A 72,089-nucleotide genomic window follows, 5' to 3' on the forward strand; every position below is an offset into this window, starting at 1 on the left:
CCGTTCTAACATAGACCCGCCCTGATCGAGTTCACAGCTGCTGCACTGTAGCCTGGTTAAAACCAGACCATTCTCAGTAGTAACTGAGTTATGGTCTGGCAAAGCTCCATAGACAAATCATTTCCAAAGGGGCGTCACCAACGGACGTCGCTCAATCAGAGCGATCGTCATCATGTAAAGCCATATGCTGCGTTCCAATTCGCCTAAGTTACAAACTACGCCATAAAAGTATGTACTCTTTTTGTGAAGAAAAGGTATTTACTTTTGAATGTGTAGCAAAAAAGTAGGCAAGCTTTGGGACATACTACTTCGTCATCTTTATCGGACGGATCTGTCGCGTGCATCCTGTCACTTGACATTGATTGGTTTGTAAATGGACGTGCGTCTGACATCAGCGTGTTGTCAATTCCGCGGGTAACTTTGACAACATGAATGAACAGACGCATATCGCTGCAACTATATTGTTATTTTTATGGCATTATTACCTGCAGCACCAACTATACACAAGGCTAGTTCAAATTCACAAAATGAACGTCCTCGTCGTGCGAACATTTTATCGTCGCCGGCAGGAAAGGAGGAGAAGACTGCAAGCAATCATGCAAGCTCTGGCACCTTCATTTGGGGAGAGACCAAGGTGAGTGGCAATATGTTTTCATACTGTCCGTCTGTTTCAAAAGACGAGTTGTCACGGGTGATTTATAATTGTGTCCTTATTTCAATGCATTTCTCCGTGCATAGAAATAGAACAACAACATTTAAGATTTTAAATTAAATATTCATGACAGCCTACTGACAGCTCTAGGTCTGCAGAATGTCAACATATAGCCTAACAGTTGCAGATTAAATAAATAAGACATTTAAATGGTCCGAAAGTCCGAACCATACAGAAATGCTTTCACACTAGACACGAACCAAACCTTTGGTCAGTTTGATCCGGACCGAGACCACCTCTTTTCATCGGACCAAATTTCGGCTGTTTGGTCCGGACCGTGGTCCGGGGGAGGTTTCACACCTGCAATTTTGATTCGGACCAAACTGAAAAGTCCGAAAGTCCGGACCAAACAAGGTAGGTGTGAAAGGGCCCTTAAACTGCCCTGTCAATCATCGTGTCACAGTTAAAATCCTCTATTAAATCGAATTTAATTTCCTACCGTTTCGGAGAGAAATGTAGTAGCACGTTCATCTGCCAGTGGGTCTTTCATGGAGACTGTCCTCATGTGTTTGCAATTTGAATATAATAATGCATTTAAAAGTTGAACGGACGTCGCTCAAATGCCTCTGGGCGTAATTGGATAGACCTAAAACCAATCAGAGCGATCGTCATCGTGTTAAGACCGCCTCAACGTTTCTGATTGGTGCCGCGATTTCTCGGCCATGGAAATGGGCTTGAATGAGCTCTTTGCCAGACTTACTTCTCGAGCAAATCTGAATTTGCTAGAAGTTGTCTGGGTTTTCCCAGCTGCACTGACGAGAATGTCCCCCAAGCGTTGTAGGTGTTGTGTGGCTGGATGTATTAATCCACATAGCTCTCTCTATTTACTCCCGAAATCTGAGGCAGCCGCTGAAGACGAGGTGGAATTATTTTGTTTTCAAAGAAAATGCTCCCTCAACTCTACCGAAATTCGTTAATGTACTTGCGCACTTCTTATAACTTACTGTGTTTACTCAGCTCTTACGGTGATTTTCTGAAGTAAAACTGACGCTTCATCTTTTGTGTTATGTACAATAAACTTTATTAAACTCATCAGTTTGATCATCATTCGGACCTGGTCCGAAACAGCAGACTTGTAGGCTATTAATAATGGATACATACAAGGCAAGCAAATGACCAGGGACGGCTGGCCAATAGAGGGCGCTAGGGCGCCGCCCCCCCATGAGCCAGACCACAGTTTATGAGCCACATGCAATAAATAAGTAAATACATAAATCATGTATACAAATAGTCAATATTTGTATGTTTGAGATATTAAATGCACCCAGTATATGTGAAAAATAAAATAGAAATTCAAAATGTCTGGTTTTACTACATGTCCTGTACTTGTGTGCACGTTTCAGCAGCTCTGGGGCGCTGGAGAAATCGCCCCAGGAAGGCGGGTCTGTGGAGCAGCTTAACCAATCGCTGATTTAAAAAATAAATGTTTGACATAAACTGTAGCCAATCAGCGAGCTCAAATCTAGTCAGCTATGGGCGATTCTTTTAGCGCCCCAAGCGCACGGCCGCGCCCGCGAGTCACTACTGAAGTCACGAGTCCTTGGGCGCCATTTTTACTGCATGACAATGGCGAACAAAATGACGACGAACTCTAACTCGGTACAATCTCTCCTCCAAGATCCATTTGAGAGGCAAATTTTGGCGAATAAACTGATTGTGAAAGAGCTGGGCCCAGATCAACCTGATATCTCCATCAGACAACAGGCTAATGATAAAGGGAAGCACTACGTGTGAGGTTTCTCTCGTTGCTGGTATACTAGAAAGGCCTGGCTGGCTGGGTGTGGTCATGCTAATGCTTTATTTTGTTTTCGGTGCTTACTCTTTAAAACTACGGGGACAGATCCAGCATGGACAGTTACCGGAGTGAGAGATATGAAGCACCTGTATGAGAAGGTAACGAAACACGAGAACACCAAGGTACACATGGATAATTGCGTTAAGCTAGCTATACTGGGAAGAGTTAACATCGCTACGCAGCTTGACGAAGGCCACAGGGTTGCGGTGAGGAAACACAACGAGGAGGTGGATAAAAATCGGCACATCTTGTCCAAAATAATCGACTGTGTGAAGTTTTGTGGGGCTTTTGAGCTGGCCTTGCGTGGACATGATGAGACCGACACCTCGAACAATCCCGGCATTTTCAGGGGACTGGTGGACTTCGTTGCCTCACTCGACAGCGTGCTGGAGGAGCACCTTAAAACAGCCACCGTTTTTAAAGGTACGTCAAAGACCATACAAAATGAGTTATTAGACTGCATGCTGTCAGTGCTGAAGGATTACATTCTGGAGGAAGTTAAGCGCGCAGATTTCATCGCCATACAAGCCGATGAGACGACTGACATTTCCACTCACTGCCAGCTGGTGCTTGTGCTACGTTACATCGACGGCAACAACAACATCCAAGAGAGGTTTTTCGAGTTCATTACAATACAGAACGCCACGGCAGACGCCATCGCTACAGCGCTTCTGGAGAGGCTAAGCATCATAATTCCAGATGGACAAAAAGCCAAACTTATCGGCCAAGCTTATGACGGAGCTAATGTAATGAGGGGAGCCACCGGCGGAGTGCAGCGCAAGGTGATGGATGTCCATGAAAATGCTCACTACGTCCACTGTTATGCGCATCAGCTGAATCTCATCATGCAGCAGGCAACGTCACACATCCCTAAAATCGGCACTTTTTTTTCAGATCTTGCAGGATTTTCTGCTTTCTTCTCCAGGTCACCCAAGCGAACCACCGTGCTTGACCAAGTGGTTGCCCATAGACTTCCCAGAGCCTCTACAACACGGTGGAACTTCCACAGTCGCGCTGTGAACACAGTGTACGAACACAGGGATGACCTCCTAAAGTGTTTTCAGACCATCAGAGACGATGGAAACTTTGATCCCCTAACTGCCCGAGAGGCTGGGGGCTTTGTGAGGATGCTTGAAGACGAGGCTTTCTGTTTTTTTCTGGCACTGTTCCACAAGATTATGCCACACGTAGACATGCTGTTCAACCAGCTGCAGAAAAGGAACATCGACCCTGTCTTCATTAAAGCACTTGTCCAGAAGTTCGCAGACAGCATGCAAACGATCAGGTAAATAACTATTTACTATTGGCTGATAAAGCTTTTGTTGTTAGAAATGTGATTTGCCTTATTTCCAGCTGTGTGTCTAAATGTGCCTAGTCATCCAAGTGGATGATTATTATAGAGCCCATTACAATTATGTGTTTTAGTATTTTAAAAGCAAAGAGACCATTAGATTTGGATAATAATGCAGGTAAAGTAGTTTCTAACTACAGGCTTATTCAGGTGTCAACCAGGTCAATTTTTAGAAGAGGCCTAGTTGTTATTAAAGATTAACTTTATTGTCAATTAGACTATAATTTACACTGGAAAAATGCATATCAGAATGCATCCAGCTCATAAATATAATAGAACAATGATAGACATTTAATTATGTACCTTACAAGTTACTAGCTCCTAGACATAGCCTTAAGAGTGTATACGAGTCACCCTTATGAAAAAGTATACTTCAAGTTCATCTTATGAAGTATACTTAAGTAATTTTCAAGTATATTTTTAAGTATACTTTATATAGTAAGTAATATAAATGTGTACTTGTAGTAAATTTGTAAGTACTATTTCAATACTGCTTGGGACTAAATTGGTCCACTTTTAGTATATAAAAGTATATGTTTAAGTGTACTATAAGTGTAAGAGTAGTAAACTTTAAGTACACAACTAGGTATCTCATTTGTAATGCATCTGTACTACAAGTGAACTTATAAGTATACTAGTTTACTATTTTAATACAAAAAGGCTAGTACCTTTTTTTAGTTTATGAAAGTACACACTGAAGTGTACTCAGTAAACTACTAGTTTAGTAGTTTATACTGTAAGTATACGTTTTCTTTAAGTGAACATAACATTATACTTATAGTTTACTATTTATATATTATTTTTGCAGTATACTATGTTCAAATGTAGATATTTTTATACTTGAAAAATATCTTTAACAGTACTTTAATTTTAAAAACATTTTATTACATTCATGCATCCTTTTTTAAACAGCACTTGAATGTCGGAAAGTTTCATAAAGAAAGGCAACATTTGAAACAAAAAATTTGAGAAAATCACATTTAGGTCAAAGATTACGCCTTGATCAGATTCAGAACGATTATCAAAACAGATGGAGTAGATCGAGTCCAACACCCCCAAAGCTTCACAGTCGTTTTCTCTTCATGGTTACGCTTCATTTCATTTGGTAACATTAAGCAGATTTGATTTACATGCTGTTTAATGTTTGATTATCACGTTATTTTACATTTAAGTGAGCAATCTTCTATCACTTGTTTCAGCTAGTATACTAATAGAACACTTGAATAAACTTCTTTTTCGTAAGGGCAGTGGATGTGCACGTGTGGGAGTTAAGAAGTCTGATGACAGGTTAGCAACTTAAACTTTATTTTTGGACCAGGGCCTCTATTCCCTCTCTGTGTGGGGACGGTGCATCGGACCAGCAGCAGCCTATAAAATGACGGAGGACACTGGGAACAACAAAGGCTGGCTACAGAGGTAAGTTGAGATGACACAGCAGTCACAAGCAGCAAAATAATAGCAATTTTCATTGGAAAAAAATTCAAGGCGTAAGGAATCCTCACATGTGACAGAAAATATGTGGTTTATATATTGAAATTAAACCTTGTTTTGTAACAGAAACCAATAGGGAGTTAGTGAGGAGAAATAAACGTAGTGTAAAGTGCAATTAGGAATAATGGTGTTAAAACCTTTAGTAATCATACTTGACTCGTTCAGTCAGAATCACTTTCATTAAGATAGCTTTATTGCAAATTTAAGCTGATGAATCTTTTATAGGTATGTGATACCATCCTGACCCATGCCAATGAGCGGTTCTCCTTCACCCAGCACCTCATCAGTGCAACACTGCTGCATGGAAAGCTGTTCCCACAACACTGTGTGATGTTCCCTGACACAGCGCTTGATACAACAGTGGAGGCATAGCCTACCCCATGCTGAACAAGGCCAAGCTCAAAACAGAACTGTCCTTCATCTATGAGAATGATGAGTTTAAGGCTTGCAGTGGTGCAGTGCCTCTGTACCAGTTTTTCATGGAGAACAACCTTCAGAGCACTTTTACAGAGACTGTCAGTCTTCTTAAGATCCTCATCACCACACCCATGACAACAGCTGAGTCTGAGAGGTGCTTCTCTACTTTAAAGAGGATTAAGACTTTCCTGAGAAACACCATGACACAGGATCGCCTGAATGCTCTGGCGATGCTCTCCATGGAGAAGAAACTTATCAGGGACATTCCTGACTTCAAAGTAGTTGATATGATCCAGCAACTGTCAAAAAATGATTGATTGACAGGTGCCACGCCCCTTCCGGTGACAGGTACCCGCCCCTTTTGGCATAGGATCAAAGGGATCAAAGAGAACAAAGGGAGATCAAAGGGAGATCAAAGGAGATCAAAGGGCTTTTGAAGTCTTTTTGACAGCTAGTTTTGATTTTTGATTGACAGGTTGACAGTTAGTATGACTTTTGATTGACAGGTTGTCCCCTCCTAACCCTTGATCATGTGTTTTGACAGTTAGTATTAATTGTTTGATGCCTTTTGAAGCCTTTTGATATTGACAGAAAGTGTTATAATAATTACGTCATGACTATGACAACTAGTTTTAATTGTTTGATGCCTTTTGATGCCTTTTGATATTGACAGAAAGTGTTATAATAATTACGTCATGGCTATGACAGCTAATTTTGATATTGTTTGAAGCCTTTTGAACATGACAGTTAGTCTGTGTTTTTGAAGCTGGTATCACACAAGATCCTCCCTACATATTCCTGAGCGTATCCGGGCTGTACTGTGAAAACTGATAAGGAAAAAACTGTGGAAGTTTATCTCACACAAACGTTGAAAAGCCATTCAATTCTTTTAAAACAATATAAATGATTATACAATAAATAAAGATCTTACTAAAACCTCACATCAAAAGTTTAAATAAAATTGAGTCACAAAAAATTGCAATGAGTCTCTCAAAGCGTGTGTGTGTATGTGCGTGGAGATCAGACATTAGAGGAGATGTGACCATCGGTGTGTGTGTGTGTGTGTGTCACGGGATTCCCCTCTGACATCTGAAACGTGCTGTTCAGACACTGTGATTAAACAATGTCACAAAATTACAATCAGTTAAATGTTTAGGGGTATTAAACAAGTTTATGAATGGGTTCACAAAAATGCGTTAAATATAAAATCACATATTGGTTCTCCATCCCCCTCTGTCTGCTCCTCCACATTCCAGAGCACAGTGATAGTGAGAAACAGAGATTTTATAAAATAATGTATATTTCACACAAATAATATAATATACAATAATATAAAATAACATCTTACTGAAATCAATTCTTTCAGTTTTAGATAAACAAAAGAATAAAAAATAATCTTACATAAACATTCTGTTCTTTAAAAGAATATAAATGATTATAAATAAATAATATAAAATAAAGATCTTACTAAAACCTCACACAAAAAGTTGAAATAAATGTAGAACTATCCAGTTTAAATAAAATGGATTCACACAAAAAAATGCAATGAGTTAAATGTTTATAGAGTTGAAGAAAAAACATAGGCCTACATGTTATGAAACAATCAGTTAAATGTTTAGAGAGTTGAAGAAAAAAACATACAGCTCATGAAACAAGCAATGTATGAAACGGGTTCACGGAAAATAAAAAAGCATCTTACATGTTTAGAAATCAGGGCCCTCTGGCCTCTCTTTACATCAGCGTTTGACCTGCGGAGCTTTCAAAAAGCACCAGCCAAAGGGTGTGTGTGTGTGTGTGTGTGTGTGTGGGTGTGTGTGTGTGTGTGTGTGTCAGAGAGTCACACAAATTCAGTGATCAGGATATCAGGTGCTGAGTTTATTTATAAGAAGTGTAATAAAGTTTAAATGATATATTTTAAAAACAAAAGACTGTTTAAATAAAATCTTTAAAGTTTGAATACATACGCATCTTCTATTTACCTTTTAGAAGATTACTGTAATGATTTTGTTTAAATTGAACCTAAGGTATAATTGTTATTAAACAATGCCTGTTCAAAAACTTTAGATGGTTGAAAAACTGTACTTAGTCGTCTTAAATCTCATTTATATGAAAAGATTCAGTCATATTTTTTTGTCCATGCGGGGTTTCAATTTTGATGGCTTTTCATAGCCATAATGATTTTTGTACCCTAACTGCATATTCTATTCTATTATTTCAAAAATGAAATAAATAAATAAATAATTAAATAAAATGTAAACAAAGTTTTAGCTAAATAAATATATAAATAAAAACACCTTACATTTTAGAGAGTCACAAATGTCATCTCACACCTGTAAAATGTTTAATAATTCCTTAAGTTGTATCTGTGAGAAAATGACCACATAGGCCTATCTTCAGAGAGAGAGCAACAATGAAAACATTTAGAAACTGTGTAACTGTAATGTTAGTCTGCTAACGCCAAAGTTTTGTTCGTACTAAATTTATTTCAAAGCATAATCGTAATTGTGATCTTTTAAAATGAAAGATTGTTTTAGTCTGAAGTGTAAAGTTCTTAACTTTCTTTCTTTAAAAAATCTTTAAAGTTTGAATACATTCATATCTTCTATTAATCTTCTTAGAAGACTTATGTATGATATGAATGATTTTGTCTAACGGTGACCATAAATTATAATTGTTGTAATGTGAGACAATGTCTGTTCAAAAACTTTAGATTGTTGAAAAACTGTATTTAGTCGTCTTAAATCAGCATTTTTTTTTTGTCCATGCTGGAGTTTCAATTTGTATGGCTTTCCATAGCCATGATGATTTTTGTACCGTAACTGCATATTCTATCCCGTACACCTAAACACGACCATCACAGAAAACTACATTTGTACATTTTCAAAAATGAAATAAATAAATAAATAATTTAATAAAATGTAAACAAAGTTTTAGCTAAATAAATATATAAATAAAAACACCTTACATTTCCAGAGAGGTGAAGTAGTTCTTTATGCAACAATCCAAAAAGAAAATAGTTTAAGTTGTCATAAACAAAACAGCCCCAGATCCTTCAGAGATAAACTACAGTGTGAAATAAATGTTCCAGACCCTCACGGAGACGAGAGGACGACAGACCAGATGAGCCTCGGAAGATAATGTCACAGTAAATCTAGTCCGTGTTCCAGAGTACATCCATAGTTTTATACTAAATTCATTTAACCATTTAAAAGACTGTTTAAATCAAATCTTTAAATTTTGAATACATTCATATCTTCTATTTATCTTTCAGAAGACTTATGTATGATATAAATTATAATTGCTACTAAATAATGTCTGTTCAAAAACTTTAGATGGTTGAAAAACTGTACTTAGGCGTCTTAGATCTTAGATCTTTTGTCCATACAACATGGTGTCACAATGTTTTTAAGAAATCCGAGGACTCTACGTTGCTCTTATTTAGACTAAGTTGTATCTTTTTTTTTTTTTTTTGGTTACATTGTTTTTATTCATCAAGTTAAATGTAAATTTGCAAATCCAAATGATAGGAAAACGCCTCGGTTACGACTGTAACCTCGGTTCCCTGAAGAGGGAACGAGCGTTGCGTCGAGAATGACGCTATGGGGAACGCTTTGCGTGATGACGTCTTGAAGCACATGTAAAATCAGTCCAATGGTGTAGCGGGACGTCAGAGGCGGGTGACATCACGTACCAGGAAGCTATAAAAGCCGGCCCGAAACAGAAAACGAAAGCTTCGTAAAAGTCTGAAGTCGAGCTGACAGGCATGAAGGAGATATGGCAAGGCGACGCAACGCTCGTTCCCTCTTCAGGGAACCGAGGTTACAGTCGTAACCGAGGCGTTCCCTTTCAAGGGAACTCCCGTTGCGTCGAGAATGACGCTATGGGGAACGTCTATACCAACGCCTCCATAGCTACGAATGTCTGTCCTGTGTGTAATCTAATAGAGCAGCACTAGGATGACAAAACATGAGACCCTGGAGCAGAGTCTAGATCCAAAGAGTAAAACCTGACGAAAGTGTGCGGTGAGGACCAGCCTGCCGCATCACAGACATCCTGTAGTGAAACTCCTGAAATAAGGGCCTTAGAGGCCGCCATACTCCTTGTAGAGTGCGACCGGACAGCCAAAGGAGAAGGCTGCCCAGCCGCCTCATAAGCAAGTGAGATAGCCTCGACCACCCACTTGCTCATTCTTTGCTTAGACACCGGCCCTCCCTTGTTAGGGGAGCCAAAGCAAACAAACAACTGATCACTTCTGCGCCACAGGGCAGCTCTGTGGACGTAGGCGTCTAACGCCCGAACTGGGCAAAGCAAATTATTAGCCTCCTGGTCCGCATTCTGGAAGGGAGGAGGACAGAAGGCCTGCAGAATAATAGGTCTGGCCACATTAGTGGGGACCTTGGGGACATAACCCGGTCTGGGATGGAGAAAAGCTTTCACCATACCCGGAGCAAACTCTAAGCAGGACGGAGCAACCGACAATGCTTGAATATCCCCAATTCTCTTAAGAGAAGAAATGGCAAGAAGGAAAATAGCTTTCAAAGTCAGAAACTTTTCCGAAACCTCCTCAATGGGCTCAAAGGGGGCCAGGGACAGGCCTTGTAGAGCAATGGACAAGTCCCATGGCGGCACCCTAGAGCGGACTGCAGGCCTCAGCCTCCAAGTGCCACGAAGGAAACGAGATACCAGAGGGTCCTTCCCCACAGACATTCCACCCAAAGGAATGTGGTAAGCACCTATGGCCGCCACATAGACCTTTAAAGTGGACGGGGTCAGACCTGCAGTGAACCGGTCCTGCAGGAACTCCAGCACTGTACCAATTGGGCAGTGGACTGGGTCCAACCGACGGTCACTACACCAAGAAGTGAATACTCTCCACTTCAGGGCATAAAGTTTCCTCGTGGAGGGAGCTCTGGACTGTAGAATGGTCTCAACAACCTCAGTTGAGAGACCTGACTCTATGAGCTGGGCCCCCTCAGAGGCCAAGCCCACAGGTTCCACAGTTCTGGGCGGGGGTGAAATATTGAACCCCCTGCCTGGGACAGAAGGTCTCTCCTGACGGGTAACTCCAGAGGATGCCCGTCGAGGAGGGAGACCAGATCGGGAAACCATACTCTGCCCGGCCAACGCGGGGCTATTAGAAGCAGGCAAACCCGGTCCCTGCGAACTCTCTCCAGAACTCCCGGGAGCAGAGCAACTGGGGGAAAGGCGTACAGACGTAGCCTCGGCCACGTCTGAACCATAGCATCCAGTCCCAGAGGAGCTGGATGCGTGAGGGAGAACCAAAGTGGACAGTGAGACGTCTCTCGAGACGCAAACAAATCCACTTGTGCTTGGCCGTACTCCCTCCATATCAGCTCCACCACCTCGGGGTGGAGCCTCCATTCCCCGGGCCTCGGCCCCTGCCTCGACAGAGTGTCTGCTCCTATATTCTGAACCCCGGGGATGTAGGCTGCTCTGAGTGACAGCAACTTCCCCTGGGACCACAAGAGGATATGGCGTGCCAGATTTGATAATGGGCGCGAGCGCAAACCCCCTTGGTGGTTGATGTAGGCGACTACCGACGTGTTGTCCGTATGCACTAACACATGGTGTCCCCTGAGGTCTGTGACAAAGCTCCTCAGAGCCCGGAAGACAGCTAACATCTCTAGGCGATTGATATGCCAGGAACGATGATGGTCTTCCCACAGACCTTGAGCTGAGCGACCCTCCAGGATCGCTCCCCAACCCGTGAGGGAAGCATCCGTCGTTAGCAGTCTGCGACGACAAGAAGCTCCCAACACTGGGCCCTGGGACAGGAACCAAGGTTTCTTCCACATAACCAAGGCACGTAGGCATCGCCGCGTGACCTTGATTGTGCGAAATGGGTTGCCCCTCGGGGAAAACCCCCTGGTCCTGAGCCACCACTGCAGGGGCCTCATGTGCAGCAGTCCAAAAGGTATCACGTTGGAAGCTGCTGCCATGAGACCCAACAGTCTCTGGAACTGTTTGACAGTGAGTAGCTGGCCTAGCTTTACACTTTTCACAGCTGCAAGGATGGACTCTATACGTGGCGGTGACAGGCGCGCCTGCATCGACACTGAGTCCCAAACCACGCCTAGGAAAGTGGTTCTCTGGAGTGGAGAAAGCACACTCTTCTTGGCGTTCAGCCGTAACCCCAGCTCTTTCATGTGGGCGAGAACAACATCTCGATGTTGAACCGCCAACTGATGCGACTGAGCTAAAATCAACCAATCGTCAATGTAGTTCATGATGCGAATCCCCTGAAGGCGCAGAGGCGCCAGAGCTGCATCCATACATTTCGTGAAAGTGCGGGGTGATAAAGCTAGGCCGAATGGAAGAACACGATATTGGTATGCTTTGCCCCCGAAAGCAAACCTCAGGAACTTCCAATGACACGGACGGATGGAAATATGGAAATATGCGTCCTTGAGATCTATCGTGACAAACCAGTCCTCGGACCTGATCTGTGGCACGATCTGTCTCAATGTCAACATTTTGAACTTGAGCTGCATGACTGACTCGTTCAGAACTCGAAGATCCAAAATGGGACGCAATCCCCCGTCCTTTTTTGGAACTATGAAGTACCGGCTGTAAAACCCGGTTTCCCTGTCGGAGGGAGGTACATATTCTATGGCCCCTTTCTCTAACAGAGTGTTTACTTCCTGTTCCATAACCAGAACCTGCTCGGGGCCCACCACTGTGGGTAGGACCCCCATAAACCGAGGTGGGCGTTTCTTGAATTGTATCTGATACCCTTTTCCTACGGTCTGCAGGACCCAACGAGAAACATTTGACAGTAGCTTCCACGCTGTCAAAGATTCTACTAGAGGTACCAGCCTCTCGAGACTGGTTTCTGGATTTTGTTGTTGTTGAGCAGTCAATTCGACGCCCTGTAACGGCGCACCGGCAGGGAGCGACCGAACAGACTGCTCTAACACCCTCCTCGGAGGGGGCGGGCATCCCGAGGCCACTACGTTTCCGGGTGGTCCTTGAGATATGTGCTCGCCGGAGACCGCTGCGCCCTGTAACACCGATGGCGGCAGGGTTGGCAGAACGGTCCCCTGAGGGTACCGAAGAGAGACGGGCACCGTAAAAAGAGGTGTTAACCGCTCTGCTTCGGGGGGGACTACCCTCATTAATCCTGAGCCCTCGGACGTCAGGATTTCTTCCCAGCAGCCTTCTTGGCGGTAATAACGGTCCGCAGATCCGTTCTACCCCTCGAAGACTGCTGGGTTTGAGCGCGCCCTCCGTGTCCCCGAGATTTTTGTGGGGGAGCACGGGAGGACACGCTCTGCTTCTGAGTGGCACGATGCTCAGCACCCTTTTTAGAGGAGTGAGGCTGCTCCCGCTCAGCAGCCTCATAGAAAGAACGGCGGGGAAGAAGCTTTTGAAGAGCAGATGCTTGTTTAGCGGCTTCTTGTGATTTTGCAACCGCAATATTTACTGCATCCCCAAATAACCCGGCAGTGGAAACCGGAGCGTCTAACAGAACATGCTTTTCTTTGTCCTTAATATCGCTCAGGTTGAGCCACAGATGCCTCTCAGTAGCCACCAGGGCTGCCATAGACCGCCCGATAGATTTAGCGGTCTCCTTGGTGGCTCTGAGAGAAACATCCGCGGCTCTGCCAGTTCAGCCACAGTGTCGGGACCGATTCCCCCGCCCTCCTCTAAATCCCCCAATAATTCTGCCTGATAGGCTTGTAAAATAGACATCGTATGCAGACACGCTGCAGCTTGACCAGCGGCTGCATACGACTTATTAATCAGGGAAGATGTCAACTTTACTGGCTTTGAGGGAAGTGTAGGAGCCTTCAGGGAAGATGCCGTTGCTGGAGAGAGATAGCCCGCAAGCGTCTCTTCCACCTTCGGCATCTCCCCATAACCATGCTCTTTATATTGTGAAATAGTGGAATATAGAGAGGTGTGTGGTGTGTAAACTCTGTAAGAGACTGGTCTCCCCCACGATCTCGACACCTCGGTGTGGAGATCGGGGAAAAACGGCAGGCTCCTACGCTGGGGCTGAGCACGAGATGGCAGGAAGCGTTCGTCGAGTTTGCTTTTTGAACGAACGTCCTGCCTATCCTCTGGCCACTCAATAGACAATCTGTCAACTGCTCTCGTGATCACATCGAGCAGTTCTTCAAAAGCATGAGACTGAGGTGGCGAATCCTCAGACTCAGCATCAATACTTACAACATCCAACTCCTCAGAGCTGGATAGTTGCAGTATTGGTGCCTCTATCGGGGGGGAAGAAACCGCAGCGCGTGCTTCCACACCCTGATGAGAGGCACTGGATCTGTCAGTAAGAGGCTGAGATAAGGCAGAGCCCGTCTCAACATCCACTGACAGATCCATTTGCGAACCCCAGGTCTGAGATCGTTGCCGAGCCTCAGCCGCGGCGGGACCCGAGCCCTGGGGAACGTGGTCGGGATTGAACCGAGCCAACCGGGATCGGAGCATCCGCAATGGAAGCGCACAGCAATGCACACAGTCACCACCCTCGAGTGCTGACTGGGCATGCTCCTCTCCCAAACAAACAACACAAAGAGTGTGTGTGTCACCTCCCGTTAAATAACGCGGGCAGGGATGGACACACACTCGATACTGCTGCTTGCTCGCCATATCTGAATAAATATATATATATATAGACAGACAACACCAAATAACAAGGACAGATTTCAACACAGAGCGCGACTGAAGACTCAGAAAGCTTTCGTTTTCTGTTTCGGGCCGGCTTTTATAGCTTCCTGGTACGTGACGTCACCCGCCTCTGACGTCCCGCTACACCATTGGACTGATTTTACATGTGCTTCAAGACGTCATCACGCAAAGCGTTCCCCATAGCGTCATTCTCGACGCAACGGGAGTTCCCTTGAAAGGGAACTTTATGATAGGAAAGTACGGACAGCACCTTTGACCAAGCCTCTACATATGGGGCACTTGCGCAGAGAAGATGCACATTCTTTGCACACAACTAGGTGACCACAGGGGATGAAGACAATGTTCACTTCCTTATCCATGCAAACTTTGCATGTGCGCTCCTCTTGAAGTCTTCTTAACTGTTCCTCCATAGGCAAGTCTGAAAGATCTTGACTTGGTGATGCAGCTTCATTGGTCTGGGCCATCAGTTCTCTCAGCAGGCAGACATCATTCTTCTTGATCCAGTTGCAGAAGACTTCTGCTGCTGCATTTCCTTTCGACAGGACTAACTCAATGAGCTGCCCTGTCTGCTGCTTGACTGTAGTGCAGTTACGAATAATGCCATACTCTTTCTGCGAGATGACGTTCTCCTCTAGAAGATGGTCCATTAAGCTCTGCACACTTTTTAGTTGCTGTGACATGGCAAGATGATGTTTCTTAAGAAAAGTAAGAAACTTACTTTCTCGCTCCTCCTCTCTCTTCTCATCTTCTGCACTTAGTAAATCAGACACCAACTCTTGAACGGTTTCGTAATTTTCTCCACTTGCGAGGATTTTGCTTTGAACGGTTTGCTTCACCACAGGATTGTTCATCATCACTGCATCTTCTGAACGGTCTTCTCCAGGAACCAGGTGTACAACAGGTGGATCAACAAATTCTCTTGAGTCGCTGTCTCCATTAGTCAATAGCTGTTCAAATAGTCTTGGAAATCTTGCTTGAATCTGATGAACAAACTCTTGGCCCTTTTCTTGCAACAGGTATTCACATCTTGGAAACCACTTAGCATGTTCTCTCCATGGATCATCACCAGACTCCCAACATCTGAGTCCACCATCACAACAAAAGCACTTCACGTCATCATTACGACCAACATAGTAAAAACCAGCCTTAGCCAATTGGTCTGGTCGAACAGTTATTCTTGAGGGCCAGTTGACAAATGTGAGCAACCTTTCTTCACACTGTTGCATTGCCGATCCATTGGAAAGGCCGCCACCAGATAAAGGTACATTATCTGCACGGTCACCTCGAACGAAGCGGCAGTTGGGGTAATGCCTCTGGTGCTCTGATACTGCCCGATCTCCTGGTTCCCAGTTGCTAAGCTGGCCTCCACAACTGAAGCAAGCCACTCTGTCGCCCTGGCCAAGGTAGTAGAAACCGCTTTTGGCAAGCTCGGCTGGAGTTAATGTAGCAAGAGCCCAATTCTGAAAGGTGTCAAGGCGTTCCAGTTCCCGACGCATGCCAGGATTGTGACAAGTCGGAGGTCGCTGGTGAGACATAGGACTGGAGAGGGCCAGGTTGCTGAATGCCTGCTCCTCCATTTGGCCTGAAATGGATGCCGTGGTGGTCGATGTTACGGCTGTCGCAGGGGCGGAAAGCTGTAGGATGGCTACGTTGCGAAGCGGGGGAAAAGGCAGAGTGAGAGGACGACAGGAGGTTTGCGGTGGCGGGTAAAAATGTGACCACAGGGCGTGTCCACTCAAGCCCTTCTCTCTGCTGGACATCCCATGACTAGTGTCTAGTCGTCCATGACAGAACACATAATCTTATTAAATACCCTCTATGATGCAGGAACCGATGCTAAGAACAAAATCAAATTTTGTTCAACACCACAATTTCAAAAATTGAAAAATCACCACACAATTTCAGGTATTCACATCTTGGAAATGGTTGCCACCTCAGGAATACAGTCATTTAAATGCAGAAATCAAATATTGAAATATTGAAATATTTAATCTTTTAAATCATATAGTATTTTTAATTATTCTAAATATTATTATTCTAAATATTATTATGTATACTATTATAATACTATTATTATGAGCTCAGACATTTTTTCATTCAGAAATTTTTATTTCAACATTATACTTTCATACATTGAAGTAGTGAAGAAAATGATAGATCGGCAGTACATAAAGTAAAACAATAATGACATTTACAGATGGTCTAACCAGAATAGAAAATCTCTGCAGGCTATCATGTCTTGCTCTAGGATGTAGTTGACCAGACTTTCAACTAATTCACCAACATCAGATTTTGAATTTTTTGACACCAGTGACACACAGAGATCCGTTACAAAAGTACAAATAGCGAGTATCTCGCTGATTTCAAATTCATCACAACATGCACGCAGCACATCCAGAACTTTTCTGAGGATTACACCGTTCGGCTCTTTGCCGTTAAAAAACATGGGCGTTACATCAGTCCATGACTTTGTCAGGCCTCTTATGACATCCATTTCATTTTTGAGATTTGTCACACGTTTGGTATCCTGTGCACAATCATTTTTCATACCACACGCAGCATCGATGATCCTGTGCATCAAGCCAACCATCTGGCCTCTAAAATGATCTTTAAACATAGAGTCTAGCGTAGCTCTTAAAGGACACTCTTTGCCCGTGGCGCACTCACATGCTGGATGATACTTGTTCTCCATCAGGTTTTGCGTTGCCATTTTTTCAACTTTTCGAATAGTCCACTATTCGATGATGAAAGATGCTTTTCGTTCCTGGAATCGCCTGAGTGAGTCCTTGCGGCACAGTCGTCCAGGGTTTGTGCGTTAATGCTCGGAAGTTTGTGTTTTTGGGTCAGGAGCGTAGTTTTCATCAGGCAAATGTTGAAGCGGGCTTTGACAGTCCTTCAACTTTTGATCAATAAGATGATGCAGTAGCACAGCAGTCCGACGCTAGTAGAGCTAGAAGTAGAGCTAGAGCGTGCGATGTCCTGAAATATTTATCAGGATGGCGATTGGGGTCCGCCCCTCGCCCCACTGGAGGGGTTGTATAGGGGTGTCGTCATCAGGAAAGCCATAAATAACTATGTAAATTATAGTCACGATGCAACAGAAGTAGCGTCATGGAGAAGTTATGCCACCAGAGAGAAGTTTATTATTTTTACTCAATCCAGTTACAAAATCTGATTAAACATATGCATGGGTGAATTGTTCGCCATAAGTTCTGTAACAAACATTTAGAAAGTAGTTAGGATCTATTTCATTTTGCGCATGCTTTAACCCTTTAGGCGCCAGAGGTTTTTTCCTAAAACGTTCGATTTTGACATCTTAATTTTAAAAGGCTATATCTTAAAAGTGATAAAAGATAGAGACTTTCTGTAAATTAGAGAAATATTAAGGATGACCCAAAGTTTATGTAGGGATTACATTTTCCCATCTAATTTGCATATTATGACGTCATATGGTGGCGGCCATCTTGGATTATAGAATTTTCATGAAAAGTCACGTTTAAATGATAAAATGCAGCACTTCTTTCCCCCAACATGTCCCTCACCTTCTTTATGCTATATTGCACAATACTGAATGCTCAGGTAAATAGTAAGTAGTAAACAAACTGTGTAAATCACTACTAATAAATAGTAGAAACAAACCGAATGCATGTAGCAGTTGGCCTTTTGCTGTAGAGATTTTCCATTTACTACATACAGTAGGCACTCTGATTCCATGTATGGGGCACATATATATTATTCATATGACACACAAACACAAGTAGACAAGACCTGTTTAGTTCAAAAGCTCACTCGCCACGGCAAGGCACAGATCATGAGTGAGATGACGAGACAAGACGAGAGACAATGTTAGTATTTTTTTTTTTTCTTTTTGTGGTTTTTGTTGATTTTTTTTGGTTGTTTTTTTTTAGCTGACAAAGATGCACACATCACAAGAACATGAACACACAAAAAAGAACACATAGTACACTACTAAATGGTCAGGGAAATAGATAGTAAATCAACAGTGTAAATCATTACTAATAAATGGCAGACAAAAAAAAAAAAAAGAATTTATGTAGCAGGCCTTTTGCTGTAGAGATAATGACTCCCTATCCATCCAGGTGACATTTTTTGTAGTGTTTCATGGTGTGGTACCTCTCATTGCAAGGCACAACACAAAGACCCACCCCACACTGCCTGCACATGTATTTTGTCTGACGGCGGCCTTTAGGGCGGGTCCGATCAGAACAAACTACACAATCTGGGTAACCATCAGCCTGGCAGATAAAGTGGCGCTCAGTGAGTCTCTGTGGCAAGTCTCCCAGTGAGGACGACTTTCGGCCTTTGTTGCTCTCTTTCCTGGAGAATCCTTCCAGTAAAGCAGTGATGACATCCTGCACAAAGACTTTCAGGGGCTTGTGAGGAGCAGCAGTGCAGCGGCAGTAAATGATGTGGGCATTCACCATGCTTACACTGAGAATGGCATTCAAAATCCTGTAGTACCATTTCCTTGACCTATGGGGAAAGAGGTAGGTCTTCATTCTCTGGTCTGCTGTGTCGACACCCCCCATGAACGAATTGTAGTCATCAACACAAACAGGCCTATTTATCTCCCTATAGCCACTATCAGTGTGTTTGGTCCTGATGCGCTTTCTGACACATGTGTTGGAATGCAGTGTAGAGAGCATTGTGAGGCGCTTTGTATCATGCCACGCACAAGCTAGCATTTTCCCCTTCCTCATGAAGACTGGGTCATCTCCCTTGCTCAATGGTAACTGTTCACGGGAGAGGCCCTTTGGCATCCCCTTCTTCTTACTGCTGACAGTCCCACACAAACCCGAATCATTGCTTGCCAGCTCATCTGCTATGGCTGGCGAGGTGTAATAGCTGTCCATGTACACCTCATGCCCTTTCCCTGTGTACGGGGCCATCAGCTCACGGACAATAAGATGTGTAGCACCGAAATCACCTGCATCAGGCCTACTTTGTCCAGTGTACATGGACCACTGTAGCACATAGCCTGACTTGGCTTCACTCAGAACAAATACTTTGTAGCCATATTTGTCTGGTTTGTTTGGATTGTACATTTTTAGAGTTGATTTTCCTTTGAACGCAATGGTCATTTCATCCAATGACAGCTGCTTAGATGGACCATACATTGCTGAAAACCGGGGGATGACCAAATTGATGATTGGGCGGATTTTGAATAGCCTGTCATACCCTGGCTGACCCCTGTCAACACACTCTTCATTATTGGTGAAGTGAAGGAAAGACAAAATCATCTCAAATCTATTCCTGGACATCACCTTGCCAAATCCAGGTGTTGCTGTTGGCCAATATTTGGTCCAATAATCCTCCAACTCTGACTTCTCTACCAGACCCATACTCAAATGCAGAGAAAAGAATGCTTTCATTTCACTGACAGTTACGTCAGACCATTGATGAAATCTGGAGTGTGGCTGGAGTTGATGGGAGGCTAAAAACTGATGGGCATAGCGATTTGTCTCATTTACAACTAAATTCCAGAAATCATCAGAGAGAAAGAGTGATAAAAAATCTAGGGGCGAATTGGCATTGGAGAGTTCTCTATCCCCCAGATATCCCACTGGCTGATCAAAGTGTGTAATCCAACTTTGGTACTCCTCCTCATTGGCCAAATACTCAAAGCCGGCATTCCCATCAGCTTGCGATAAACTATGCATAATAGCCCCTCTTCCCCGTGTCACACCGCCTCTGCTCCTGCTACGAGCAGCGCGGGCGCGGCCAGATCTGCCTCGCGCGCGCCGAGTGTGCACAGCTCGGACTACTGTTATTGTCATTGCGACTCCCCACCCTGCCTCCACGTTGCCCGCGAACTGTCCTATGAATACTTCGACCTCGTCTAACATACCCAGTGGCATTAGACAGAGTATCCACCACAATACTGTCGCCGCGATCGCGGAGAGGCACGCGTTCAGAAGACAAAGCTACGTGGCTAGCGCGGTAAAAATCTCCCGCCTCGTTCCCCACAGCACTAACACGGCTGCTAACTTCGCGATGAACACTCCGACCCCGGGAAACATTGTTCCCACCACTGACATCGGGCAAAGGACCATCTAAAGTGACATTGGGCAAAGGATTCACCGTTTGTGCTTGGTGTAGGACTACACTTTCACTTTCAGAATCACCGTCATCTTCTGAAGGCAGATATTCCCCTTCAGAATCAGGGTCCGCAAATCACCCAACACTTCATCGCGGGTAAGCTTTATTGATGTCATTATATAATAATAATAATAATAATAATAATAATAATAAATAATAATAATAATCTAATGTAAATACTCGCTGACGTTGACAATACTGCTCTGATAAAATGGCTCACTCTTACACTAGCTCCGCTTTTGTTCGCACTGATTCAATGCGCTCTAGCTCGTAGATTTTGTATAGAAGCATGATGTTTTTTTGAGTCGGGGATGAAGTATAACATGCCTGACATCTAGTGGATGGGAGGTCGAATGAAATTTGACACCCTATTTGACAAAATCGGCCGTTTTATTCAGTGCCGCATCTTGTCGAGTAAACTCGACCGTGGCGCCTAGAGGGTTAAGTTAACTATTAAGATGTTAAAGTTCATAGACCTTTAGCGCATTGAGTTAAAATCGCAATATCGCATTAAACACATCATTACCGTGTTTAATAACTTCAATAGTTATCAAGCACCAGCTGATTTAAGTTTTTCTTCAAACAAAAGTAATTTTCTGATAAATCATCGTACACCTACATGTGTGTTTTGTTGTATGCACAGATTTTGAGGGTCCTTGTCTTTGTTTCGCGGTATTTTTTAAAACATAGAACCAGAGAACCTTGTGTGGTATTCTATATCCGCATAAAGGGTTAAAATATTAAATATACATTTTAGCGCTATTTAAAAAACTAGGACGGTATAATAATACAATGTAAATGTCTCACGTGAAGATGATGGTTTAAACCATCATTTTATCAAATCAAACCAATTCATGCGAATACTGTCGTATATGAACAAAGAGAAGACCTAGAGTTCGCTAACATTACAGCTAACTGTAGGAAACAGATATCCGGGGGAAAGTGTAAAGAAAACATTACAATCACACCCGGCAATACGATAAGTGTTACACTAGTGATGTTAAAAATTGTTAAACAATTTCAAAACAGGGTGTTTCAGAAGAAATGCAAACAAATGTTACGTGCTAATATTTGGTCTTGTTTCAGGGTCGGTATGCTCCGGTGAAAACTTTGATGAGGCTGAGAACAATAGCGCTGTTAAACATGCGGTTCAATAACAATGTTCAATATAAACAAGAAACCAACTCTAATGCGACTGAGCTTGTTTCACATATAACTTTTGATTGTTAGATATAATAGTTAGATGATTTATCTAACCATTGAAATTTACGATATGTTAAAACATTTCGGCATTATGCCGAATAAAAAGAAGATCATAAAAAGAAGAACAATTATTAAGACATAAAACACAACGTCTGTTTTCTGGATCGAGCCTAAAAGACAGATGCCTAAAACTCAAAGTATTGGTGTGGACAGAATAAAAAATGAATCAACCCTCCTTTCACGTAAAAATACCACATATTTTTATACCACATGTTTAGCGACACACACAAACAAAATAACTGTGTAATAATAACAAAATAAGTGTAATAGTTAGACGAGTTTGAAGTGTAATATGTAATAGAAAAAACAACAATACTCATCTTTCACATCGATGTTTCATAGACCTATATCACCCAACACAAAGTTGTGCGTTGTGAGTGAGACCTCGCAAAGATTACACCAATATTAGATTTCTCAAACATTGCACTATGCCTGAAACTCAGCAATCAACATGCATTTATGTAGGACTGTCAAAAACTGTAGGACTGTCAAAAAAATCATCTGTTATCATGGTTTAGTTGTATTTTAAAGCACTGTTTTTTTCTTAAAAATGTTGTGTCAGACGTATTGGGTAGTCCATATTTATCAGGTTGATATTTGTAGAAATAAGCAAATACATTTATAAAACAAAAATAACCTTGTGTCAGAACACAACAGGTATGAAGATATGTTTGTTTTTTAACTTTTTATTCTAACTTTAAAGCTAGATTATCCTTTGAAAAGTGTAATACAGTATTTGATTATGGGGGAAAATCTGGAAAACTACCTTACACATGTAGGGTTTTCGCCAACTGACCTAAACCGTTGACCCCTGAAGTTATGACTTCTGAAGGCCTAGATTCACTCGGTTGAAGAAATGGTATTTTGTCATTTAAACAACTGATAAAAATAGATATCTGCTAACTCTTTATTGTGATGCTCCCCAACAGGTATTCTACTGATTATAAGTAACTCAGCTATATCTCAACTTATTCTAACCATAACCCTACCAGTCCATTAATACTCTACTAACACTAATGAGAGTTTACTTTACACACTCTGACTCTCACAAGCGAGTAAGTGGAGATGCAGGTGCAACACTATAGTCAACAGCTCGTTCAAAAGAACCATCAAAATAGTGTTACCAAATTATGACTTAAAATCGTTTTAAGTATTACATTAAAAAGGCGTAATTGACAAACATTGTAATTCTGAATTAAGTAATAATTATGTCAAAAAGTCAAAATTAGGACTTAAAAAGTTTAAATTAAAATTATGACTATGCGTCATAATTATGAGATGAAAAGTTTAAATGATGACATACTAAATTGAAATTATGATCAAGTAAATATTCCATAGTGAAATTTTCTGAATTCAATATAATTGTATTTGTGAAAATGATTCAGTACTGAATCAGCATTTATGAGTTTTTACATATTTTCTGCAGTTCGTGTAAGCCTCTAAGACTATGAATAACTAAAAATGATTATTGATGAACTTGAATAACTTGAATTTTGTTGGCAATATAAAATAAATTGTCTTCCCATACCGGGAGTCGAACCCGGGCAGCCTGGGTGAAAACCAGGAATCCTAACCACTAGACCATATGGGAAGCGTTGATACTCCCGGGCAAATTTGAAAAGGCTGCACTGCACCGGACAATATAATGCTGGATCATAGTTATGCAGGAGAAGGAATCCTCATCGCCAAAAAGCAAAAATTTAATTTATCGGGATGTAAATAAATATCGGGATAGCTTTTCCCAGGTGGAAAGAGCTAATGAAGGAGAAAGACTTTGAAAAGGACGCTGAAGGTGCCTACTTTCTTCTCGACAGGTAAGTCAAAGTTACGGTCTAAATTACAAGCTTTTTTTCATTGCTTGTTTGTGTAAATCATTATATAGGCAGCATAACAGTAAAACATGTACAGGTAAACTCGATGAAGTGCTATTGGAAGACATGTTGTCATAGATTCTTGACACATAACGGCTACCGCAGTTGCAACACGCATTTGAAAAAGCGAGGCGCTAGAGAGCACTATTCGTTTAAATGCAAAATAGAATTTCACCGCTAGATGGGAGAAATTCCTACACAGCATACCTTTAAGGATAGGGTCTTTAACAAAAAAGCCTCCAAAATATAAAATACTCTATCAAGTCTAAAAATTAAAATAAAAAGTCGCTTGTTTAAAGCAAACAGAAATCGCTTGAAAAGTGTAAAACAATAAAACCATAACCTCTAATTTGATATTAAATGCTAAACCATAAAGAAATAAATTAACTATAATGTCAGATAATATCTATAATCATCAGATGCTGAAGACGTAAGTTAATAATCCAGCCGTTGTCTAATCTGATTGGACATGGGAAAATTGGGCTAGTTTTCATTCCATTTGGGCGGGTTTTGAGTTGTCATTGGGCTGGAAATATTTCTGGGACCTGGCAACCCTGGCTTTATGGAAGTTTGAATCATTCGAGTCATACACACAATTGCAGCGATGGAGCGCGTGAACACGAGCAGTGTGAGAGGATTCCTGAGATCTTGCGACGATCTGACTGAGAAGATTCGCTGTTTAATACAGAAGAAACTCATCAAAAAGTACTTGAGCAGGTATAAAAACCTATTTTATGTGTGGATTAAAGAATAGACAAAATCGGCATTTAATGAAGATATATTTTTATATCATTGTAGAATGTATTTCTCTCTCACTAGCATATGGACACACAATCCCATGCATGCCAAACTATCATTTGGCATAACTAATCATTATCAACATATTTTTTGATAAAAGAGTTCCAAATGACACTTATTTTTGAGCCCCACACTTTTAAGCGCTCCAAAGTTCTAACTAGAGCAGGGGGCAGAGTTAAAAAGGAACTTTGTTGTTCTTGTCTAGCCTTAATTTACTGAAGGCTGTGGATGTTAGGTAAATGTTTATTAAATTAATTCACAATATGTACACATTCATTATTAATCTTATGCCTAATATGATGAAAATTACTGTTATTTGTTTCTTCTCCTCTCACATTAAATCACATGTATTATATAGGCCTATTTTAAGTTCAAAATGGTGAAATTAGAAAAAAGTTGATTAGTTTGCCTGATTATTTTTGTTGTTGTTTAACATTTCTCAAAACAGCTGTCAAATATGAAATGTTTAGTTTAGCTACTTGCACCTTATCTCACACTTTATGACCATTATCAGCTGGAACTCGCTCTCAGCGGCTCCTGTGAACAGGGCCGTAGCTAGAGAATTCGGGGTCCCCTGAAAAATATTCATGTGGACCCCCTTCAAGTCAAGTCAAGTCAAGCGCTTTTCACAATACAGATTGCATCAAAGCAGCTTCACAGCATTAAACCAAAATAACACAACAAGGTTGTTTCTAGTGTAAATTTATTGATTGATAAAATTAAATTAATATCCCCAAAATATCCCCAACTGAGCAAGCCAAAGGCAACAGTGGCAAGGAACCGAAAACTCCATCAAGTGACCTAATGGTGTCCTAAAACTCCATCAAGTGACCCAATGGAGAAAAAAAAACCTTAGGAGAACCCAGGCTCAGTCGGGGGCCAGTTCTCCTCTGGCATTTATGAACTAGAGGCCAGGGGCCTCATTTATAAATGTTGCGTACGCACAAAAGGCGGCGTACGCCGCTCTCTACGCAATAATTGGTATTAATAAAAAGCAAACTTGACGGGAAAATGTGCGGTCCTTCACGCAAGCTCTGACCCAGGCGTACGCACAAAAACGGGTGAAATGAGAAATGGCGACACCGTCGGCAGATGGAAGAAACACGTGAAAGTGTGTGAAACTGTAGATCGTTGTGTAAAAGAAATGGCAATACTGCCTCTCATAAATAACATGAAGACTTCACAAAGCAAGTCTTACAATTAACAGCCTACACAAACACCCGTTTGATCGATCTGCAGTGTAAAACAAACAAAATCAAACGAAGATTACAACAGAAATGCAATTTAACACATATTTGCAAAAAGATATAAATATGTTCTGCAATAATATTAGCATGTTATGCAATTCATCCTCATAACACATCTGTAGCTTGTCAGATGCAATCAAATGGATGGTAATAAAATGCCATGATGCCATCACAATGCGTAATGACGCACAATGGCTGATCATGCGCTTCACGCTTGCGCGTGAGTGAAGTTACGTTTCTTGGTTTTCCTCTGTGTTTGCCATGATTTCGCAATCGATGAATATTAACTTGTGGGCGTTTCACGGTCTATTTATGGGCATCTATGGGCGTGACATGAAGCCGCAAAAGCTGCGCTACATTTAGAATTGATTGTGATTTATTAAGGGAAAACTGCGTAGGATGTGCGTGCGCACGGTTTTATAAATCCTAATATTTCTGTGCGTACGCACGTCCTATGTTTCATCCGTACGCCACTTCTGACGCAAATCCTACGCAAAGTTTTATAAATGAGGCCCCAGATTGTAGTTTGAACAGTAAGATTTAAAATGTTATATGAATGCCTGGCTGAAGAGATGCGTCTTTAATCTAGTTTTAAACTGGGAGAGCGAGTCTGAGCAACGAACAGTATCAGGAAGGCTATTCCAGAGTTTCGGAGCTAAATGTGAAAATGCTCTCCCTCCTTTGGTGGATCTGGATATCCTAGGTATGACCAAAAGCCTCGAATTTAGTGATCTTAAAGAGCACGATGATTATAGGGCGATAGAAGATCCGTTAAATAGACTGGAGCTAAGCCGTTTAGGGCTTTATAAGTCAGTAGAAATACCTTGTAATTGATACGGAACTTTATAGGTAACCAATGCAGTGATGATAAAATCGGTGTTATATGATCATATTTTCTTGATCTAGTAAGAACTCTAGCGGCTGCATTTTGGACTAACTGTAGCTTGTTTATTGAGGATGCAGGACAACCGGCTAATAAAGCATTACAGTAATCTAGTCTCGAGGTCATGAATGCATGAACTAACTTTTCTGCATCGGAAACTGATAGCATATTACGTAGCTTAGCAATGTTTCTAAGGTGGAAAAAGGCTGTTCTTGTAACATATGAACTATGATTTTCAAAAGACAGGTTGCAATCGAGTATAAAACCCAGGTCTTTTACTGTAGAGGATAAAGTAACAGGACATCCTAAGATGTTAAAATTGTATTGTGAGAGGTTTTGTGGGCGTTTTTTTGAACCGATAAGTATTACCTCTGTCTTGTCTGGATTTAATAAAAGAAAATTACGCGTCATCCAATCTTTGATATCTTTAACACATTCTGTCAATTTGGATAATTTAGCGTTTTCATCCGGCCGTGATGAAATATATATTTGAGTGTCATCAGCATAACAATGGAAACTAATTCCATGTCTCCTTATAGTATTTCCAAGTGGCAGCATATATATTGAGAATAACAGAGGGCCTAACACAGATCCCTGCGGCACTCCATAGTTTACTGGAGTTATGATCGATTTTTCTCCATTTAAAGAGACAAAATGGTAGCGGTCAGATAGGTATGATTTGAACCAGCTTAATGCTTGTCCTTGAACACCAGTATAATTTTGTAGTCGATCTAAGAGTATTGTGTGATCTATAGTATCGAACGCAGCACTTAGATCAAGTAAAACTAGTATTGAGAAACAGCCTTGGTCAGAAGCTAAAAGTAAATCATTTGTGATTTTAACGAGCGCAGTTTCAGTGCTGTGATGCGGTCTGAATCCAGACTGAAACTTTTCATAGATATCATTTTCTTGTAAGAAAGAGCCCAGTTGAGCGGACACCACTTTTTCTAATATTTTAGACATAAATGGAAGATTTGAAATGGGTCTATAATTTGCTAGATTATTAAGATCTAATTGTGGTTTCTTAATGAGAGGTTTTATAACTGCCAGTTTAAATGTTCTAGGAACATGACCTAAAGATAAAGATGAGTTAATAATATTGAGGAGAGGCTCTTCCACTACAGGTAACACTTCTTTCAGTAATTTAGTTGGTATAGGATCTAATAAACATGTTGTTGTTTTAGATGAAGTGATAAGTTTATTTAACTCTTTTTGTTCTATAGTTGTAAAGCATTGTAATTGTTCTTGAGGGGTGATAATTGAGGCTGAATTATAAGGCGCGATTGAAGATTGAACCTTTACAATTGTGGTTCTGATGCTTTCTATTTTCTCAGTGAAGAAGTTCATGAAATCATTACTACTGAACTGTAACGGGATATTTTGTTCGGGTGACTTCTGTTTATTTGTTAGTCTAGCCACGGTGTTAAATAAAAACCTAGGATTATTTTGATTATTTTCTATTAGTTTGCGGAAGTGCTCAGCCCTGGCCGCTTTTAGGGCCTTTTTATAACGTGACATACTGTCTTTCCACGCGATTCTAAAGACCTCTAAATTAGTTTTTTTCCATTTACGCTCTAAATTACGGGTTTCTCTCTTTAGAACATGCGTAGTATTGTTGTACCATGGTGCTTTAATTTTCTCTCTGACCTTTTTTAATTTAATAGGTGCAACAACATCCAATGTTCTAGAGAGAATGGTGCTCATAGTGCTAGTTAGTTCTTCTAGTTCATCTGTTTGTTTGGGTTCAGGCAGCAGCTGAGACAGATTAGATAAGCAATTTGAGAAATTATCTATGGTGGATGGAAGGATTGTTCTGCCTGGTTGATAACGCAGCGCCGCATGACATATTACAGCAGTACGTAATATGCAAGTTACCATGTAATGGTCAGTGACATCATCACTTTGTGGAATGATATCTATATCAGTTGGATCGGTTCCATATGATATAATTAAATCGAGTGTATGATTAAGACGATGAGTTGGTCCGGTGACGTTTTGCTTGACCCCAAAGGAGTTTAATAAATCTGTAAACGCAGCCCCTAACGCATCATTTGGATTGTCTACATGTATGTTAAAATCTCCAACAATTAATGCTTTATCGACATTGACTAATAGGTCTGAGAGAAAATCTGCAAATTCTTTTAGGAAATCAGCGTAAGGCCCAGGCGGTCTATATATGGTAGCCAAGGCTAGAGATAATAGGGATGTTTTTCTAACATCTAAGAGCGTAACATTTAATACAAGTACTTCAAACGAAATAAACTTATAACCCATTTTCTGAGTAACATTGAGAATATCTCTATAGATTGTTGCAACACCGCCGCCACGACCAATCAGACGGGGCTTGTGCTTATAGGAGTATCCAGATGGAGTAGACTCATTTAGACCAAAATAATCATTTGGTTTAAGCCAGGTTTCAGTAAGGCAAAGTACATCGAAGCTATTATCTGTGACTATTTCATTTACAATAACTGCCTTAGGTGCGAGTGATCTAATGTTTAGAAGACCTAGCTTTAAAAATTGTTTTTGTTTACTAATAGCAACATTTTCTGGTTTAATAACAATTAGATTGTTCCTAGATCCTGCAGTAGATTTATTATTTGGTCTCACTAAACGAGGAATAGACACAGTTTCTATGCAATGTTCAACACTAGTATTTATATCAGTTAAATTGGTTAAATTGGTGCAGCAGAGACTATGATTTGGACTTTTGGTTACTAGTCAAAAGGTATTTAACATTTTGGAGATGTTATCCGACAAAAGATCTGCTCCGAATCTGCTTGGGTGTAAGCCATCAGCACGGTAAAGCCTAGGATGCTCCCAAAACAGATTCCAATTATTTAGAAAGAGCAGTTTCTGCTCACTGCACCATGACATTAACCATTCATTTAGCGCAAACAATCTACTAAACTTTTCATGTCCTAGTTGGTACGTGGGAAGCGGTCCTGACACAATAATCGTTGTTTCGGGCGATGTGCTGCGTACCGTATCGATCAGATTCCTGAAGTCTTTCTTCAGAATCTCCGTCTGACGCAGCCTGATGTCGTTCACTCCCGCGTGCAGGACCACAGTTCCGACGCGCTCGTCATCGTTCAGAATCTCGGGAACGCGAGCAGCGATTTCAGAAACACGAGCACCAGGAAAGCAGTGACTGTGCACCTTACTTTTACCTAACGTAGCATGTACGTGCCGAACGATGGAATCGCCGATGATCAAAGCATCGCGTTCTGTTTCGCGGAGAGGGGAGAAGCGGTTCTGTGTGGATAGCTCGAAAACCGGGAGGGTCGGAGAGAGTTTTGGTCTGGGCCTGACTCGCGTCTTCCGCTGCGGAACCACCCAGGCTTCGTGGTGGCGTGTTGGAGCCGGAGTGAACGAGACCATGGCTGATCACGACCTCGGCGCTCGGGACCGATGTTGAGAAACGGACGGAGTAGACGAGGTCAGAGTCATCAGGTTAGTAACGTTAGTCACTGATTTGTGTGCATCGGCGCGTGATGTTTCAAGAGCCAAACGCCAGTCTATCAGCTCGGCCTGTCTTACTAAAAGGTCGTGGATCTGTTTCTCAACAGCTTCCAGCTCAGACTGCAATGTGTGCAGTTCAAATGTATCTTCACCTGCACCAAAGGGTAGACTACTTACATCTGATATATTCGCCATTTTAACAGATGGACAGTAAGTTAGCAACGACGCTACCAGTGATGCTATCAATATTAATACTAATTTATGACTGAAGTCTTGGATATAATCCGTCTTTTTAGTGGTGCGCGGGTGTAGAGTAGACGCACGATAGGCGAAAAAGAATGTTTGTTTGTAAATGAGTGTAGAGAAGACGCGTTCAGCCGTGATCCACGGACGTAACCTATAAGAGTATCCAGCGTTGGATCACAAAAAGGCTTGAGACGCGTCTGCTCAACAGTCCGCGTTGTGTCCTTCACCAATATCATATACTGTAAATAGATGAGCATGGAGGCCCAAATATAACAGAAGATGGTGATGTTGTTGTAAAACCTTTATTTTAAAAGTTAAATGTTTATATAAAATTACAACTAATAAAAAATAACAAAAAGAAAGAGATTGTTGAATAATAATAATAAAACAAATTTTAAAAAAGTAACAGCAAAATAATGTTTTTTCCCATCAGTCTGTTTTAATTCATAAATCAAAAAGTAAACATTTAGAAATGGACAAGAATGCAGTCAAATTTAAAAAATAAAATCATTTATTATCTTATTTTTTAATAAAGATCATATGGAACTGGTAATATTATAAATAAATGTATTCATCCAAGTGCAGTGTGTTGTATTCATGTTTTCTTGATGTAATAAATACTTCATCAGCCGGCAGGTCAGGTGCATAATGCAATGCGTCGTGACTCGTGTACATGTTCTAACTCTTATGTTAAAAAGATAAATTTTGACCACGTAATCATTCGGCCTTTGAAAAAGTGAATGTTTGAACTCTGGTGTATGCTAAATGAAAACAGGTGAACAGGTGTATGAATGCGTCTGCAGGTGTATCTAACCCTAACAACTAATGACCAACTTTATTTTTGCTATTGTACATACATTTTATTCTTCTAACTGTTTGTCTTTGGTTAGCACAGCTGGAGAAGAACAACAGGGAAGTTGGAAGACACAGTTGAGGAACTACAGAATAAATATGGAGAGAAAACAGCATTAAAAAGGATCAAGTCCATAGTGAAAAAAATCAGAAAAAAGAATATCAAACGTAGGAAAAGATTTATAATTTACTTTGTTAGTAGTTCAATATGTTTCTCAATCTTCAATAAACTTTACTATAATGTTTACATGGTTTTGGTTGTGTATTTAATTGTTAATTTTTTTAACAGATGGTGCACATTCTGGAAACATGACAAATCAACAGCATAATAATACTACATCGTTCGGACAGCCATTAATTCAGATCCCTAATCAGCTTAACTTCACAATTGACCAGAAGAATGGTGGGTCAATATTTGCTCCAATCATGGTAGAAAAGACAATATATGGTGATGTTAGCATCAGTGCGGTGAGTGTCTGATCATTTAAGAAACAGTTGCGTAGTTAAGAAATGATTTATGTATGTTATATATATATATTTATGAGTATTTTTTGTTTTGTTTTTCAGGTGTCTCACTCTACCTTGGTAAACGAACATGGTAAGATCTCTTGTTGTAGAACACTGTGCATTCTCAAGTGTGATGCTCCTGTTAATAATATGACTATCCAACTTTGTCCTGATTTTTAAAAATTCTTCCGAATGTAAGGAATGAGATGAAATCAAGAATGCTGCGTGACGCTGAGAGGACTTTGGAGGGAAGTGCACCACAGACGGTCTCTCTAAACAAGATCTACACTGAACTGTTTATCATCAATGATGAGACTGACCCTATCAATAGAGAACATGAGACCTGGCAGATCGAGACGACACATGATTTAAACACATCATCTCAGAGACTCATAAAATCCTGAAGGAAATCCTTCAGCCACCCACAGATGAAAATATAATTGTGTGGTGATTTTCCAAATGATACAACTTAGTCTAAATAAGAGCAATGTAGAGTCCTCGGATTTCTTACAAACATTGTGACACCATGTTGTATGGACAAAAGATCTAAGACGCCTAACAGTTTTTCAACCATCTAAAGTTTTTGAACAGACATTATTTAGTAGCAATTATACCTTAGGTTAAATTTAAGCAAAATCATTTACATCATACATAAGTCTTCTAAAAGATATATAGAAGATATGATTTTAATAAAACTTTTATTGACATATATAAATATCTAATTTAAACTTTTAAGGTTATGCTTTTAAATGAATTTAGTATAAAACTATGGATGTACTCTGGAACGCGGACTAGATTTACTGTGACATTATCTTCCGAGGCTCATCTGGTCTGTCGTCCTCTCGTCTCCGTGAGGGTCTGGAACATTTATTTCACACTGTAGTTTATCTCTGAAGGATCTGGGGCTGTTTTGTTTATGACAACTTAAACTATTTGCTTTTTGGATTGTTGCATAAAGAACTACTTCACCTCTCTGGAAATGTAAGGTGTTTTTATTTATATATTTATTTAGCTAAAACTTTGTTTACATTTTATTAAATTATTTATTTATTTATTTCATTTTTGAAAATGTACAAATGTAGTTTTCTGTGATGGTCGTGTTTAGGTGTACGGGATAGAATATGCAGTTACGGTACAAAAATCATCATGGCTATGGAAAGCCATAAAAATTGAAACTCCAGCATGGACAAAAAAAAAAAATGCTGATTTAAGACGACTAAATACAGTTTTTCAACAATCTAAAGTTTTTGAACAGACATTGTCTCACATTACAACAATTATAATTTATGGTCACCGTTAGACAAAATCATTTATATCATACATAAGTCTTCTAAGAAGATAAATAGAAGATATGAATGTATTCAAACTTTAAAGATTTTTTAAAGAAAGAAAGTTAAGAACTTTACACTTCAGACTAAAGCAATCTTTCATTTTAAAAGATCACATTTACGATTATGCTTTGAAATAAATTTAGTACGAACAAAACTTTGGCGTTAGCAGACTAACAGAGTTTTGTGACTCTCTGACACACACACACACACACACACACACACCCTTTGGCTGGTGCTTTTTGAAAGCTCCGCAGGTCAAACGCTGATGTAAAGAGAGGCCAGAGGGCCCTGATTTCTAAACATGTAAGATGCTTTTTTATTTTCCGTGAACCCGTTTCATACATTGCTTGTTTCATGAGCTGTATGTTTTTTTCTTCAACTCTCTAAACATTTAACTGATTGTTTCATAACATGTAGGCCTATGTTTTTTCTTCAACTCTATAAACATTTAACTCATTGCATTTTTTTTGTGTGAATCCATTTTATTTAAACTGGATAGTTCTACATTTATTTCAACTTTTTGTGTGAGGTTTTAGTAAGATCTTTATTTTATATTATTTATTTATAATCATTTATATTCTTTTAAAGAACAGAATGTTTATGTAAGATTATTTTTTATTCTTTTGTTTATCTAAAACTGAAAGAATTGATTTCAGTAAGATGTTATTTTATATTATTGTATATTATATTGTATATTATATTATTTGTGTGAAATATACATTATTTTATAAAATCTCTGTTTCTCACTATCACTGTGCTCTGGAATGTGGAGGAGCAGACGGAGGGGGATGGAGAACCAATATGTGATTTTATATTTAACGCATTTTTGTGAACCCATTCATAAACTTGTTTAATACCCCTAAACATTTAACTGATTGTAATTTTGTGACATTGTTTAATCACAGTGTCTGAACAGCATGTTTCAGATGTCAGAGGGGAATCCCGTGACACACACACACACCGATGGTCACATCTCCTCTAATGTCTGATCTCCACGCACATACACACACACGCTTTGAGAGACTCATTGCAATTTTTTGTGACTCCATTTTATTTAAACTTTTGGTGTGAGGTTTTAGTAAGATCTTTATTTATTGTATAATCATTTATATTGTTTTAAAAGAATTGAATGGCTTTTCAACGTTTGTGTGAGATAAACTTCTACAGTTTTTTCCTTATCAGTTTTCACAGTACAGCCCGGATACGCTCAGGAATATGTAGGGAGGATCGTGTGTGATACCAACTTCAAAAACACACAGACTAACTGTTATATTATTATGTCATGTTCAAAAGGCTTCAAAAGGCATCAAAACCCAAAACTAGCTGTCATGACATAATTATTATAACTGTGTCTTCAAAAACACACACACTAACTGTCATGTTCAAAAGGCTTCAAACAATTAAAACTAGATGACATAATTATTTAATCACAGTGTCTTCAAAACCTTCTGTCAATATCAAAAGGCATCAAACTAGCTGTCATAGCCATGATGTAATTATTAAAACACTTTCTGTCAATATCAAAAGGCATCAAACTAGCTGTCATAGCCATGATGTAATTATTAAAACACTTTCTGTCAATATCAAAAGGCATCAAAACCCGAAACGAACTGTCAACCTGTCAATCAAAATCAAAACTAACTGTCAACCTGTCAATCAAAAGTCAAAACTAACTGTCAAACCCCTTTGATCCCTTTGATTTCCTTTGATCTCCCTTTGTTCTCTTTGATCCCTTTGATCCTATGCCAAAATGGGCGGGTACCTGTCACCGGAAGGGGCGTGGCACCTGTCAATCAATCATTTTTTGACAGTTGCTGGATCATATCAACTACTCTTCAACAATAGGGTCATTGAGAGGTTTGCCACTCAGAAGGAGAGAAGGGCAAAATTCCTGTACAAATGAGATCTCACACACACACAAACACACACACACACACACACACACACACACATGCAGCAGCCCGACCACATGTTTCTTTGTATATAGTAATTTTGTAAATAGAAATTTTGTCTTAAAGGGATAGTTCACCCAAAAATTAAAATAAGCTTGCAATAAGCTTGGAAGAACCAGGACATTTTTTAATATAACTCCGATTGTATGCGTCCTATACTATGTCATATACACCTAGGATGGCTTGAGGGTGAGTAAATCAAAGGCTAATTTTCATTTTTGGGTGAACTATCCCTTTAATACTATGTTTGCTATTTACTGTACATGTTGTGGAATATTTGCTTGAAAAATTATTTTATTTTATTTAATCAGCTAATTAATTAATCACTAAGTATATTGTTTGAGTTCAAATGCAAATGGAAAGTTTGTGCAATATGTTTGTTTTTGTGAAAGAATGCCTACAACCTTTTAATACTGGCATTAAATAATTACTTTTTCACAGAGCACTGGTATCCTGCAGTTCTCTTACGAGAGTCCTCTCGTACTGCGTTTTTATCAAAACGCTACGGGAAAAGTCTCTTTTCACAAAATACTGAAGCAAAAAATTATCCTTAATTTTCATACATGTAAAGCGCGTTGCAGCAGTAGTCAACTATGGCGAGACGGCTTGCTCGCTCATTGGCTGCTCTGCGGCAACTGCATAAGCCTATCGAGCGAGGCCTGAGGTGACGTCAGGCCAATGAGGGCGCTTCGCGCCCTCCTTGCCATTTCCCGCCGAGACGGGTGTGGCTAACCTCTATAAAAGGAGCTCGAAAAGGCTGATTCACTTGATTTTCATCTCTTCAGCGAAGCGCACGCATCGCTGGATCACGAGGAAGCAAGCGTCGTCTGAGGCAAGCACTTCAGCGGGACGAGCCACTTGAAGCCGCTGGCCCACGCCGCCTTCTACAGCCGTACCTGCTGCGCTTTCCGACGCATATCCTTTCATTATCCTTTTACTGTTCTTGTGTGTGTGTGTGTGTGTGTTCGCCTTGCGACACTCACCCCCTAAAAGAGCTGCGTCTTTTTAAAGATGCCTTCATGCGGCTCGTGCCGAGCCCCACTCACCGAGGGAGACCGCCATGTCATCTGCGTCTCCTGTTTGGGTGAGGACCATGCAGCGCTCGCGCTCGCTGACGGCGGCTGCCCTCACTGCGAGCTTTTGCCTATGGTGACTCTGCGGACTCGCCTGGCATTCTTCTCAGAGCCTGCATTCCCCGCCGCGCTGCCGCGCCGTAAGAAGCGCCGCTCGCAGCGGGTCCCGGAACCCGCTCCAGCCCGACTAAGCTCGCCGGTTCGCCCGCCTGCTTCACCGGCTTCTCCCGAATCACTTCCTGATGCTCAGCGCCCGCAGTCTGCCGCCGCTTCATCACAGGAAGTCGGTTCCGAGGCCGCGTCGGGGGAAAAGGATTCCTGCTCTCTGCTAGCTTCAGGCAGCGAGGACTGGGCGAGCTCCGAGGATCTCGCGCCTGCTGCCCGCAAGCCCACTACGAGAGCCAACATCGAGAGAGAGCTCATGCGAGTACTCGCGCTGGCCGCGGCGAGCCTCGGCCTCGAGTGGTCTGCTCCGGAGCTCCCCTCTCGCACCCGGCTGGATGGTAGCTTCCTCCCTGGTGAGCGCACTTCTCCGGATTCAAAGCCCGCTCCTTTTCTTCCTGAGCTGCATGAAGAAGTTGCGAAGGCCTGGAACGCGCCCTTCTCTGCGCGAACGCGCTCGTCTGTGTCACCAGCATTTTCCTCCCTGGATAATGCGAAAGACCGAGGCTACCTTTCACTTCCGCCGGTGGAACAGGCGATAGCAACCCACCTTTGCCCGCCCTCTGCTGGACGGCGGACTAAACCGGTGTTGCCTTCAAAAGCCTGCCGCATGACGTCGACGCTGCTCGCGCGAATTTTCTCCGCCGCTGGGCAGGCCGCGTCGGCGCTACACACCATGGCTACACTGCAGATATTTCAGGGTGATCTCCTCCGTAAGTTGGACGAGATGGGACCTGAGGCTATCTGCATCGCGGATTTGAGGAGCGCTTCAGATCTAACACTCCGCGCTACCAAGTCTGCTGCACAAGCCATGGGAAAGTGTATGGCTTCCGCCACTGTTGCTGAGAGGCATCTATGGCTGACGCTCACGGAGATGGCTGATTCCGATTCCGATTCTGATTCCGATACTCAAACCTAAGCATGGCTATGTGCCAAAGTCCCTCAACATGCCGTTTCGGGCTCAGGTTATCTCCCTGTCTGCCCTGCCGGGGTCAAGTGAGGAAGGGGACTCAAGTTTTCTTTGCCCTGTTAGGGCTTTAAGAGCTTACGTGTCCCGCTCCGCTGTCTTCAGACAGACTGAGCAGCTTTTTGTCTCGTTCAGTGGACGTTCCAAGGGAATGGCTGTTTCGAAACAGAGCTTATCCAGATGGATAGTTGACGCCATAGCGCTGGCTTATACTGTCAAGGGCATTCAGTGCCCGTTGGGAGTCAGAGCGCACTCCATGAGGGGCGTTGCCTCCTCGTGGGCTTGGTCCAGCGGGATTTCCTTACAGGATATATGTACGGCGGCAGGCTGGGCCTCGCCGTCTACATTTATCAGGTTTTACAACCTAGAAGTTCCCGCCTTGCAGGCTAAGCTACTATCGGTGTAGTCGATTCAGCTGTCTAACTAGAACACTGAAATCGCATGCGCAACGCGCTACCGACTGTCTTATGGGCAGAATTGTGTAAGACCCACATTTCCCACATTCAGTTCAGGTTCCCCACCCTGTCTATGTGATGTCATATTCGCGTCTGCTGGCGCGACCATATAAGGACGGAGGGAATCCCCTCTTGTCTCTAGACTCTCTCTGTGAGGACATGTTTACGTCTGCGGACGTTACAGTTTAGGAAATTAAGGTCCCCCATCCCTTATTCCCGGATTCTTTGTGAGTCTATCTGGTGATTATGCACTGTACATCTGGCTTAGCTTCCAGTGATCGGTGTTTTTATCCCAGCACGCACGGCGTTTTACAAGGGGTTCCCGTAGCGTTTTGATAAAAACGCAGTACGAGAGGACTCTCGTAAGAGAACGTACTCGGTTACTAACGTAACCTCGGTTCTCTCTAGAAGAGGGAACGAGTACTGCGTTCTCTGCCGTGCGTACGGTTCACTCTGGTTCGCTTCGGCTATGAAAATCAAGTGAATCAGCCTTTTCGAGCTCCTTTTATAGAGGTTAGCCACACCCGTCTCGGCGGGAAATGGCAAGGAGGGCGCGAAGCGCCCTCATTGGCCTGACGTCACCTCAGGCCTCGCTCGATAGGCTTATGCAGTTGCCGCAGAGCAGCCAATGAGCGAGCAAGCCGTCTCGCCATAGTTGACTACTGCTGCAACGCGCTTTACATGTATGAAAATTAAGGATAATTTTTTGCTTCAGTATTTCGTGAAAAGAGACTTTTCCCGTAGCGTTTTGATAAAAACGCAGTACTCGTTCCCTCTTCTAGAGAGAACCGAGGTTACGTTAGTAACCGAGTACGTTTTTCAAATGCGCGTTGCATCTACGGTAGCCGCTATGTACCAAAAAGCTATGACAGGATGTCTTATAATAGCACTTTGAGTTTTTCTTCGGGTGAACAGGTTTGTTATTTAAAACAAACTGAAACTTGAAACAACGAAAAAAGAATGTTACAGTATGAATTACTGACTGTGAAAAACATTAACTAAGGTAATTAGTAGTAATAAAGCCTTCTTTACTCGTTATATTTTTTGAAGTACGTGCATTGTTAGATATCATCATCATCATCAGAGCCTTCTCTAATGTTACTTTACTCAATAGCTGCTATTCATCAAAGAGCCTGTTTAACTTTTACTATAAATGTTCTTCTGTCTATATAATAAAGTACTTCTCTATATAATAAAAAACTTATATAGTTTTTTTTTTCTGTCTATATAATAAAAAACTTCTCTAATGTTACTTTACTCAATAGCTGCTATTCATCAAAGAGCCTGTTTAACTTTTACTATAAATGTTCTTCTGTCTATATAATAAAGTACACAACCAAGCAATGAAAAAAAAGCTTGTAATTAAGACTGTAACATTGACTTACCTGTCGAGAAGAAAGCAGGAAACTTCAGCGTCTCTTTTAAAAGCTTTCTCCTGCATTAGCTATCCCGACATTAACCCTTGTTTTTGTAATCTCTGGTCACGTTTCCTTTTACGGTCTATTTTGGACTTTTTCGACGACAAGGACTCATCCTGTGACTCACCATATGTATGAATGAACGGTGTATAAATAACCGTACAGTGCAGCCTTTTAAACTTGCCGCGGCAGTGAAAAGCGCGTCTCTCTGCTCTGCTCCTCCGCTTCTGCTGACTTCAGTCACGTGACGCCTGGCTCTGAACGAAACGCGTTGTGGAAACGCGTTGGCCTAGTACTTTTTGTCCCTCTCTGCTATTATAGTTTTTCAAGATGGCGGAACTACATGGAAGCCTCCGTGGACCTACCCGTCCCATGTATATAAAGATAATAAATTCTTCGTTTACGAGGATTAGTCTGATCATTGGCATAGGTATTTGTACATCATTGATGGCATATTTATGAATAAAAATATTGATTTTAGATAATAAAATACCTAAAAAACTACACACAGTCCCTTTAAAAGCTCTTTATCTGTTCTGTGTTTCTCTCTTTCCTTCAAGCTCACCCTACTGTGACTTATGCACAGCTAAATACAAAATAACAATTCAAAACCCACAAAGAATATTTGTGGAACAGTTTCCAAAGGAAGGAGCAAAACTCAGGGAAGGTTTGCTGGGATCAGTAGTTCACTCTCCATCCAGACACAGTCGTGATGATACTGTACTTCTGTTCTCTGACCACACAACATCACTTCACTGAGCTGAACACTCGTTGTGTGTTTGATAGTACGTTTATGATCAAGCATGAGCTGAGTTTGGGAAGTAGATAACAGTGAATTTGATCATGATTAGGGCCCTCTCAAGTAAAGTCATGGCAAAATAATGCATTAACAAATAATTTAATACAATATGATTAAACATGCACTAGGAGAATATATATTTGTATTCCTTTACACCACCAGTACAACAAAACAAACAAACAAAACAAAAGATAAGGGTTATTTGTAGTTATTTTACTCACAGTGCATTCACTGTGTGCTCATACTATGATCTCAATATCAATATTGTTAAAAGCGCTATAGAAATATATATGAATTGAATTGAATTTTTATTAAAGTGTCTTGCACTTACATGCCCAGCCCAAATAGGCTTAAAAGACACTATTGACATAAAACAAACATAATATAGATAGATGACCATCATACAAAGTACATAGGAAGATGACCATCATACAGAGTACATTACCATCATTTTCACAATATAAACAAACAAAACACTGTCAATTTAGGTCTGGATATAAATTCCTTTGCCTAAGTTTCCATGCCTTTTCCACATATCTAGCCAAACTATAAATTTCATTTTCAAAGAGCCAGCTCAACATATCCCCATCCGTCATCCAAAACAAATCAGGCTTTTTATGTTGAATTCTCTCAAACATACCGATTCTTAAATCATGATATACAGGACAAAAAAACAAAAAATGCCATTCATCCTCAACGACCCTTAAATCACACATAACACATAATCTGTCTTCTTCTGGGACACCTTTATAGCGCCCCACCTCGATCTGCAAAGGCAACACCCCTGCTCTGAGCTGGGCACACAAAGACCTCTGTAATCTGGTTAACCAACATTTGACATAAGGCTCTGTGGAGTAATCATTTTTAAAGTGAACATAGCTTCTCAATTTAATAAACTTCTTATAACTTACTGTGTTTTTGTCTTGTATGTGTGCAAGAATAAACTGAGCATGTTCAAATGAACTCTTTCCAGACTAATTCCACTAAATGTCTTTAGAGAAAATACAGATTTCTTTACCTGTGAGAAGTGAAGAGAGAATGATCAGTCCCAGCAGACACAGATCACACTTATCAGCCATTTTGTGTTTCTGTCAGTCTTTCTCTTCATTATATATAGTTACAGCTCTTCCTTTAAACATCATCAGCTCCTCCTCTGGCTGGTAACTTCCTCTGATCTCATCAGCTGAGTGTTTAGTTGTGACTCTATGACACAGCTGAAGAAGTGATCAGAAAGATCTCTGGTGTAAAATTGTGTTGACATTGAAAAGCTCTGGATCAGAAAGTGAGCTGAACTGTACAGTGCCGTCCAGAAACCAACCAAGTCCATAAAGAAGTATTATGTTTGACACTGAACAAAGTGCTTTGAAATGAACAGTTCCACACAAATCAATACAAACATACATTTTTCCTCTCATTAGCAATGTTTCCATCACCCTGTTTTTATGCATATTTTGAAATATTGCATCAGAAACGAGTGATGGAAATGCAACATTTCTAAACTTTACGTTTGGATGGAAACCCAGCTATTGTAGCTTCTGATTATTTGTCAGAGAAAACAATTTCAACATAATGAAATATAGTTATTTTTAAGTGACCCAATACAGTGTCCTCAGAGTAATTTTTATGTCTATTTTTTTTTTTTTCATTTACACTTTTTTTTCCATCACATCACTAACACATTTTGTTGCTAAATGTGTGTGTGCACCATGGAGCTTTTATTAGGCTACTAAGTTTGTGCTTGTGAAACTACAAATTCACAACCTCCAAAAGTGTTGCACTGACAGATGCGTCAAGATCACACTTCATCTATATATACACAGCAAAAACTCCAGTGTTAAATTAACTCTCCTGCAAATTTATTTTAGATCACACTCAAAAGTGTTAAAATAAGGGTACATTAAAAAGTCAAGGGCCCGACTAAAGCAAACACTGATCACCATAACGGTGTGATTTTCTCCTTCAGTGATTCTGCTTGTTAACATCAGGTGTCTTCAATAATTGTCAATTATCACTCAATTAATCACAGAATAATTAATTATAGCTTAATTATATCTTAATTATAACTTTAACATTGCTTCACTGTTATTTTAACTCCCTTAGGGGCTGTTTACACAACACCATTTTCAACATTACACTTTTTACGTATATTTACACGACAATGGTGTTTTGGGGGCCTGATAACGCAAACGTTTGAAAACGGGTTTCAAAGTGCAAGTTTTTGAAAACGGTCTCCTCATAAACAATCAAAATGTGAATCTTTGAAGACGATGAGGTCATGCACATGCATATTATGTGTTCAGTCTATTGTCCTTCATTGCCATCTGATGGCCTGGCAGCAGAATACAGTGTTTTTAGACGTTTTCGCGAACCGTGTGAATGGGGATCGTTTTGACAACGGTGTCGTCTGTACGCGGAAAGCTCTGTTTTAAGCATAACTGGGTTAATACTAATACTAAATTATAGTCTAATCAACATTTTCAATATATTTCTAAGAATTTCTTAAAGTTGTTCTGATAAAAAAAAAAAATTTCCTTAAGAGTGTTTGTGTTAGAGAGACTTTAAATAGTACTATAGGATTCAGATTTGATCTCCTTCAGCGACAAAAACACTTTGCTGATTCTATTCATTATATTCTATCTATTCAGCAGAACAGCGGACTCCGGCCAGCTGACTCAGCCCACTGCAGCTGACTGCATAATCTCACCTGCGGCCATTCCAGCGACTACTATGGCAATTTTCTGTGTTCTCCGCTGACTCACGAGACTGAGAATGATGCTCCTCTCCTGCTACTATCAGGTGAGTATAACAAGAGCGGTTTCACTAAAAGAGCATATTTTTCGTCTGCGTTTGTTTTAAAAATGCCACACCTCTGAGTGTGCCATTTGCTGGGCATGCTCCCGCAAGCTGCGTTCATTTGAGACGGACACTCTCACTATGAGAGCGCGAGTCTCGCGTTGCTGCGACACCTCCCCTCGTTCTTCACTGTTCTCTTTTTATCAAGAATGAGACGAAGAAGTAATGGAGCCGTAGGGCTGAGAGAGCAGGACTAAACGAGTTCACTGCAGCAAGGGAATCCCCTGTCAGGTCAAGACTCAGATCATATAGTTGTGTGGCTTGCCGGGCCCACCCCCACAAGTCACATTCAATGAAGACTGATGCGCTTGCTACGAGAGTGGCTGGGGATGAACACTCATGGCAAAGCGCAAGTCTCGCCTCTCTGCTCTCGCGTTCTGCACCTCAGCAGCGACCCAGGCCCCGAAGCAAAGCCGTAAGCCGCGCCTCCACCCGGCCAAACACTACTTCTATGAACACCAGTCCCCGACCCAGCGTGGCGAGCTGCTGTCTGAACGAATTCAGCCCTTAGCCACCCGGGGCTTGGAAAGATATCCTTGGTGTGTCAAAATGGGTTCTGGACATGATGACATGAGGTTACTCGCTCCAATTTGCTCACAGACCACCCTGCTTCGCGGGCATAGTCAATACTTCAGTGAAGAGCAACGTGGCTCACGTCCTTGAGCTTACACTGAAGGACCTTCGCCTGGACCCGATCCAACGCAGTGCTGAAGTGCCAACTAGTCTCTCCCTATGGCGGATCCCTTTACCACTCTACAGATAAAGCGTTGTTGGGAAACTCAATTCGCGTATCTACCCCGAATTGATAAAATAAAATAAAATTCTGTATCAAAAATTATAAGGAAACGCCAGTATTTTGTTTAGGCTTGGTTTGTAGGGAATTCCAAACCTGCGCACATATATTCAAACGCACATAACTATAGAACCAATTCTTAATGCGCATGTGAACGCCATCTGCGTTTCTCACAGGTTCCCGTTTAAAGTCTATGTAGAGAGAATGGTGTCGTCTTAGCGGCCCCTAATTTAATAACAAATGATCGTTGTGACGGAAGCGAATCAATCAAAACTAACTTTAGCTGGAAAATAACTTTATTAAAGAACCGCTATAAAGCCAAAACAATCTCTGTTACCTTAAATTATAAGTTTATCTCTGTAAAGCTGCTTTGAAACAATCTACATTGTTAAAAGCGCTATATAAATGAAGATGACTTGACTTGACTTTAGACTTTATATTTAGACTATAGACTTTATTCACGAGTTCACACATTAATTGTGGGTGCTAAAGTGATGTTGATTCAATGCAGTTAACATTGAAACATTAACATTGATTTAACATTGTTTTGATGGTTGCTTGCTATCTGGGACCCTCATCAAACACAGCTAATCAATGTCTCCAGGATTACTAGAAAGCTACAGGCAGGAGAGTTTATCAGGGTTGGAGATAAACTCTGCAGGACAGTGGCCCTCCAGGACCAGGTTTACCATCCCTGGCTAAAATCTTTGCTTGAAAGGTTTTGAATAGATGTGATGGTGACATGCGACAGTTTGGCCACACCCATTACACACTCCAGCCAGTCGGACGGATAACAGCTCCAAAACCTAAAAGCTCCACGTTTCATAACTCCACGAAAATGTTTTCTGGATGTATCCATACATAAGACACACAAGCATAACAGATTGTTATGATCCAGAAGATCACATTTGCTTTTATTTAGGCTTTATGGACAATTAGAGACATTCACATGATTGTGTAGGCTGTCTGTATATGTGCACTGCATTAAAGCTAATTTGTTTGTTTTTTTGTTTTTTTCAGATGAAGGAAAAAAGTATAGTACGCGCCTTGCCATCGACACCATATACATAATTAACACATTTGACAGACCAGACGATGCCAGTGCAGAAGGCACCTATGCTGGAACTTTTACAGTTATAATTGCAACTGATAATTATACAGTTTATTTTATTTAAAAAACTTTTGGATGTCATACTGTAGAAACATTACTATAATCAATTATATGAAATTAATAACACACATGACAGTTTATAGATAGATAATGTGACTGTTAATAGATGATATCATCTGATCACATTTTATCTAACTGTTCTTGCCATAACACACAGTTCCAGCAGCCAGAGAAAAACTAACATTAAAACATCAAGAGTCAAACTGACCAACTAAAACAAACACATCAAACCAAACTATTATTATTATCATCATCATCTAAACCTCTGTTAATCTCAATAAGAACTTTTCCACACATATGACAGAAATAAAGTAAATTTGGTTTGTAATAAGTGAAGCTGGTAATGCTGTTTGTGGAGTTGTTTAATGAAGTTGGTGCCTGATATCACATGTTTAGGCCGGCTACACACTGGCTGCGTGGCGTGAGCGTGGGGTTTCTGTTGCGTGAGCATGGCGTTTTCTATGTCTTTGCACACCAGAAAAGTGTCTGACGTGGCGCTGCTGCTGCTAGGTGACGATACAGCAAAGACAACGTCGGCAGTTTTGACGGCAAAATAGGCTACAGAATATTTCGTTCTGTATTGACAAGTGCATAATACAATGCAACACGTTCTATTTCTAGCATGCACAGCGTTTTCTTTCGCACCCGAGACGTGTGTGTCACGCAGCCAGTGTGTAGCCGGCCTAACACATCAACCCAATTTTCATTTTCAACCAAAATTTGACGTCTAAACGATGAAGTTCATGTTCAATAACATTTCTATCTGCGGTGACCTCACATTGTGGCCATAATATGCACACAGTGAGTGCGCTGTGAGGTTACACTTGTGACTCACATTGTGATCATATGGAGAGATCACTGTGAGATCAACATGTTGACTGGGATGTTAATGAAAATAAATCTGGCCTTTTATTTGTAAAAAAAAACAAACACACATTTTAATCTAAACTTGGTGTCACTATTCTTCAGGGTGATCAGAGTTTTTTCTTTGTTTTCTGAGAAGATGAAAATAAAACGATAAACAATCCTCTGTAAGTTTTTGCTATTGTAAATATTGCTGCAGATTTGCTCTAAACTCATCAGTATTTTATTCTAATATTGTCGGCATCTCTATTTCCTCTGGGTGCTTCGAGTCCTTCCTCCCTGCAAAATAAAAGCATTGACTGACCTCTTGTATGTGTTTTTATCATGATTGCAGATTGTTCCAGATCAGATGAGTGTGAATCATCAGATTGTGTGCGGCTCAAAACTCACCAGCTCTTCTTGCACAGATGATCTGAAGAAGAATCACAGTAGGAGCAGCAAACACTGCAATCTCAACAATACTCACAATCACTGCAGGAAACATGAGAGGAAGAAGAGAAACTGTACATGACTGAAGTCAAGGGTATTCAACTATCAACAGTTATTGATGAAGCTTTTGCAGACTGACTGATAGTTTAATGTTATAAAGCTGTCAGTATAAATGAACGTGTCGTACCTCTGTATAATGATCCAGCAGTCACACAGACTAAAGTTTCTCCTGGATCTGTGGATCACGTCTGTTAGTTCAGTTCAACACATAATGCCACATATACACAACATCATCATAACATAATACTTGAGCTGCTCATCACAGAAATGATGGATATGTGCAATAGTCTGTCATCATTATCTTCTTACTTCAATCATCAAGGTGTCAGGAGGAGAATGACTATCGCCATTGACCAAAAATACATCTATTTGATGCTTTATTCATTCAAAGATATTCATGTTATAACTTATAAGTGAGTTCCCTTTCAGTCGGGTAACGTTCGACTTAGTCGATCGTACCGACTGATGGGATCACGCCAGGGAGCCAGATGTCTTCGATATAGTATACAAATCAAGCCAAATGAGCTTTAGCAGGTGCACAATCCATGCACCGGCCTGCAGCGCAGGTATAACAGAGAAGTGAATGCACCAACCATTCATTATTTTCGCTGAGGAGCCGATCGGTTGTTATGTCAATATCTCTGAAAGTGTACTTTAATAACAAGCCTGTGTGTGTCGGCACCTCTGTTGGAAGCTCTCCCAGTGCTGACGTTACAGCGTGTGGCAGCGGTGATCGTGAGCTTCTGAATCTCTTAACTGCTGTTCTCACAGCAACCTTTGTATTTATTGGCTGACAGTCGGCTTAAGGGCGAGGAAAGTGAGTGCTTCACTGACGGGGTTTCCTGTCAGTGTTTCGCCGCGGACATCCCTGTGTGCTCCAGCACTGGTGAAGGGCGTTATTCCAAGGAAGTAAACACGGGTGAGTTTTTCATCTTTCTTCTCCGGAAGAAGGATGTCTTTCCACCTGTGCGCTGCTGGATGTGGTCATTCCCTAGCCCTCTGTGATGGTCACAATTTCTGTGTCGCGTGTTTGGGCATACAACACGCTGAGGCAGCTTTTGTGGATGGTGCATGTTTTCTGTGTGAAAATATGCCTATCTCTGTGTTGAGATCTAGACTCTCGTTCGCTCGCGAATGTAGAGTCCCTGATTTTGCGCCACTACCTCGCGGATGGTGTGAGTCAGGTGATCGCAGAGTTGTGTTTGAGGCTCCGCCCAGAGATTAGCATGGCCTGAGTCAGATCCACAGTCGTCAGCTATGCTGAAACGGGCCACCGAGGCTGTCGGGCTCAAGTGGAATCCTCCGCCGGGGCCCGCTCAGTCTCGGATGGATGTTTGGTTTCTTAGAGCGGGTTGGGCTCTGCCCAGCGCTCCAGTACCTTTCTTTCCCGAGATGCATGGGGAGCTAACCAGGTCATGTAAGGCACCCTTTACTGCCTTAATTGATCAGGATGGCTCCTTCCCCCTCACTATCCTTGAGTGCGACGCGACAAGTGGTTATACGGCGATCTCTCCGGTGGAGCGGTCTGTTCTGGCACACCTGTCCCCGGCGGCCGCTACATCCGGCTCTGGAGAACCGTGTTTCCCCTCACAGACTCTGGAGTTGTTGTCTGCTTTCTCAGACGCGGCTTATGGAGCCTGTGGGCAAGCCGCCGCCTCAAGCCTTCGCCTTGTTACAGATTTTTCAGGCTAAAACACTCCAGGACGTGCAAAAGGGTAGGCCAGACTGTCAGCTCATGGGTGAGCTCTGTAAGGCAACCGACTTGGCTCTTCGGAGCACAAGTGTGGCAACCTGCGCAATCGGTCTGGCAATGTCCACTCTGGTGGTTCAGCAGCACGATCATTGGCTCGGTCTGGTTGATATGGAGGATGCGGACAAGGTTCGGAGCCTGGACTCCCTAATTTCCCAGACGGGGTTGTTCGGCGACGCTACAGTGGGTGGTGCCCAACAGCCTTCTGTAGCTCAGTCACAGGTGGAGGAAGCCCGACACACCCTGCCGCGACGGCCTGCTGAGCCTCTCACCCCGTCGCCGCTAGCAGTCACTCCACCAGCATGTCGCAAAGGGGGCCCCCCTAAGGCAGCTCAGCCTGTTAGGCCCCCTGCCACAGCTCGGGCCTCAGCATAGAGCTAGCCGTAGGCAGGCTGCCCAGCCTGTGTCAGATCTTGCCAGTCCAGGAGGCAAGAGTAAGCGTCCCTGATACATGCCACCCAGGGTTGGGGACGAAAGTTTCTCTGGTGGTTGTTGTTCCACCATTGTCTCTCCGGAGTACAGTGGTTTCCGAATCGCCAAAGGGACAGACATTCTCAACCCTGGGTTTCAAGAGGTTCAGATTATCAGACACCCCTGCCTCAATCCCTTCTTGTGTCGCCAGTTGGCAGACGAGTACGGTTCAAGGACCCAGGTTTGCCTCCTCTAGTACTCAATGCCACCAAGGGCCCTATTTTAATGATCTGAAACGCAAATATCAAGCGCGAAACTCAAGTAACTTTGTGGGCGGGTCTTGGGCGCTGTTGCTATTATACCGGCGGGATAAATGACTCTTGCGCCTGACGCAAATCTAAAATGGGTTGGTCTGAAGTAGCTTCATTACTCATAGGTGTGGTTTGGGCGTAACGTGAAATAAACCAATCACAGCGTCATCTCACATTCCCTTTAAGAGCAGGCATGCTTGTTCTATGGCGGATTCTTATTATAACGGCGGATTAGCCAGGCGCACGCCAGGAGTGGTTCACAGCCGAGGAGACCGACGTTCTCGTCAGGGCTGTAAAACACAGAGAAGTGACATTGGGGATGGAGAAACACACCCAAATTAACTTCGGTTAAACAGGCGTATGATCATTTGGGTAAATGTGTAAGCTAGATGTATGCTTTTATAATAAACTGTCTATCTATCTATCTATCTATCTATCTATCTATCTATCGTAGTAATGTATGATTTGCAAAAATGAAAACTGCTGCTTCTGTGTAGATGAGAGAATCAAAGTGTATGCGCATTGTGCACACGCTACATTGATTATGGCCAAGCATGCGCCCTTAAAATAGCATATTAATACTGGGCACTTCTTCTGAATACATTCTTCTGGGCACTGGAAGGTGGCAGTAATAGTGGCGTGTTAGAGGATCCCATCAGTCGGTACGATCGAAGTCAAACGTTACCCGACTGAAAGGAAACGTCTCGGTTACCAATGAGGGTCCCTGAATGAGGGAACGGAGACTTAGTCCCCTTGTCACTATTACTGGACCACCGCTGACCGGGTTCCGCTCGGGTCTTCAGCGAAAAAAATGAATGGTGGGTGCATCCACTTCCCTGTTATACCCGTGCTGCAGGGCAGGGCATGGACTGCGCACCTGCCAAAGCTCATTTGGCTTGATTTGTATACTATATCGAAGACATCTGGCTGCCTGGCGTGATCCCATCAGTCGGTACGATTGACTAAGTCTCCGTTCCCTTCTTCAGGGAATGAGGATTACATTGGTAAAAGAGATGTTTCTAGCACACTTGCATTTCTAAGTTTGCAGAAACATTGAAATGTGGAATATCTGTTTATTGACGGCATCTAAAACATACAATGTTTCCTGTATGAAAACATTAAAATGCACAAATATTCAGGAATCCTTCGAGGTTGATGTATGTGACAGTGATCATGTGATCATGAACCTTGTGTAGAAGCTGCTGCTGTAGTTCGTTCATACACACCTTGATTCAGAGAGTTTTCTGTGTTGTCTGGAATCAGTGTTGTTGCTGAAGTTGATGTTACAACTATTAAAAACAAGATGGAAATAGAAATATGATTACACAATGTCAAGGCATTTATTTTACAAACTGCTGTAGTCTAGAGCAGGGGTGCCCAATCCTGCTCCTGCCGATCGACTGTCCTGTTGTCAGGCTTTGGATGGATGATGTAGGAGGCGAACACGAAGATGAAGAAACAAAGGTTTTAATTCTCAAATATAGCAAATACAAACAACAGGGAGCGTGCGCTCAGAGCATTGACTTAAACCATTAACATAAACATCGGTCAGACAGTGAAGAGTGAAAACCAGGAACTAAAATACACACACAGATGAACACAAGACAGGTGATGCAGATGATGATGATGACGAACAGGTGGGTAATGAAGGGAGTGAGTTCAGGTGTGGAAACAAGGAGGATTCTAGGAACTGTAGTGAAGACGAAGACAGAACGATGACAGACGGTGAATGTGACACCTGTACAGTTCATCTCCAACCCTAATCAAACACACCTGAAGCCACCAATTAAGGTCTTCAGGATCACTTGAAAATTAAAGGCAGGTGTGTTTGATTAGGGTTGGAGATGAACTGTGCAGGACAGTCGATCGGCAGGAGCAGGATTGGGCACCCCTGGTCTCTCCGTATCAGTGTGACGCTCAGTTCTGGTGCTGGGATGACACACTAACATGGGATGAGTTGTGTTTAATAAATCCTCACTATGATTAATTAATTTATCATTGGAGTGGCGTGAGTTACACTAGCTGTATATTATGATTATTTTGCATCAGACAACAGACTGTACAAGATCGGTCATATGTATCAAAACTCACTGACAAATCTGACTAAAGAGCTTTTTTTGATGATAATATGTGTGATGATAAAGCAGTCTGTGAGAGCCAGTGCAAACCACTGAAGCGAGAGACTGATGATGTGTGACAGTGATCATGTGATCATGAACCTTGTGTAGAAGCTGCTGCTGTAGTTCGGCTTGATGTCTTCTCAGAGTTTGAGCTTCTGACTGGAGTCAGTGTTGTTGAAGCGACTGGAGCTGCAGAAGATGAATGTTCAGACGCATCAGGACATTAACATCATATTTTCATATTGATCATGACATGCAGTTTGTGTTCAATCATCACAGCTTACAGTGGCAGTAGTTGAGAAGAGAGATGTTACTGTATCATTTATTCCTGGTTTATATGAGAGTGAAACACAGTGAGCTGCTTCCCATAAACCTTCAGCTTTCCTGAATCAATGACATTATTAAGCCTTATAATTCCTAAAACTGCATAAAAATCCTTATTCCCAATCTACATTCCTACATGAGTCATTCATGAAATATTGCATAAATCAGAAGAGTCTATTTTAGCCTAGTATGACCCATAGGAGGTCAATATTGGGAATTATAAGAATTTTTATGCAGTTTATGACCACTAATATTTTACAATTGCCAAACGTATGAAGCCATCAGGAAGAGTAGAGTCAGTGTATGAAAGTTTTGACAAATCTGTCTGAAAAGAGTGTTTTCTCACCTGAATACTTGACAGTGTATCTGACTGAGGTCTTGAGTTGATTTCTGTGAGTAAGCTGACATCTCCACTCTCTGTTGTCATCTTCATTCAGGAGTGTTGTAGTCAGAGTGATGATACAGTGATATGATGATAATATCTGATATCTGGAGTCTGTCTTCAGATCAACACCAGCCTGATTCACCCACAACAGCTCATTTCCCTCAGAACGAACCCAATCATCACAGGAGAATCCAGTATATGAATACAACCGACAGTAGAGAGTCACAGAGCGGCCTGGACTGATCTCAGTCTGTGTGGATGATGATGATGATGATGATGATGATGATGGAGACACTGAAACTGAACACAAGACACAAATCACAGACTCTTCAATCATCATCTGAGTTTAAAGGGAGAATCTGCCCTTTTGAAATTGACCACATAATCATAAACTTACCATGAAGAACATGCAGATAAACATTTGCATCAGATCCTTGTTTCTGTCCGTTCACATATTGTCTGCAGGTGTAAGATCCATAATCTTCTTCTGTGACGTTCTTGATGTTCAGAGAGCAGTCAGACTCCAGACTCAGTCTCTCATGTCTCTCTGTGTCTTTCTTCTTTATCCCTCCAGTAATCAGTTCAACTATTGCTGGATGTCTGAATCTGTTATAGTAGAACCATGTAGTTTTAGATTTGCAGTCAGAAAGAGCTTTATTACAGGGCAGACGCACATTTTCACCAGAACTGATGAACACATGATCATCCACTCCACTGATACCTGAAACGCAGTAGATCTCAGTGATCATTATGATATTAATAAATGAAACCATAAACCATACCAGCATAAAAAGCAGAAGATTCAAATCATAGTCTTTTTCCAGTGTTTAATAGTTAATACTATCATTAATACTAATGTGGCGGAGGGAAATATGCCACCGCCTTGTGGGGGAAATATTCAGCACAATACTAAGGAAGACTGAGTGAGCAACAGGATCCTAATCCCCCCACCCAATGCTTTTAGTCTTTGTACAACTGCTAGCTTTGTTGTGTGTGGTGTCTATCGTGTTGCAATGTGTGATGCTCAAGAGGCGGCGAGGTCGGCTTCAGGATTTACTCAATACTGCCGTGTGTAGAAGTGTGAAGTGCCACCTGAAGTGTGTGTGTGCAGAAAACTCAGGAGTTAAACCTAGTTGACTGCAAAACCCGCCCTCCCCGGATCTAACAGGATAGTAAGACGCCCCCACTCCTTAGTATAAGTGACTCAAAATTAGCATAAACAGTTTTAGCTTAACAAACAAAAATAATATTTATTCTTGTTGCATGAATTGAAATGATTCTGTTTTCTTTGGTTTCACAGGAAGTGTAAAACAATTTCAAAAGCAGACCAATTAAAGTGAAATAAAAATGTGAAAAATAATAGAGAAAAATCAACAAATGTTTCAGTTTCACTTATTGTAAGACTGAAACGTTTCACAGTTCACTTCAGTTAACTCAACCTTTCAAATAAAGTTCACTTGATTCACTTAAAGTTCACTTCAATTCGGCTCAAAAATCCAAGATCCGATTAAAAAATCCAGGAAAAGAAAGGAAAAAGTTAAACTCGAGTTCACGGCCAAAAAGTTCAGTTTATGTGCACAAAAGAAAGTCTATGAATCCCTTTGCAGGAAAATTCACTGATCACTATCCGACGACTCAGCGAACGTTTTTCTTCATACGATCAGCAGCATTCACTGTTTCAAGTTCGTTTGAACAAATGAAACAAAAACTGGTTTTAAATAAAGAAAACACGAAAGTATTTAACTCATACGCGACTGAAACTTACTGAAACGAACAGGTCTTTTGCCCAGCTTCACGCACGAAAACGGCAGAAAACTTGTTTTAACACTCACTTCAACAACCTTGTTCACATAAACAAACACACAGAGGCAACGTCATGCAGCTCTTATGCATGTCGCGGGTCTAAACCATAGACTGTAAAAAAATATGGACGTAGTGTCCGTGATGTCACCCGTAGGTTTCTGAAGAGCATTTTTGAAGCCTAAAGTGGGCGGAGTCGGCCGTCGCCATCTTGGCCTCGCGTCACCTTGCGTCACTCCCGGATAACAGAAAATGGGCAAAGAGGCGGGGCGTGGGTGAAAGCTGGAGGAGCCACTCGACGTGATCGAGTTAGCTCAGGCTTGGGAGGTAATGCTATATGCTACTGAAAGTACCTTATGGAAAGTACCAAGTCTGCGACTGCACAGGGCCTCGCGCTAAAGTGACAGTTGATGATGAAAAGCCAATTAAAAGTTCCTGTTTTTGCCCTTCGAAATATTATAATAGTTAAAAGACATGGCTATAAGTGAGACTGTGTATCGTGATTCGGTACTATTCTGCTAGTTGAAAATGTATTATGCAGTAACTATTCTGAGAGAGTGTGTGTGACAGTGATTTATGTGCATAACAGTTACATGTCAGTCACTCTTTTTTATAGTCTATGGTCCGTCAGCGCGGCATCGCTCGTCAAGTTCGTAGAGAGCTTATTATTCAGTCCATTTAAAATTCTGATTTTGTCCGCCTCTCAAATGGGTTAAACCATAGATATATTACCTATGAAGTTCAAGTAAATGCGCTAGAAATCCGCGCTCATTCAAGGATTGATTGCATGGATGGAGAAAGCGCCGACACCTGCAGGATTTCATCTGACGGTACATAAGCATATTATAATCAATCTGTTCCGTGAGAGCAGAACGAACGAGCCTTTATATCTATAGACCTTTTTTAAATCTGAAAACTCCAAAAAGCAACGAAATTGTCAGACATCCATTAGTGCATGTTCACAGAGGAAAACAACTGAAATACAGCGCTGGTTGTTCTCTCGAACGATACTCGACGACAACGACGGAATCCAAAGCCGTGGGCTAAGTAATGGGTGTATTAAATTGTATGAAATAATCCCGAAAAAAGCACAAACACTGCAGAAATGGCAAGTTCAGCGGCTAAAATTTGCTGAGGTGAAGTGACGCGGCTAACAGCAGACCAACTCGCTAGCATTGACATCAGCGGGAATCCACCTGTCACTCAAAAGTGGACACACCCTTAATTATGCAGAACTTTAAATATTAAAGGTCCCGTTCTACGTGATCCCATGTTTCAAACTTTAGTTAGTGTGTAATGTTGTTGTTAGAGTATAAATAATATCTGTAAAATTATAAAGCTCAAAGTTCAATGCCAAGCGAGATATTTTATTTAACAGAAGTTGACTACATAAAACGGCTCGATTGGACTACACCCCTCTACTTCCTTCATTAGTGACATCACCAGAACCGTGTTTAGACTAAGCTCCGCCCACAGGAATGCTCCCTCAACTCTACTGGCTACTTGCACACTTCTTATAACTTAGGCTACTGTGTTTACTCAGCTCTTACGTGATTTTCTGAAGTAAAACTGACGCTTCATCTTTTGTGTGATGTACAATAAACTTTATTAAACTCATCAGTACATGTTTGATCATCATTCGGACCTGGTCCGAAACAGCAGACTTGTAGGCTGTTAATAAATAATGGATACATACAAGCAGATGACAAATACGTTATAATAACCGTAATTAAACTACTAAACCATACCTGTTTCATCTCTATACAGCACTCTGACTCTGTAGGCATTATTGTCCGACTCGAAATGAACGCCGTTACAGAGTTTCTGATATTATCATCATTCCGTAATTTGTCCTGACAGACTGAGCGCGAGCTCATGAAGCTCCGCCCCCTGGGTCGTCCAGCAGCAGCTCATTTGCATTTAAAGGGCACACACTGAAACAGCTCGTTTTTCTGAGCCCCAAAAAATGTCAATTTAAACATGCTGTAAAAAATGATCTGTTGGGTATTTTGAGCTCAAACTTCACATACACACTCTGGGGACATCAGAGACTTATTTTACATCTTGTGAAAAGGGGCATATAACGGGACCTTTAATCAACTAAACGGATGAGTTATAAAAAAAAATCACCCCCCTCACAGTTGTCATGAAGGGCACAATTAACTGTATAGACCAAAAAAACATACAGACACCAGGCTGTAAACACGTTTTTTTCTGCTGTAAAATTTGGCATTTTAACATGGGGGAGATACAGATTTGACTCACTTTTGACACCAGCCTCAAGCGGTCAGTCAACGAATTGCAGTTTAACTCACTTCCGTGTTGGTTTCAAGAGAGAGACGGGAAGGTTGCCGCTTGGTCTAAACTTTTTATCGTGACTGACTACCCGAGATCGACATTCATTTTTCAGCTTGCCGCTGCTCTTCTCCACTCTCTCCTCGTGCGACTCGTCATAACCCAAAATGCCGGCGCCCGTGTCAAACGTCAAAATAAAAGTCTTCACAATTTAAACACAAATTTGTAAATCACCTACACCAGTGGTTCCCAAACCTGTCCTGAAGGACCCCCAACACTGCACGTTTTCTTTGTCTCCCTAATCAAACACACCTGATTCAACTCATCAGCTCATTATCACATGGGTTAATGAGCTGATGAGTTGAATCAGGTGTGTTTGATTAGGGAGACAAAGAAAACGTGCAGTGTTGGGGGTCCTTCAGGACAGGTTTGGGAACCACTGCCCTACACTAACTCAGAGTATTACAGCCTCACCCCGAGGGCGGCTCTATAGTCTTCAACACTATCACTGTCTCTACGGTGGTCTTTGAGCATAGAATCTTTAGTACTTCTATTACTACTTCAATCACATATAGATGTTCTTTTGTTTTCTTTTGAGCGTAGAATCTGTTTCTCAGCTGCACAGCAAATACCTGACACAATTCCCAAGCTGCTCTTTGTAGAAATTAAGTTTTATTCACGGCCGGGAGATCACTGGCCACAACATAGTCTCCTGAATAGAAAGATACATGTACATTTATATCATACAGTCGAGTAAAAATCAATGTCACTCAAGTCTTCTTCACTGTGATTTGTTCTGGTGATTGGTTTATAATGATCTGAGCCAGTCATATGACTGTTAAGCGGGTCGCACACCGGACGCGCAGCTCAGCGCCGCGCCGCGCCACGTCTAGGACAACTCTCACCTGAAAATCTGATAACATCAGCAATTTTCTGATTTTTGTAAATAAATATAAAACTAAATGTATATTGCAGCACAGGGTGAAGTCCGTATATACATTAACTACGATTTGAGACACATAAATGTAAATTTAATATAAAACTATGTAAATGGCGCTCTGTGGCGCGGCAGGATTTTGAACACGGTCCTGAGCCATTGCTGGGCGCCGCGGACAGACGCCGCCGGTGTGTGTACTCTCATAGAGAATAATGTGTTCGAATTTAAAAGACGTGGCGCTGCGCGGCGCGGCGCTGAGCTGCGCGTCCGGTGTGCGACCCCCTTAAGTTCTACTGTGTTAAGCACTTTTTGGTTAAGTATGGCCTTTGACCTGAGTCTGCGTTTCTTTGTACATTTAATGTTGAAAATACCCATTACATAAAATATTTCTATCACAGCGCGCACGTGTGTGTGTAAGTGATCACGTTCGCTCCACATTGCATTTGTGCTCTAGGACATTGAGGTATTGAAATTCAGAGGTGGAAAGTAACGAATTACATGTACTCACGTTACTGTAATTGAGTAGTTTTTTTGTGTATTTCTACTTTTTTAAGTAGTTTTTAAAATCTGTAATTTTACTTTTACTTAAGTATGTTTTGTTATATTGTAATTCGCTAAATTTTAAATCATATCCGTTACTGAGTAAAAAAAAAAAAACATTATTAAAAAAATTAAATAGCCTACTATAGGTAAAACATCGTGCTCTGGAAACTGCAGCATTGATTGATTGAAGGGCAGGAGAACAGACACGCGAAAAACACAAAAAATATGGAGACGGACAACACAGATTCTTTACACACACACACACGTGAGGCGAACCCCCGGTAAGTATGGGGATACTTTGGATATAGAAAAACGAATGTGTGGTTGTCCTCGAGGCTCGAGCATATTCATTTTGCAAAAATTGTGGATGCAAATTGGCTGCAAAAGGAGGAAACACAGAACATGTTCGGGAACACCATCCCTCCGTGCAGATTAAGATATGTCCCATTTATAATTTAAAGGGATACTTTAAATGCCTCTGCTTGACAGAAGTCAGAGGAAGAGGATCAGGCGTGACTTTTTACTGCACCGAGTCGAAGTACTAAAAGTGCTATTCCACCATAAATTATAGTTATCCTTTTTAACCCGCTTAGAAAAGCGCCACGTTTTATTTTGTGTCACCATACTTGGTCGTATAACTACTCGTGTAACTGTTTTTAAATAGGGAAAATGTTGATGTTTGGTCACTTCTAAATTCATTGCTGTCAAATACCATTGAATATACTGGGCTAAGCTACAGTAAGTGCGATCAAAGTGTCACCGCGCGCCAGAGCGATTGAGTTAAGGGAATAACATAGCTTAATATGAAAAAACGGTGGAGTATCCCTTTAAGGCAGAAGGATTTCTGTGATGCAGAGGGAATCCCGGAGTTTCATTATCATGAAAATGGAATTTACAGTAACGCAGATGGTGTTTTCAGCATCTCACAAACATAATGAGGACATGAAAACATGAACATCTCCAAAGCTGCTCTGAGAGAACGCCTAGTGAGCATTTTCATCATTTTATTTGAGAAAAACCTTGTCAAATACACTCTGAAACAGGACTTCACTACAACCCATCAAAATAAAAGTTTGGTTTAACTAACGTTAGAAGAAATGATGACATAAATATATAACTATTGTGGGCCTACAATAGAATGTACTTCTCATAATAATATTAACAACAACAATAATAATACAATTTATTTAAACATTATTTAAGGAATTTTTTGTCCACGGATTAATTGAGTAAATCTGTTTTGCAGCACTTTGCCAAAAAAATAAACGGATAAAAAAATGTTAAACTTTTATTTGATTAACACCGTTTTGCATAATGTATTTGTTTTAAATCATAAAAAGAAAAAGGATTTTTTAGAAGTCTATTGTTCTTGAACATTTTAATAAATTATTAATGATAAAAAAATGTTGTTAAATGAGTAGTTCACATTAAAATGAAAATTACCCCATGATTTATCAGCCCTGAAACCATCCTAGGTGTAGGCTATATGACTTTCTTCTTTCAGACGAATACAATCGGAGTTATATTAATAAACACTCTGATGCTTCTGAGCTTTTTAATGGCAGTGGATTGCAACCATCATTTTAAAGCTAAAAAAAATTACACCATACGCAGTCTACTTACACCTAAAACGCAACTTATGCAACTCATGACGTCAGAAGTAGTGTAGTGAAGAGAAATATCAGCAGTACGTCGCATTACTCGCATAAGTTGCACTTTAGATTTAAGTCGAATCCATATGTTCGTTTGGCCGGAAGCTAGTTATTTTAATTTATAAAGTTTTAAATATGAATATCTTTCTTACACAAACTAAACGTTTTGTTTCAGAAGGCCTTTATTAACCCCCCGTTGCCGTGTGGAGCACTTTTATGATGGATGGATGGATAGATGCACTTTTATGATGGATAGATGCACTTTTTTACGAGCTTCAAACTGATGGTTGCAATCCACAGCCATTATCAAGCTAGGAAGCGTCAGGGTGTTTATTAATATCAGAGGCTTCCTTCGCCTCTGCACAGATAAAACATTATCAAAATGATTCCAGTTCTCATGGATACATGGAAGCAACATTTTTTTTTGTATTATGCAGGCAAGACAAGTAATTTGGTGAGGTCAGTTTGTAAAGAAAGACTACTCGCATGCACACATTCAAATGCACATAGCCTACCTATAGATTAAACATGTAATACGCATGTGCACGCCGTCAGCGTTTTCACAGATTCACGTTTTTGAAGTTTACACAGAAATGATAGCATTTTCAAAGCTTGCACCGAAACCTATTTCAAGGTTTACATCCTCAAGCTCCAAACACTGTTGTCATGCAAATGATCGACCAGAAAACATTAAAGTTTTCTGTTTTCTGTCGTGTTAGCGGCCCCTAAGTTAATAACTTGATCTTTGCAATGGAAGTGAATCAATCAAAAATTAATGAATCAAAAACTAACTTTAGCTGGACAATAACTTTATTCTAGAGCTGCTGTAAAGCCAAAACAATCTCTGCTACTGTAATTTTCTATTATCACCGTAAAGCTGCTTTGAAACAATCTATATTGTTAAAGCGCTGTATAAATGAAGGTGACTTGACTTATAACTCTGATTGTATTCGACTGAAAGAAGAAAGTCATATACACCTAGGATGGCTTGAGGGAGAGTAAATCATGGGCTAGTTTCATTTTAAAGTGAACTACTCCTTTAATCTAATTCATAATCAATTATTGAAATTAGTTGATTAGACATGTTTTATTTAAATTTTAATAAACAAAACAAACAAATGTTTCCAAAAAAACTGTTTTCATCCATTTAACTGTCATTTTAACTGATGATAATAATAACCATAATTTAATAATACAGTTTTTATATTTAATAATTGTTTAATACTGTAAACCATTATATTTCTGAGTCGGTTATCATACTGTGTATGGAGGGATTATTGGGTCAGATTGAAAACTAAAAGTCTAAAACTAAAAGTCTTAAACGAAAACTAAAAGTCTAAATTTGAAACTAAAAGTCTAAGTCGAAAACTAAAAGTATAAGTCGAAAATGAATTTGGTATTTAGGATTGGGCATTTGGATAGGGCATTTTGTATTTAGGATTGGGCATTTGGTCATTTTGCCATTTAGGATTTAGGATTGGGCATTTAGGGATTTAAGATTGGGAATTTGGTATTTAGGATTGGGCATTTAATAATTTAGCCATTTAGGATTTAGGATTGGGGATTTGGGGATTTAGGATTGGGTATTTGAGGATTGAGGATTGGGCATTTGAGGATTGAGGAGTGTATGCAAATAAGGAGGCGTGGCCCAAATACTGGAGGCTGGGTTTAAAATGGCTGGTGCGCAGAGGCACCTTATGGACAGCAGAGGGAGCTCCCAGTGGTAAGGAGGAGCGTAATGAAACCAAAGTGAGCAGGAGCGAGTACTGTACTTTATAATGTGATAACTTCAACTTAATGACAGCGTTGTAACATTTATGTGGCCTCACACACAAAGTCACCAGTGAAAGGAGTGCTATCGGTCTGACGACGAGAAAGCAGCAGACAGTGCAGCAGGTAAGATGCTAACATTAGCTACTAGTTATATTAGCTGATATTGCTAACATGCTTTAGTAGGCTATTGTTATACGCTGTTTTTTTTCTACATTGCCAGTAGATGTGCTTGCTTCTGTTTTTTTGCTATATAGCCTAATATGTATATATATATATATATATATATATATATATATATATATATATACAGTGAGGAAAATAAGTATTTGAACACCCTGCTATTTTGCAAGTTCTCCCACTTAGAAATCATGGAGGGGTCTGAAATTGTCATCGTAGGTGCATGTCCACTGTGAGAGACATAATCCAAAAAAAAAAAAAATCCAGAAATCACAATGTATGATTTTTTAACTATTTATTTGTATGATACAGCTGCAAATAAGTATTTGAACACCTGAGAAAATCAATGTTAATATTTGGTACAGTAGCCTTTGTTTGCAATTACAGAGGTCAAACGTTTCCTGTAGTTTTTCACCAGGTTTGCACACACTGCAGGAGGGATTTTGGCCCACAAATGTTAATGAATGCATTAACTATCAAACATGTACTAACATGTTGTTAAGGTTGCCGTTATTCATGCGTGAATCCATAATGACTCCATCGTAGTTCAGGATAACTATTCAGTGGTTCATGATTAGTTCATGCTTTCAATTATCATTAGTTCATGTTGAATTAAGTATTAATCCAGGTATTAGTACATGATTATTCATATAGTTACCGTTTTTTCCTCATTAAAAGCAAACAACACACTCTCCAGAATAAACTATTAGTCTTTATCAGAGAGCTGTTCAAATCACTGACACACTCTTGTAGAATTGAAATAATCTTGACTGTTTTTCTACCCCCTCTTTCCACCACAAGGACCATTTGGAGTTTCCAAAGACACAGATAGTGATCAAGACCTGTAGGCCAAAATGTGAGTATTTTGGGGATCAATGAATTGTCACACCTTTAGTACGGTGGGGGAAGTTCGAATTACCTGATTGGTCAGTTTAAACGTCTCACAGTTGGGTTAAAGTCACATGGTCAGGAAAGGATAAAAAAAGATTGAAACTGTTGCTCTGTCTATTTTTATGCTCTGGCTCTCTTTCTTTACTTCCTTTCTTTGTATTTTACTTTCTCTCTCTCTCTCTCTCTCTCTCTCTTTCTCTCTCTCTCAGGAAACATTTACATGCTGGCTAAGATTAATGGTATAAGTTATCATCATCTCATTAATCTATTTTGTTACTATTTCAAGTATAACTATAACCATATTTTGTCATTAAACCTTTTCAGTTACAAATAATGTGCTAAATAGTTTTGATTTGGTATTGACTCTGAAGTGCTACATATTGCAATACAATATCATCACTCTCTATAGCAACGCTCTCCCACATATTAAGCTATTGTAACTGCGCTTATTTCCGTCGTTGGTATAAGTAGCAGTGGGTGGAATAGACAAGAAATGTGCAGTTTTCTACCATCTTGGTAACAACTTTTCTTTAGTCATTCGGCAGTCTTGCAGGAAATCCACCCTTACACTCTTAATATGAAGATGATTCTTCATCATCAGATGTTTGAGTGACACTATGTCCAGTATCAGGAATAATACACTATGATCTGTGTGTATCAATACACAACTCTGAGATCACAACGTGAATGTGTGCAAGAATAAACTGAGCATGTTCAAATTAACTCTTTCCAGACTAATTCCACTAAATGTCTTTAGAGAAAATACAGATTTCTTTACCTGTGAGAAGTGAAGAGAGAATGATCAGTCCCAGCAGACACAGATCACACGTATCAGCCATTTTGTGTTTCTGTCAGTCTTTCTCTTCATTATATATAGTTACAGCTCTTCCTTTAAACATCATCAGCTCCTCCTCTGGTTGGTTACTTCCTCTGATCTCTTCAAATGAGTGTTTAGTCCTGACTCTGTGACACAGCTGAAGAAGCGATCAGAAAGATCTCTGGTGTAAAACTGTATTGACTTTGAAAAGCTCTGGATCAGAAAGTGAGCTGAACTGTACAGTGGCGTCCAGAAACCAACCAAGTCCATAAAGAAGTATTATGTCTGACACTGAACAAAGTGCTTTAAAATGAACAGTTCCACACAAATCAGTACAAACATATATTTATCCTCTCATTAGCCATGTTTCCATCACCCTGTTTTTATGCATATTTTGAAGTATTGCATCAGAAACGAGTGATGGAAACGCAAAATTTCTAAACTTTACGTTTGGATGGAAACCCAGCTATTGTAGCTACTGATTATTTGTCAGAGAAAACAATTTCAACATAATGAAATATAGTTATTTTTAAGTGACCCAATACAGTGTCCTCAGAGTAATTTTTATGTGTCTATTTCTTTTTTTTCATTTACATTTTTTTTTTTTCATCACATCAACACATTGTGTTGCTATATGTGTGTGTGCACCATGAAGCTTTTATTAGGCTACTAAGTTTGTGCTCGGAAACGTACTCGGTTACCTAATGTAACCTCGGTTCTCTCTAGAAGAGGGAACGAGTATTGCGTAAGTTGCTTACGCATCGGGAAAGTCTTCTTTCTTCGAGATCTGAAGCCAAAAAATTATCCTTAATTTTGTATTCATTGTCAACGCAGTGCGGCAGCCGGCAGACCTAGGCAGGCTGTATAAGCGTGCTCATTGGCTGCTCGGCGGCAACTGCTTAAGCCTATCAGTGAGCACTCTGAAACGTGGCCACCAATGAGGGCGCTTCGCGCCCTCCACACCCTTCTAACCGTCAGAATGGGTGTGGCCAGCGTGTATATAACCAGTGCTCACAGGCTAAAAATCTGGTTTTCGCAGTCAGAAGCGCAAAAGCTCGTGGCGCGACACGGCAGGTTACGCAATACTCGTTCCCTCTTCTAGAGAGAACCGAGGTGACATTAGGTAACCAAGTACGTTCTCTTACGAGAGGTTCTCTCGTATTGCGTAAGTTGCTTACGCATTGGGAACCCTTTGTCAACGCCGTGTGCGCCGAGCATCCAGCCCATGAATCCCAGGGAGACCGGGGAAAAACATTCTGCTGGAATAGGTGGCCGGTCGGAGAGACGGGCCAACACAGTACAAAGCACTTCACACAATATAAGAAATAAAGCGGCGCGGCCGGTCTATAAGCGTATAACAGTGCAAATTAGTAGGGCCGGCAGAGCGAGCCCACACAGTACGTATGCTAGAATAGGTGGCCGGTCGGAGAGACGGGCCAACACAGTACAAAGCACATAACTCAGTATATATAAAATAGAGTGGCGCGGCCGGTCTATAAGCGTATAACAGTGCAAAATGGTAGGGCCGGCAGAGCGAGCCCATACAGTACATAAGCACTTATTAGGGTAAGAAAAGAGCGACATAGTCGGTCTTTCATGAAGAGAATAGACCCCCGCGCCACAGAGTGGAATACGGGCGGCCGGCAGCGCGGGCCAACACCGGAAAGCAGCGCGTAAAGGGGAATGAGAAACAGAGCGGTCCAGCCGGTCTGAGTATAAAACACTTCACCCCAAGTACCATACCAGACATATCGTCAGCATGAAAACGTAGTCTGCACATGAGAAGCTGGGCAGAGCATATATGTCAGTTACACTGACAGTAATTTTGCCTGTAAGGCGGGAACTTCCAGGTTATAAAACCTCACAAATGTCGATGGGGAGGCCCAGCCCGCCGCCATACAAATATCGTGGATAGAAATTCCGCTGGACCAGGCCCACGAAGAGGCCATGCCTCTAGTAGAGTGGGCTCTGATACCCAGAGGGCACTGCAGGTGTTTGGAGGCATAAGCTGCTGCAATCGCGTCCACTATCCACCTGGACAGGCTCTGTTTCGAGGCGGCGAGACCCTTGGTGCGTCCGCCGAAGGAAACAAAGAGCTGCTCTGAACGCCTGAAAGCGGCGGAGCGCGTGATGTAAACTCTCAGCGCCCGGACAGGGCATAGGAGGTTATCACTGTCCCCATTATCGGATGCTGGCAGAGCCGAAAGGGAAATGACTTGTGCCCTAAAAGGGGTTCCAATCGCTTTGGGGATGTAACCGTGTCTCGGTCTGAGAATGACTTTCGAGTCGTTCGGTCCGAACTCAAGACATGCAGGGCTAACAGATAGCGCGTGCAAATCCCCCACACGTTTAACTGAAGACAGGGCTATCAGAAAAACGGTTTTAAGCGACAGGTACTTTAAATCCACGGATTCGAGCGGTTCAAAGGGAAAAGCCTTCAGGGCCTCCAGGACCAAGGACAGATCCCAAATAGGAACCGAGGGGGGCCGCGGGGGATTCATCCGTCTAGCTCCTCTGAGGAAGCGGATAATGAGCTCGTTCCTTCCTATTGCCCGGCCGCGCGTCGTCTCAGCGAGCGCTGCAATAGCCGCCACATATACTTTGAGCGTGGAAGGGGACCTGCCCTTTTCCAACAGCTCTTGGAGGAAGGAAAGCACCCGCGGGACCCCGCATGCGCGTGGATCCAAGCTCTTAGTAGCGCACCATTTAGAAAACACTGACCATTTAGATGCGTAGAGCCGTCTCGTAGAGGGAGCTCTAGATTGTGTGATCGTGTTCACGACCCCTTCTGGCAGGTCAACGGGTATCCATTGATCACCCATGCATGCAGAGACCAACGCTCTGGATGGGGATGCCAGATCGATCCACCGGCTTGGGAGAGGAGATCCTTTCTCACCGGGATCAGCCATGGGGATGAGCGCGACAGCCTCACTAGCTCTGGGTACCAAGTTTGGTTCTCCCAGCGCGGGGCTATAAGAAGCACTGAGTGGTGCGTTTCCCTGATCCTCGAAATGACCTGTGGCAACAGGGAGATCGGAGGAAAAGCATACAGCGGGAGGCTGGGCCATGTCTGGGACAGCGCGTCCTCGCTTTTCGAGAAGAATCTCGGGCAGTGAGCATTGTCTTCCGACGCAAAGAGGTCGATTTCCGCTCTGCCGAATAGGCGCCAGAGAAACTGGACTGTCTGGGGGTGCAGGGACCATTCTCCCGGGGGAATGTTGTCCCTGGACAGTCTGTCTGGACCGATATTCAAGTGGTCCGGCACGTGCGCGGCTCTCAGCGAGCGCAACGAGCGGTAAGCCCACACAAGAAGGCGTTCTGTCAGCTTGCACAGATTCCTGGATCTGACACCGCCCTGTCGGTTCACATAGGATACCACGGACATGTTGTCCGAGCGGACTAGCACATGGTGATCCTGTATGAATGGGAGGAAGCGCTTGAGCGCGTTCTCGACCGCTATCATCTCCAAGCAGTTTATGTGGAGGCATTTTTCCTGGTCTGACCACAGGCCAAAAACCGGTTTGCCCTCGAACAGGGCGCCCCAACCTGAGGTGGAAGCGTCCGTCGAGATAACTTTGCGGTGTGAGATGGCTCCCATTGTCACTCCCCGCTGGTACCAGTCGGCCGCTAACCAGGGCTTCAGTGCTGAAACGCAGCTCTGAGTCACTCTGATTCGGATGCCGCCGGAAGCCCAGGCTCTGTGAGGCACTCGGGCATTCAGCCAGCGTTGTAGCGGGCGCATCCGCAAGAGACCCAGCTGAAGCACTGCTGCAGCTGAGGCCATACAACCCAGCAACCTCTGAAATGTTTTGAGAGGTGCGGTGCTGCCCGGCCGGAAGGACGCGGCCAGGCGTCGAATGCAGTGCGCGCGCTGCGTCGACAGGCGGGCCGTCATTGCCACAGAGTCCAGATCCAAACCCGGAAAAGAGGTTGATTGACTGGGCACTAGCGAGCTCTTGGTCCAATTGACCGTAAGCCCCAGGCTGTCCAAGTGGCTTAGAAGCACTGTTCTGTGGGCGATGAGTTCGGCCTCTGACTGTGCTAGAATCAGCCAATCGTCCAAGTAGTTCAGAATTCGCATTCCCCGACCCCTCAGGGGAGCGAGAGCCGTGTCCATGCACTTCGTAAATGTACGGGGTGCCAGAGACAGGCCGAACGGCAGGACGGTGTACTGATATGCCTGACCGTCGAAGGAGAATCTCAAGAATGGCCTGTGACGGGGTATTATCTGGATCTGAAAGTACGCGTCTTTTAGATCGAGAGATATAAACCAGTCCCTCGGGCGAATCTGCGCGAGAATTTGTCTGGTTGTGAGCATTTTGAACGGTCTTTTCATAAGAGCCTTGTTCAAACGTCTCAGATCCAAAATCAGTCTGAGAGCTCCGTCCTTCTTGGGAACGAGGAAATAACGGCTTTAAAAGCCCGACTCGCTCATGGAAGGGGAAACCGGTTCTATAGCCCTTTTGCACAGAAGTGTGGCTATTTCTGCTCGAAGTAGATGTGCTACTTCCCCATTCACTCTGGTCTCGATACGCGCTTGAAAGCGCGGAGGGCGGCGAGCGAACTGCAGAGTATAGCCCTGTTTTACTGTGCTCAGCACCCATTCTGACGCGCCCGGAATAGCTTCCCACACTTTCGCGTGTACAGCCAGGGGCAGAATGGCCTCCGGGCTCTGATCGCCGCTGATCGCGGGCTCGAGAGCTCGAAACGGAGGGGCGGGCGCGGCGCGCGCGCTCTCGGTGCTTAGATACGGCGGATCGCAGGCAGCGATAACTGGCCGTTTTACACACAGCGTCCCGGTGGCTTTGGAAGGGGGAACATACAGTGTGGGGTGCGACGCTTGAAAGCGTCGTCGGGGGCAAAGTATTCGAAAGGATGTGTGAGCACGTGGGGGCGGGCACAGCATCTGTACTCGTAACATGACCGGTCGTGAGGGGTCGTGTAACAGAGCGGGCAGTGAGTAGGTGTGGGCACAGCGGGGTGGACACGTGACCTACTTTTAACGCTCGAGCAGCTTCTGCCTGCTTTATGCGAGCGGGCTCTGTGAGAAACACGGGGTTTATGGTGCTTGTGTGCAGAGGTGAACACAGATAAGTGGGCACATTTACTGCATTTGAAACACATACAGCGCGAGTCGCGCGACCAGGCATAATGCTCTTTTCGAGATATCTCTGGGTCGCGTGAAAACGGCAGTTGTGTGCAGGCGAGAGGGTGAATTCACCGGCTCGTTGGCTGCGAGATGAGGGTCTGCAGTAACCGTAGCAACGGGGACTGACAGAGCGCGAAGCTTTGACGATGGTCCGGCCGCGGCGGGACACGATCGTCGCTTCTTTCCTCGGGCTAGGAGGTTTTTGCAGGCTCAGGCTTCACCCGCGATCCTCTGCCGGGGTCCCCGGGGAGGAGGCGGCCTGACGCGGCTGGTCGAGCGAGAGCGAGGGCGGCCGCCCTGTCGTCGCTGCGAGGACGGAGGTCGAGCTGGGCGCTGGGCAGAGGTTTGCGCAGGCTGGTCACGAGGACGGCGTGCAGCAGGCCTGGAGCGCCGAGGCAGAAACAAATTCATAGCCTGTGTGGTCTTCTGAACCTCCGAAAAGCGGTCCACGATCCCGTTTACCGCTGGGCCGAACAGGCCGGTGGGGGAGAGGGGGGCGTTAAGGAACACCGCGCGCTCAGACTCTCTCATATCCGCGAGCGTGAGCCAGAGATGCCTTTCTGCGACAGTCAGAGAGGCCATGCACCGTCCAATGGCCTGGGCAGCGGATTTCGTGGCGCGAAGGGAGAGGTCCGTCGCGCTCCTCAAATCCGTGATGGAAGCAGACTCCGAGCCCTTCTCATCCAGATCACGGAGGAGGTTAGCTTGGAGGATCTGCAGTATGGCCATAGAGTGGAGTGCAGAAGCAGCCTGTCCGGCGGCGGAGAAAGCGCGGCCGACAAGGGCTGATGTGGTCCTGCAAGCCTTAGACGGGAGGGCAGCCTTTGAGCGCCAACCAGAGGGCGGGCAAAGGTGCGCTGCGACCGCCTCTTCCACGGGGGGAATGGCATTATACCCCTTCTCAGCGGCGCCGTCAACCTGTGAGAGCGTCGATGAGGCGTGTGAAGAAAAGGCGAGAGGGAAGCTCGAGGGAGAGGATCCGGCGAGCTTCGAAGCGCCTCGTCGGTCTCCGGTGGTCGCTGTGAGCGGCACTTCTTTTTGCGCGGCCCAGCAGGGACAGGCGGAGCGACATCCTGGTCAAAAACTTCAAGTCGAGCCCGCAGGGTCGACATTGAAAGTTCCTCGCACTCAGGGCAGCCGCCCGTGGAGAGTGCGGTGGCGGCGTGCTCGCGGCCCAGGCAGAGAGCGCAGATGAGGTGGCGGTCTCCGTTGCTGAGCGGAGCGCGGCACGAGCCGCAGGAAAAAGTTTTTTTGAGTTTTTCTCAAAATGCCCCGTGCTCTTTTAGATAGAGAGAAAGGTGTGTCGCAGTAGGCGAACACACAGCAAGGATATGATGCAGTAAAAGGATATGACGCCGGATAGCGTAGCAGGCACGGAAGGCTGAAGGCGGCGAAGGCGGCCGGCTTCTTCAGGCGCTGTCCTAGGCTTGCTGGTCGCTGGTTTCAACGGCGGCGGCTCTCAAGATCCAGCGATGCGAAGAGCTTCGCTGAAGACAAGAAAATCAGATTTTTAGCCTGTGAGCACTGGTTATATACACGCTGGCCACACCCATTCTGACGGTTAGAAGGGTGTGGAGGGCGCGAAGCTTTTTTTTTTGGCTTCAGATCTCGAAGAAAGAAGACTTTCCCGATGCGTAAGCAACTTACGCAATACGAGAGAACCTCTCGTAAGAGAACCACAAATTCACAACCTCCAGAAGTGTTGTATTGACAGATGCGTCAAGATCACACTTCATCTATATATACACAGCAAAAACTCCAGTGTTAAATTAACTCTCCTGCGAGTTTATTTGACCACACTCAAAAGTGTTAAAATAAGGCTACATAAAAAGTCAAGGGCCCGACTAAAGCAAACACTGATCACCATAACGGTGTGATTTTCTCCTTCAGTGATTCTGCATGTTAACATCAGGTGTCTTCAATAATTGTCAATTATCACTCAGTTAATCACTGAATAATTAATTATAACTTAATTATATCTTAGTTATAAGTTTAACACTGCTTCACTGTTATTTTAACTCTCTTAGGGGCTGTTTACACAACGCAGAATAAAAAGTGATCACTTTTGCGTTTTCTCTTCAGATCGTTTCCGTGTAAACGTAGCCTAAGTGAGCTCATGCCTGTCTATGTCCCGCACGTCTCACTATCTCTGTGGCAGGAAAACTCCAAAAACAGTGAGAGCGAGCACAACGCTGACTACGCTCAGCTGAGCACAGTGCTAAGTGTGATGTTCCTCGCTGTGATTATCAGTTGAGACTCATTAGAACGTCTTTCTCAGCCATTTATTCTTAAAACGCCGTGCCTCTGAGTGTGTCACTTGCTAGGGTTGCGCCCATGAAAGCCACATTCATCAAAGACTAGTCCTCTCGCTGGGAGGACTCGCATTCTGCAGCTCAGCAGGGACCCAGGCCCCGAAGCAAAGCCGTAAGCCGCGCCTCCGCCTGGCCAAACGCTACTTCTATGATCACCAGTCCCCGACCCAGCGTGGCGAGCTGCCGTCTGAACTAATTCAGCCCTTAGCCACCCAGGCTGAGGCTTGGAAAGCTATCCCCGGTGTGTTAAAATGGGTTCTGGACATGATGACATGAGGTTACTCGCTCCAATTCGCTCACAGACCACCCCGCTTCGCGGACATAGTCAATACTTCAGTGAAGAGCAACGTGGCTCACGTCCTTCGCACTGAAGTACTGAGCTTACTGGCGAAAATGCTGTCAGGATTCTATGGCCGTTACTTCCTCGTTCCCAAGAAGGATGGCGTCATCAGGCGCATCACAGACCTCAGACATCAGACATCTGGGGCTTGTTTTTTTCTCAGTGGATCTGAAAGATGCATACTTTCATATCCAGATTGTCCCCCTTCACAGACCGTTCTTGAGGTTTGCATTTTGAATGGGTTGCATACCAGTATACAGTCCTACCATTGGACTGTCTCTAGCACCACCTGACTGCATTATATCCTACAACATCTGGACAAACCAGGGACTTATGTGAGGATCCTGTTTGTGGACTTTGTTTTATGGTGTGTCCTTTAATCATTACACCTTTTACCTATTTATTTATTATTCTCAGGTAGGTAAGGAAAGTCGAATCTGGACAAAACTATAAGCATTCAAAAGGTACTTACAATTTGTTCAGCAGACTTCCCTGTGGTCAGTTCCTGCTTAAAGGACAAGTTCGGTATTTTACACTTAAAGCCCTGTTTTCAGATCGTTTCTGATGAAATAGAACGTTTAAGATTAAAATTTGGACACATGTTGCTGGCCCGAGAATTTTTGGTTTCTTTCGCTTTCCCCCCCACCTCCACAATGGCTGCATAGGTGAAGAAATGATCTGAAAACAGGGCTTTAAGTGTAAAATACCAAACTTGTCCTTTAAGGCTTATCAAATATTACGCTGGTAGACAATAACTCACCAATAATATAATTTAAGTTTTATTAAAGTTAATATTTCATAAACAAAGAATATAAAAGTACAATAGTAAAGTTACAATAATAAGTTTCAATCAAGGTACAATCAGCTGGTATCAGGCGTCGAGAGATACTGCGCTATTCAGAATCTTCCAGTCCAATCTTTCCCTCAGTCTTTTATACACAGACAGACCAATGCAAATGCCAAACTCTCTTCTGACGTCATCACATGAAGTGCTGCCAAATCCTTCACCAGAATCTTCAGTTGTTTACGGCGCATCCTGTTACAGCGTCTCTGAGCTCTGATGACAAGATGTCGTCCCGACATTGCCGGAAGCGCAAAACGATCTGTTTATAAGCAGACCTAAATCACAATAAGTGTCGAATTCAATAGCTTACATACAGCGCGCGTCTTCATCTGCTTATAAACAGACCGTTTTGCGCTTCCGGCAATGTCGGGACGTCATCTTGTACAGTAGATGGCGGTAATACTCCCAAGGAGTGAGCAGCCAGTAACAAGTAGTAGTAGAAGAAGAACACTGTAATCTCAGTTCTCGCGCATGTGTCGTGGCGCTCCCGTGAACTCTCGTCAGAGGCCCACATTGAAGAACACTAATAGTTGGATAAAGTCGTTATTTTTGTTGTTTTTCCGCACAAAAAGTATTGTCGTCGCTTGGACTATTGTAAAAATGTTATTAATAACTATTCTGGGCCGGCGAGTTTGGGTCCCTCTGAAAGCCTATGGAGGAGTGAGCCAGCTCTCAGATTTCATAAAAAATATCTTAATTTGTGATCCGAAGATGAACGAAAGACTTACATGGTTGGAACAACATGAGGGTGAGTAATTACTGACAGAATTTTCATTTTTGGGTGAACTAACCCTTTAACATTGACACATTAACATTGATTTAACATTGTTTTGATGGTTGCTTGCTATCTGGGACCCTCTTCAAACACAGCTAATCAATGTCTCCAGGATTACTAGAAAGATACAGGCAGGAGAGTTTATCAGGGTTGGAGATAAACTCTGCAGGACAGTGGCCCTCCAGGACAGAGTTTACCCATTCCTGGCTAAAACCTTTGCTTGAAAAGTTTTGAATAGATGTGATAGTGTGACGACCTCTGCTGTTGATTCTGGGAATTGCTGTTGGTACCTGAGCCCACTAATCACCTCAATTGCCAGTCAACTGGAAACACCTGTGATAGTGCCTTAGACGCTACGCTGCTTAAGAGATCACCAATTGATTGGAGAAGAGAGCTCTTTGGTTTTGGACTTTGTTGTTGGACTTGGGTTGCATTGTATTTTGTTACCTTTTCATTTACATTTACATTTTTACTTCAACA

At 42.3% G+C, this 72,089-nt stretch overlaps 1 protein-coding gene and 1 pseudogene across 2 annotated transcripts; one reads left to right on the forward strand and one right to left on the reverse strand.

The window, feature by feature from the left end:
- Positions 1-14,651: 14,651 nt before the first annotated feature.
- Positions 14,652-17,137, reverse strand: LOC311097629 (putative inhibitor of apoptosis; annotated as a pseudogene). The gene is made up of 2 exons: positions 16,883-17,137; positions 14,652-16,194 (listed from the first exon to the last, which is right to left on the reverse strand). The product of its transcript is annotated as a putative inhibitor of apoptosis (transcript).
- A 7,020-nt stretch (positions 17,138-24,157) lies between these two features.
- LOC311097638 (uncharacterized protein) lies at positions 24,158-43,349 on the forward strand (the record flags this gene model as incomplete). Its single annotated transcript, XM_084137471.1, has 5 exons — positions 24,158-24,398; positions 31,213-31,337; positions 31,459-31,637; positions 31,737-31,767; positions 43,075-43,349. Exons 1-5 carry the CDS (start codon positions 24,286-24,288, stop codon positions 43,347-43,349), a joined length of 723 nt encoding a protein of 240 aa, XP_083993597.1. The 5' UTR covers positions 24,158-24,285.
- Between the last annotated feature and the right edge of the window lie 28,740 nt (positions 43,350-72,089).

Source organism: Abramis brama, assembly GCF_963993115.1.
Source record: "Abramis brama genome assembly, chromosome: 1".
NCBI classification, from domain to species: Eukaryota; Metazoa; Chordata; class Actinopteri; order Cypriniformes; family Leuciscidae; genus Abramis; species Abramis brama.